The 71,766-nt window shown below is 44.2% G+C and overlaps 4 protein-coding genes and 1 non-coding gene across 6 annotated transcripts; 2 read left to right on the top strand and 3 right to left on the bottom strand.

Moving 5' to 3' along the window:
• Positions 1-24,029: 24,029 nt before the first annotated feature.
• Positions 24,030-28,571, top strand: LOC125526513 (probable hexosyltransferase MUCI70). Of its 2 annotated transcripts, XM_048691195.1 has the most exons (10): positions 24,031-24,630; positions 24,703-24,842; positions 25,428-25,655; positions 25,758-25,971; positions 26,092-26,201; positions 26,281-26,480; positions 26,995-27,098; positions 27,461-27,648; positions 27,746-27,945; positions 28,110-28,571. In XM_048691195.1, the coding sequence occupies exons 1-10, from the start codon at positions 24,578-24,580 to the stop codon at positions 28,317-28,319; spliced, it is 1,647 nt and encodes a 548-aa protein (XP_048547152.1). In that variant the 5' UTR covers positions 24,031-24,577; the 3' UTR covers positions 28,320-28,571. The 2 variants fall into 2 exon arrangements, with proteins under 2 accessions (XP_048547148.1, XP_048547152.1); XM_048691191.1 differs by having other exon boundaries at positions 24,030-24,842.
• Positions 28,572-28,644: 73 nt separating this feature from the next.
• On the bottom strand, positions 28,645-28,717 carry TRNAK-CUU. Its single transcript has one exon. It is a non-coding gene; the product is annotated as a tRNA-Lys (tRNA).
• Positions 28,718-29,423: 706 nt separating this feature from the next.
• On the bottom strand, positions 29,424-32,472 carry LOC125526503. Its single transcript, XM_048691185.1, has 3 exons — positions 32,170-32,472; positions 31,327-31,437; positions 29,424-31,221 (listed from the first exon to the last, which is right to left on the bottom strand). The coding sequence occupies exons 1-3, from the start codon at positions 32,395-32,397 to the stop codon at positions 29,896-29,898; spliced, it is 1,665 nt and encodes a 554-aa protein (XP_048547142.1). The 5' UTR covers positions 32,398-32,472; the 3' UTR covers positions 29,424-29,895.
• Positions 32,473-35,099: 2,627 nt separating this feature from the next.
• Positions 35,100-35,947, top strand: LOC125526494 (pathogenesis-related protein PR-4-like). The gene is made up of 2 exons (XM_048691180.1): positions 35,100-35,557; positions 35,655-35,947. The coding sequence occupies exons 1-2, from the start codon at positions 35,105-35,107 to the stop codon at positions 35,829-35,831; spliced, it is 630 nt and encodes a 209-aa protein (XP_048547137.1). The 5' UTR covers positions 35,100-35,104; the 3' UTR covers positions 35,832-35,947.
• Positions 35,948-36,676: 729 nt separating this feature from the next.
• LOC125526483 (hexokinase-2) lies at positions 36,677-40,986 on the bottom strand. The gene is made up of 9 exons (XM_048691175.1): positions 40,579-40,986; positions 39,321-39,471; positions 39,060-39,242; positions 38,791-38,865; positions 38,514-38,669; positions 38,116-38,214; positions 37,915-38,045; positions 37,393-37,474; positions 36,677-37,290 (listed from the first exon to the last, which is right to left on the bottom strand). The coding sequence occupies exons 1-9, from the start codon at positions 40,839-40,841 to the stop codon at positions 36,949-36,951; spliced, it is 1,482 nt and encodes a 493-aa protein (XP_048547132.1). The 5' UTR covers positions 40,842-40,986; the 3' UTR covers positions 36,677-36,948.
• Positions 40,987-71,766: the final 30,780 nt, after the last annotated feature.

The following is a 71,766-nucleotide window of genomic DNA, read 5'->3' as shown; positions in this document are numbered from 1 at the left end:
ACTCCAGGATCGGCACCCAATCGGATTCGATTGGCAGGGGCGCGGATGGTTCGGGGTCCGGAAGAGAGTCCGGCACCTTGGAGTCACGGGTCGTGCAGAGGATTATGCTGGTGTTTGGCTCGATCGCCGTTGAGACTGCAGCCCCTGAGGCGGTGTCTAGCCACCCGTCCTTGATTAGCGCAGTTGGCTCCGATCTAAGGGTCGGAGCTGATGTGGGCGCGCCCTCTGGAGTACCATCCGGTGGCAGAGCTAGGTCATACCCATCGCGATAGTGCGGCGCGCCCGGCTGTGGCTCAAATCCGTCGAAGATCAAGTCCCCACGGATATTGGCCATGTAATCCAAACTTCCAAATCTGACCTGATGGCCAGGGGCGTAGCTTTCAATCTGCTCCAGATGGCCAAGCGAATTAGCCCGCAGTGCAAAGCCGCCAAGTACGAAGATCTGTCCGGAGAGAAAAGTCTCACCCTGGACCGCATCGCTATAGATGATAGCAGGAGCCATCAAGCCTAATGGCGACAACACAGAGGAACTCTCAATGAAAGCACCAATGTCGGTGTCAAAACCGGCGGATCTCGGGTAGGGGGTCCCGAACTGTGCGTCTAGGCCGGATGGTAACAGGAGGCAAGGGACATGAAGTTTTACCCAGGTTCGGGCCCTCTTGATGGAGGTAAAACCCTATGTCCTGCTTGATTAATATTGAAGATATGGGTGTTACAAGAGTGGATCTACCACGAGATCAGAGAGGCTAAACCCTAGAAGCTAGCCTATGGTATGATTGTATGTTGTGATTGTTGTCCTACGGACTAAAACCCTTCGGTTTATATAGACACCGGAGAGGGTTAGGGTTACACAAGGTCGGTTACAAAGGAGGAGGTATCCATATACATATTGCCTAGCTTGCCTTCCACGCCAAGTAGAGTCCCACCCGGACACGAGACGAACTCTTCAATCTTGTATCTTCATAGTCTAACAGTCCGGCCAATGGAGATAGTCCGGCTGTCCGGAGACCCCCTACTCCAGGACTCCCTCAGGCCCCCTCTCCCCTTCTCTTCCAGTGGCGCCGGAACGCTGTTGTGGCCATCATCATCGTCATCGCGATCTACACCAACACCTCCGCCATCTTCACCAACATCTCCATCACCTTCCCCCTCTATCTACAGTGGTCCACTCTCCCGCAACCCGTTGTACCCTCTACTTGGACATGGTGCTTTATGCTTCATATTATTATCCAATGATGTGTTGCCATCCTATGATGTCTGAGTAGATTTTCGTTGTCCTATCGGTGGTTGATGAATTGCTATGATTGATTTAATTTGCTCGTGGTTATGTTGCTGTCCTTTGGTGCCCATCATATGATTGTGCGCGTGGATCACACCATAGGGTTAGTTGTATGTTGATAGGACTATGTATTGGACGGCAAGAGTGACAGAAGCTTCAACCTAGCATAGAAATTGATGCATACGGGATTGAAGAGGGACCAATATATCTTAATGCTATGGTTGGGTTTTACCTTAATGAACGTTAGTAGTTGCGGATGCTTGCTAATAGTTCCAATCATAAGTGCATAGAATTCCAAGTCAGGGATGACATGCTAGCAGTGGCCTCTCCCACATAATACTTGCTATCGGTCTAGTAAAGTAGTCAATTGCTTACGGACAATTTCGCAACTCCTACCACCACTTTTCCACACTCGCTATATTTACTTTATTGCTTCTTTACTTACAACAGCCCCTACTTTTTATTTACTTGCTCTTTATTATCTTGCAAACCTATCCAACAACACCTACAAAGTACTTCTAGTTTCATACTTGTTCTAGGTAAAGCGAACATCAGCGTGCGTAGAGTTGTATCGGTGGTCGATAGAACTTGATGGAATATCTGTTCTGCCTTTAGCCCCTCGTTGGGTTCGACACTCTTACTTATCGAAAACTGTTGCGATCCCCTATACTTGTGGGTTATCAAGAGACAACATACATCTCATCAAAATATTGAACGAATACCAAATTCACATGACTACTAATAGCAAGACTTCTCCCATGTCCTCAGGAACAAACGTAACTAATCACAAAGCATATTCATGTTCATAATCAGAGGGGTATTAATATGCATAAAGGATCTAAACATATGATCTTCCACCAAATAAACCAAATAGCATCAACTACAAGGAGTAATTAACACTACTAGCAACCCACAGGTACCAATCCCAGACTTGGAGACAAGAATTGGATACAAGAGATGAACTAGGGTTTTGAGAGGAGATGGTGCTGGTGAAGATGTTGATGGAGATTGCCCTCTCCCGATGAGAGGAGCGTTGGTGATGACGATGGCGATGATTTCCCCCTCTCGGAGGGAAGTGTCCCCGACAAAACAGCTCTGCCAGAGCCCTAGATTGGTTCCGCCTCGTGGCGGCGGAGTCTCGTCCCGAAAGGTTGCTTATGATTTTTTTCTCCTCATCGAAAGACTCCATATAGCAGAAAATGGGCATCGGAGGGCCACCAGGGGACCCATGAGGCAGGGGGTGCGCCCAGGGGGGTAGGGCGCGCCCCCACCCTCGTGGGAAGGGTGTGGCCCCCCTCTGGAACTTCTTGCGCTCATTATTTTTTTAAATATTCTGAAAATGACTTCCGTGAAGTTTCAGGACTTTTGGAGCTGTGCAGAATAGGTCTCTAATATTTGCTCCTTTTCCAGCCCAGAATCCCAGCTGCCGGCATTCTCCCTCTTTATGTAAACCTTGTAAAATAAGAGAGAATAGGCATAAGTATTGTGACATAATGTGTAATAACAACCCATAATGAAATAAATATCGATATAAAAGCATGATGCAAAATGGACGTGTCAACTCCCCCAAGCTTAGACCTCGCTTGTCCTCAAGCGAAAGTCGAAATCAAAAAATATGTCCACATGTTTAGAGATAGAGGTGTCGATAAAAATAATATACGGACATGAGGGCATCATGATCATTCTTAAAACAGCAACTTATATAATTCTTGTCATATGATCTCTTATGCTAGAATAACAATTCAATCACAATTTCAAGTATGAATCATAAACTTCATTGAAAACTAAAAAACTATAATCTCAGTCATTGGAGCAATTGCAATTTATCATAACATAGGAAAGAGTCAATATATAAGAGCTTTTTAGCAAGTCCACATACTCAACTATCATATAGTCTTTCACAATTGCTAACACTCACACAATACTTATGGGTATGGAGTTTTAGTCGGACACAAAGAAAGATAGGGGCTTATAGTTTTGCCTCCCAACGTTTTACCTCAAGGGTAATGTCAACAATAATAGTTCATGAAAACTCACATCCAATTAGCCATATATACTAGGATCTTTCCAACATGTTGTGCTTGCCAAAAGATAAAATTTTAAAAATGAAGGGTGAAGATCACCATGACTCTTATGCAAGGTAGGAGATAAAAGTAAAAGATAGGCCCTTCGCAGAGGGAAGCAGAGGTTGTCATGCGCTTTTATGGTTGGATGCACAAAATCTTAATGTGAAAGAACGTCACTTTATATTTCCACTTGTGATATGGACCTTTATTATGCAGTCTGTTGCTTTTATTTCTTCCATATCACACGATCGTATAAAGCTTATTTTCTCCCACACTAATAAGTCACACATATTTAGAGAGCAATTTTTATTGCTTGCACCGATGACAACTTACTTGGAGGATCTTACTCAATCCATAGGTAGGTATGGTGGACTCTCATGGCAAAATTGGTTTAAGGGTGTTTGGAAGCACAAGTAGTATCTCTACTTAGTGCAAAGAATTTGGCTAGCATGAGGGGGAAAGGCAAGCTCAATTATGTTGGATGATCCATGACAATATAATTTATCTCGGATGTAAGAGAACATAACCCATTACGTTGTCTTCCTTGTCCAACGTCAACTCTTTAGCATGTCATATTTTAATGAGTGCTCACAATCATAAAATATGTCCAAGATAGTATATTTATATGTGAAGACCTCTCTTTCTTTATTACTTCCTATTAATTGCAACGATGACCAAAACTATGTTTGTCAACTCTCAACGGCTTTTATTCATCATACTTTTTCTATGTGAGCTCATTACTCTCCATAAGATCCATATGATCTCTTTTATTTTATTCACTCAATATCATGGCAAAATAATCAAGCCCTTGACTCAACACTAATCTTTATTATATAGCTCACAGACTCAATTACATAGAAGGATCATAAAGCAAAACTCACAACTAGATCATATTAAAAACTTTATACTACTAGATCAAGATATTACCAAAAGGATCGAACTAAGAAAAACGGTAAAGATAAAAGTGATGGTGATACGATACCGGGGCACTCCCCCAAGCTTGGCAGTTGCCAAGGGGAGTGCCCATACCCATGTGATTATGTCTCCTTTGTTGGTTAAGAAGATGGTGGTGATGAAGGGTAGTCGCACATCGAGCGTAGGAGGTCTTCCAACTTGCGGATAATGCCCTTGAGTGCGATGATATGCTCCTTCACCAAAATATTTTCACGTGTGAGATACTTGTTTTGTATACAAGCTAGCTCAGTCATCTTGAAAGCTTCGATCTCAGTTGGGGTAAGAATATTGTGATCAAGTTGAAGGATGTCTTCTGTTGCCGGAACTTGGTCCTCCGTGGCCTTCTTGATCCCTTCATCCTTGTTGATCTCCATGGGTTCTTCTCTCTTCAGCTCTATCTTCATTAGCCAAGCATCGTTGCCCTCATTGTTGGAGGAGGAGGGAGACGACATGATGCTTGGCTTTGACAACCCTGGGAGAAAACAGCTTGAAACAAGAACAGGAGATTTTTGCGTGATACGGTGGTCAAAACCTTCGGGAGGTTATATAATGAATTTTTACCGACCAGAATACGTGACGTGTAAGAAAACGGAGTCCGGAGAGCACACGAGGTACCCACGAGGTAGGGGGCGCCCAGGGGGTAGGGCGTGATACATCTCCAACGTATCTATAATTTTTGATTGCTCCATGCTATATTATCTACTGTTTTGGACTATATTGGGCTTTATTTTCCACTTTTATATTATTTTTGGGACTAACCTACTAACCGGAGGCCCAGCCCAGAATTGCTGTTTTTTGCTTATTTCAGTGTTTCGGATAAACAGAATATCAAACAGAGTCCAAACGGAATAAAATCTTCGGAAACGTGATTTTCTCACCGAACGTGATCCAGGAGACTTGAACCTACTGCAAGGGATCAAAGAGGTGGTCATGAGGGTGGGGGCGCCCACCCCCCCTAGGGAGCGCCCCCCTGCCTCGTGGGCCCCTCGGTGCTCCACCGACGTACTCCTTCCTCCTATATATACACACGTACCCCCAAACGATCAGAACAGGACCCAAAACCCTAATTCCACCGCCGCAACTTTTTGTATCCACGAGATCCCATCTTGGGGCCTGTTCCAGAGCTCCGCTGGAAGAGGACCGTCATCACGGAGGGCTTCTACATCATCCTAGCCCCTCCGATGAAGTGTGAGTAGTTTACCTCAGACCTTCGGGTCCATAGTTAGTAGCTAGATGGCTTCTTCTCTCTCTTTGAATCTCAACACAAAGTTCTCCCCCTCTGTTGTGGAGATCTATTCGATGTAATCTTCTTTTTGCAGTGTGTTTGTTGAGACCGATGAATTGTGGGTTTATGATCAAGTCTATCTATGAATAATATTTGAATCTTCTCTGAATTCTTTTATGCATGATTGGTTATCTTTTCAAGTATCTTTGAATTATCCGTTTGGTTTGTCCAACTAGATTGGTAGTTCTTGCCATGGGAGAAGTGCTTAGCTTTGGGTTCGATCTTGCGGTGTCCTTACCCAGTGACAGAAGGGGCAACAAGGCACGTATTGTATCATTGCCATCGAGGATAACAAGATGGGGTTTATTTCATATTGCATGAATTTATCTCTCTACATCATGTCATCTTGCTTAAGGCGTTACTCTGTTTTTAACTTAATACTCTAGATGCATGCTGGATAGCGGTCGATGAGTGGAGTAATAGTAGTAGATGCAGAATCGTTTCGATCTACTTGTCACGGACGTGATGCCTATATACATGATCATGCCTAGATATTCTCATAATTATGCAAAATTCTATCAATTGCTCAACAGTAATTTGTTCACCCATCGTAGAATACTTATGCTCTTGAGAGAAGCCACTAGTGAAACCTATGGCCCCCGGGTCCATTCTCATCATATCAATCTCCATCACTTTTATATTGTTTTCTTATTTACTTTGCTTTTACTTTTTACTTTGCATCTTTATATCAAAAATACCAAAAATATTCTATCTATCAGATCTCACTCTCGTAAGTGACCGTGAAGGGCTTGACAACCCCTAATCGCGTTGGTTGCGAGTAGCTATCGCTTTGTGCAGGTACGAGGGACTTGAGCGTGGGCTCCTACTGGATTGATACCTTGGTTCTCAAAAACTGAGGGAAATACTTACGCTACTCTGCTGCATCATCCCTTCCTCTTCAGGGAAAACCAACGCAAGCTCAAGACGTAGCAGGGCGCGCCCTCCACCCTCGTGGAGCCCTCGTGTCCTTCCTAGACTGCTTCTTATTTTTCTATTTTTCTAAATTTTCCAAAATGGAAGAAAATTGCCATTAGAACTGTTTTGGAGTCGGTTTACTTACCGTACCACATACCTATTCCTTTTCGGAGTCTAAAACGTTCCGGAAAGTGTCCCTTATGTATTCCTTCGGGGTAACAGTTTCAATAACATTGGTTTCAACATTTATAGGATTACCTGAGATATAATGTTTAATTCTTTGACCGTTCACCACCTTCGGATTTGTGCCTTCGAAGTTGTTGATTTTTATGGCCCCGGAACGATAGACCTCCTCGATAACATAAGGACCTTCCCATTTAGAGAGAAGTTTTCCTACAAAAAATCATAAACGAGAGTTGTATAATAATACATAATCAACTACATTAAACTCACGCTTTTGTATTCTTTTGTCATGCCATCTTTTAACCTTTTCTTTAAATAATTTGGCATTCTCATAGGCTTGGGTTCTCCATTAATCAAGTGAGCTAATGTCAAATAACCTCTTATCACCGGCAAGTTTGAAATCATAATTGAGCTCTTTAATAGCCCAATAAGCCTTATGTTCTAGTTCGAGAGGTAAGTGACATGCTTTTCCATAAACCATTTGATACAGAGACATACCCATAAGATTTTTATATGCAATTATATAGGCCCATAATGCATCATCAAGTTTCTTGGACCAATTCTTTCTAGATCTATTAACAGTCTTTTGCAAAATTAATTTGAGTTCTCTATTGCTCAATTCTACTTGACCACTAGACTGTGGGCGATAAGGAGATGCAATTCTATGATTAACATCATATTTAGCAAGCATTTTACGGAAAGCACCATGAATAAAATGTGAACCACCATCAGTCATTAAATATCTAGGGACTCCAAACCTTGGAAAAATAACTTCTTTAAGCATCTTAATAGAGGTGTTATGATCAGCACTACTAGTTGGAATAGCTTCTACCCACTTAGTAACATAATCAACAGCAACTAAAATATGTGTGTATCCATTGGAGGCAGGAAAAGGTCCCATATAGTCAAAGCCCCAAACATCAAATGGTTCAATAACAAGTGAATAATTCATAGGCATTTCTTGACGTCTACTAATATTACCAATTCTTTGACATTCATCACAAGATACAACAAACTTACGGGCATCCTTGAAGAGAGTAGGCCAATAAAAACCGGATTGCAATACCTTGTGTGCAGTTCTATCTCCAGCATGGTATCCTCCATAAGCTTCGGAGTGACACTTGCGTAGGATTTGTTCCTGTTCATGCTCAGGTACACAACGTCTAATAACACCATCTACTTCTTCTTTATAAAGATGTAGGTCATCCCAGAAGTAATGCTGTAAATAATAGAAAAACTTTTTATTTTGCTGGTATGTAAAGCTAGGTGGTATAAATGTAGCAACAGTATAATTAGCATAATCAGCATACCATGGAGCAGTACGAGAAGCATTTATGGCATTTAATTGTTCATTAGGAAAGCTATCATCAATAGGTAGTGGGTCATCAAGAACATTCTCTAGCCTAGACAAGTTGTCTGCAACGGGGTTCTCAGCTCCCTTTCTATCAATAATATGCAAATCAAATTCTTGTAGCAAGAGAACCCATATAATAAGTCTAGGTTTAGCATCTTTTTTCTCCATAAGATATTTAATAGCAGCATGATCCGTGTGAATAGCTACTTTAGCATCAACAATATAAGGTCTGAACTTATCACAAGCGAATACAACTGCCAAAAAATCTTTTTCAGTAGTAGCATAATTTCTCTGAGCATTGTCTAGAGTTTTACTAGCATATTGAATAACATTTAATTTCTTATCAACTCTTTGCCCTAGAACAGCACCTACATCATAATCACTAGCATCACACATAATTTCAAAGGGTAAATTCCAATCAGGTGGCTGAACAATAGGTGCAGAGATTAATGCTTTCTTAAGTATTTCAAAGGCTTCTACACAATCATCATCAAAGACGAATGGTATATCTTTTTGTAATAGATTAGTCAGAGGCCGAGAAATTTTTGAGAAGTCCTTAATGAACCTCCTATAAAAACCGGTGTGACCAAGGAAACTTCTTATACCTTTGATGTCCTTGGGACATGGCATCTTTTCAATAGCATCAACCTTAGCTTTATCAACTTCAATACCTCTTTTAGAAACTTCATGCCCCAAGACAATACCTTCATTAACCATAAAGTGGCACTTCTCCCAATTCAAGACAAGGTTAGTTTCTTCACATCTCTGCAAAACTCGATCAAGGTTGCTTCACAAATCTTTTCACAAAAGTCAGAGAATATAGCCATCATGCATCTTTGGAAGGTAGCAGGTGCATTACATAAACCAAAAGGCATACGTCTATAAACAAAAGTACCGAATGGGCAAGTAAAAGTGGTCTTAGATTGATCATCAACTGACACAGGTATTTGAGAGAAACCAAAATAACCATCTAGAAAGAAAAAATGTGTATGTTTGGATAATCTTTCTAGCATTTGATCAATAAAAGGTAAGGGGTAATGATCTTTTTTAGTAGCCTTATTTAATTTGCGGAAATCAATTACCATCCTATAACCTGTAATAATTCTTTGCGGAATCAATTCATCTTTATCATTAGGAACGACAGTAATACCTCCCTTTTTAGGGACACAATGGACAGGACTTACCCACTGACTATCAGCAACGGGATAAATTATACCTGCCTCAAGGAGCTTTAATATTTCCTTTCTTACCACTTCTTTCATCTTAGGATTCAGTCGTTGCTACCTCTTGAGCACTTGTGTTGGTGCAGCAAATTAGCGTAAGTATTTCCCTCAGTTTTTGAGAACCAAGGTATCAATCCAGTAGGAGGCTACGCGCGAGTCCCTCACACCTACACAAAACAAATAAATCCTCGCAACCAACGCGATAAGGGGTTGTCAATCCCTACACGGTCACTTACGAGAGTGAGATCTGATAGATATGATAAGATAATTTTTTGGTATTTTTATGATAAAGATGCAAAGTAAAATAAAAGCAATGAAAATAACTAAGTATTGGAAGATTTAATATGATGAAGATAGACCCGGGGGCCATAGGTTTCACTAGTGGCTCCTCTCAAGAGCATAGATATTTTACGGTGGGTGAACAAATTACTGTTGAGCAATTGACAGAATTGAGCGTAGTTATGAGAATATCTAGGTATGATCATGTATATAGGCATCACGTCCAAGACAAGTAGACCGACTCCTGCCTGCATCTACTACTATTACTCCACACATCGACCGCTATCCAGCATGCATCTAGAGTATTAAGTTCATAAGGACAGAGTAACGCCTTAAGCAAGATGACATGATGTAGAGGGATAAACTCATGCAATATGATGAAAACCCCATCTTGTTATCCTCGATGGCAACAATATAATACGTGCCTTGCTGCCCCTACTATCACTGGGAAAGGACACCGCAAGATTGAACCCAAAGCTAAGCACTTCTCCCATTGCAACAAAGATCAATCTAGTAGGCCAAACCAAACTGATAATTCAAAGAGACTTGCAAAGATAACCAATCATACATAAAAGAATTCAGAGAAGATTCAAATATTGTTCATAGATAAACTTGATCATAAACCCACAATTCATCGGTCTCAACAAACGCACCGCAAAAGAAGATTACATCGAATAGATCTCCACAAGAGAGGGGGAGAACTTTGTATTGAGATCCAAAAAGAGAGAAGAAGCCATCTATCTAATAACTATGGACCCGTAGGTCTGAGGTAAACTACTCACACTTCATCGGAGAGGCTATGGTGTTGATGTAGAAGCCCTCCGTGATCGATGCCCCCTCTGGCGACACCAGAAAAGAGTCTTGATGAGACACAAGTATAGGGGATCTATCGTAGTCCTTTCAATAAGTAAGAGTGTCGAACCCAATGAGGAGCAGAAGGAAATGATAAGTTGTTTTCAGCAAGGTGTTCTTTGCAAGAACTGAAATTATAGGTAACAGATAGTTTTGTGATAAGATAATTGGTAACGACTAACAAGTAACAAAATTAAATAGAGTGCAGCAAGGTGGCCCAATCCTTTTTGTAGCAAAGGAAAAGACTGGACAAACTCTTATATGATGTAAATCGCTCCCGAGGACACATGGGAATATCATCAAGCTAGTTTTCATCACGTTCATATGATTCGCGTTCGGTACTTTGATAATTTGGTATGTGGGTGGACCGGTGCTTGGGTGTTGTCCTTACTTGGACAAGCATCCCACTTATGATTAACCTCTATAGCAAGCATCCGCAACTACAACAAAAGTATTAAGGTAAACCTAACCATAGCATGAAACATGTGGATCCAAATCATCCCCTTACGAAGCAACGCATAAACTGGGGTTTAAGCTTCTGTCACTCTAGCAACCCATCATCTACTTATTACTTCCCAATGCCTTCCTCTAGGCCCAAATAATGGTGAAGTGTCATGTAGTTGACGTTCACATAACACCACTAGAGGAGAGACAACATACATCTCATCAAAATATCGAACGAATACCAAATTCACATGACTACTAATAGCAAGACTTCTCCCATGTCCTCAGGAACAAACGTAACTACTCACAAAGCATATTCATGTTCATAATCAGAGGGGTATTAATATGCATAAAGGATCTGAACATATTATATTCCACCAAATAAACCAACTAGCATCAACTACAAGGAGTAATTAACACTACTAGCAACCCACATGTACCAATCCCGGACTTGGAGACAAAAATTGGATACAAGAGATGAACTAGGGTTTTGAGAGAAGATGTGATAACCCACAAGTATAGGGGATCGCAACAGTTTTCGATAAGTAAGAGTGTCGAACCCAACGAGGAGCTAAAGGTAGAACAAATATTCCATCAAGTTCTATCGACCACCGATACAACTCTACGCACGCTTGACGTTCGCTTTACCTAGAACAAGTATGAAACTAGAAGTACTTTGTAGGTGTTGTTGGATAGGTTTGCAAGAAAGTAAAGAGCACGAAAATAAAACTAGGGGCTGTTAAGGTAAAGAAGCAACTAGATGGGAGAAGGGTTTCCCCTCTGGTCCATGGCCTCCATGGCACGGGAGGGGCGAGAGCCCCTCCGAGATTGGATCTGTCTCTCTGTCTCCCTCTGTTTCTGCGTTCTCAGATTCTTCCCTTTCACCGTTTCTTATATTCCCAGAGATCCGTAACTCCGATTGGGCTGAAATTTTAACACGATCTCTATCCGGAAATTAGCTTTCTTGCGGCGAAAGAAGGGATCCAACCGCCTTACGGGGTGGCCACGAGGGTTAGGGGCGCGCCCCCCTACCTCGTGCCCCCCTCGGGCACCGTCTCGCGATGATTCCACTTCCCAAAATTCATAAATATTCCAAAATAAATCTCTGTCAGTTTTTATTCCGTTTGGTATGGGTTTTCTGTGAAACAAAAAACATGCAACAAACAGAAACTGGCACTGGGCACTGGATCAATATGTTAGTCCCAAAAATAGTATAAAAAGTTGCCAAAAAGTATATGAAAGTTGAATAATATTGGCATGGAACAATCAAAAATTATAGATACGACGGAGACATATCAAGATGGTGCTGGTGAAGATGTTGATGGAGATTGCCCTCTCTCGATGAGAGGAGCGTTGGTGATGACGATGGCGATGATTTCCCCCTCCTAGAGGGAAGTGTCCCCGGCAGAACAGCTCTGCCGGAGCCCTAGATTGGTTCCGCCAAGAATTCGCCTCATGGCGGCGGAGTCTCGTCCCGAAAGGTTGCTTATGATTTTTTTCCTCATCGAAAGACTCCATATAGCAGAAGATGGGCATCGAAGGGCCACCAGGGGACCCACGAGGCAGGGGGCGTGCCCAGGGGGGTAGGGCGCGCCCCCCACCCTCGTGGGCAGGGTGTGGCCCCCCTCTGGAACTTCTTGCGCTCATTATTTTTTATATATTCTGAAAATGACTTCCATGAAGTTTTAGGACTTTTGGAGCTGTGCAGAATAGGTCTCTAATATTTGCTCCTTTTCCAGCCCAGAATCCCAGCTGCCGGCATTCTCCCTCTTTATGTAAACCTTGTAAAATAAGAGAGAATTTTTGGAGATATGCCCTGGAGGCAATCATGTGATGATGATATTTCCATATGTATTCATGCGTCCTTTGTATTGTCCTTGAACATCATCAATGATATGTATCAATAGGTATGTGACTTGTTTGTGGAACTATGTATTGTATGATGATTGTTTTAATGGTCCCTAGTTGATAAGGTTATGCGGACACATATCCTTGACTAGTATACGATTCGGTTGATGACTATGTTTCACAAGTCATGTGCATGGAAATGCTAAACCGATAGTATGGGCTCGGGGATGGAGATCACCGAGCCGGACAGACCCACTTTGAGACGTAGCGAGATATAGTCATCTGTTAGTCTCAAGTGCAATGTCTATGCCATGTCCTAGACCTGAGGTCCTCACATGTTCTCGAGATGAGGATCGACTCACTTAGGGTCTATCAAACGCTACTCCATAACTGTGTAGTTATAAAGGTAGCTTTCGGGTGAGTCGTGAGACATGCCGCGAGACATGGTTGACCAAGATGGAATTTGCCCCTCCTATTTGGAGAGATATTCTCTGGGCCCTCTTGAGTGATCAGATTCGGAAAGCATGGCCATGCGACTTGGGTTAAGTGTTAACCTAGTTCGGGAATCTGTATCATGGTTTTGAGAAGAGAGGTCGAGCTAACACAAGGGTGACAAGTACTCGCCTTGAGCTCGACAACAAATATCGTGAGGCAAAAGGAATGTTGCATATGCCACATTGTTGAGGTTCGTCAAACGACTTTACGCCCACATGGGAGTTGGCCCGTTCTGCTAGGATCCGCTACCAACTATCGACTCTGGTCGTGTCCATGTGTATGTGAACCTATAGGGTCGCACACTTAAGGGGCTGCAGCCCATTCGGATTGGATCTGAGTGGAAAATGGATGTGGACTCCTAGTGGGCTCAAGTGTTGAGCCCACCTCGGAGGTCTATATAAAGGGGAGTGGGCACACCACTTAGGGTTGAGGGAATTGAACCCTGGTTAGCCACCGCCACTCCCCACGCCCATGCCGCGCGACCGGACCTAGCAGTCCGCCGCTCGACGCTGCTCCCCGTATGTGTGGATACCTTGGAGGCATCGCATCTGCGGTGCTTGGATGAACCGTTCGAGGGAACCGCGAGGTGCCGTTCGCGGGAGATCACCGTTCACGGGTCTTCGCTGTTCGCAGGAGATCGGCAACGCGAGGAGGAGACGGCCCGGGAGATCGGCTACACGCATCACCAACTCTACTTCTGCTGCGGTGACTGCGCGTCTAGTGGTAAACCCGATCCCGTGATCTATTTCCAGCAGCATGATCTTAGGTGCGCGGTAGAAAATTTTATTTGGCGCTAGCGTAGCGTACTGCGTACTCCAACAAGAATAGGCATATGTATTGTGACATAATGTGTAATAACAACCCATAATGCAATAAATATCGATATAAAAGCATGATGCAAAATGGACGTATCACTCATCCCACGCACGTACACCTGTTCCATTCCACAGCTGTAAGAGTTCTTCAACTAATGGCCTTAGGTACACATCAATGTCGTTGCCAGGTTGCTTAGGGCCTTGGATGAGCACTGGCATCATAATGAACTTCCGCTTCATGCACAACCAAGGAGGAAGGTTATACAAACATAGAGTCACAGGCCAGGTGCTATGGTTGCTGCTCTGCTCCCCAAAAGGATTAATGCCATCTGCGCTTAGACCAAACCATACATTCCTTGCGTCACCTGCAAACTCCTTTCTGTACTTTCTCTTGATTTTTCTCCACTGCGACCCGTCAGCGGGTACTCTCAACTTTCCGTCTTTCTTACGGTCTTCTCTGTGCCATCGCATCGCCTTGGCATGCTCTTTGTTTTGGAACAAATGTTTCAATCATGGTATTATAGGAGCATACCACATCACCTTGGCAGGAATCTTCTTCCTGGGGCGCTCGCCCTCGACATCACCAGGGTCATCGCGGCTGATCTTATAGCGCAATGCACCGCATACCGGGCAAGCGTTCAAATCCTCGTACTGATCACCGCGGTAGAGGATGCAGTTATTAGGGCATGCATGTATCTTCTGCACCTCTAACCCTAGAGGGCAGACATCCTTCTTTGCTTCGTACGTACTCTCGGGCAATTCGTTGTCCTTTGGAAGCATATTATTTATCATTACCAGCAACTTTTCAAATCCCTTGTCAGATACACCATTCTCTGCCTTCCATTGCAGCAATTCCAGTGTGGTGCCCAACTTTTTTCTTGTCAGCTTCGCAATTCGGGTACAACAATTTCTTGTGATCCTCTAACATGCGCTGCAACTTCTTCTTCTCCAAATCACTTGTGCAGTTTCTCTTTGCATCGGCAATGGCCCGACCTATATCATCAGCGGGCTCATCTGATGCCTCTTCTTCAGCTTCTTCTCGCATTGCCGGCTCAGCTTCTTCCCCCATTGTTGTATCATCATATTCAGGGAATCCATGTCCAGGATAGCTCTCATCGTCCTCTTCTTCTCCATTGTCTTCCATCATAACCCCTCTTTCTCCGTGCTTGGTCCAGACATTATAGTGGGGCATGAAACCAGACTCAAACAGGTGGACGTGAATGGTTCTTGACGTAGAGTAATCGTGATCATTCTTACAGCCAACACATGGACAAGGAATAAAACCATCCGCCCGCTTGTTTGCCTCAGCAGCAGCAGAAAAGTATGCACGCTATTAATGAACTCAAGAGAGCATCGGTCATCGTACATCCATTGTCGGCTCATCTTCATTACACAACACCAAAAAGACCAAATTAATACAAGTTCATACATAAAGTTCATACAACACTTAAATGCAACAAACAAATAACTCTCTAGCTAAAGAATTTAAATGCAACAACAAATGCGATCAAGATCGCAACTAAGGTGATAATTGATCCAACAGCATAATGATACCAAGCCTCACTATGAATGGCATATTTTCTAATCTTTCTAATCTTCAAACGCATTTTCTCCATCTTGATCTTGTGATCATCAACGACATCGGCAACATGCAACTCCAATTCCATCTTCTCCCCCTCAATTATTTTCAATTTTTTTCTTTCAAATCCTCACTTTCTCTTTCAACTAAATTTAACCTCTCGACAATATGGTCGGTTGGAATTTCCGGTTCACATACCTCCTACATACAAATATCTATGTCAACTTGATGGGCATAATTTGTCATAAACACGAAATGCAACAAATAGTTTTAAAAGATAATATACCACATCTGAATCATAACAAGGACGAGGGCTGACGGGGACAGATATCAAAACCATGGCACTATGTATAACAAACAACGTACGAGTAAGATAGTTATACGAGTAACTATATATCCAAATCACACAAACATCAATTTTTTATATAAAACATTCATGAACAAGAGGCTCACCGCAAGGTGGTGCCGGCGATGGGACGGTGCGGGCGATCGGCGGTGGTTACGACGGAGATTTAGAAGGCACTAAGTAAACCACACCTACATATGCAAACGAAGTGTTATTTTTTACCTCAAATTGCATATAAATCAAATACTAGCACATATAATTCCTCCCAAATTACTAAACTCACAAATTAATCACTATATAAAGCATTGCAAGAGCTAATCTAGCAATGAGAGATGAAAGGACAAAGTTGCTAACCTTTGTGATCATTTGAATGGATGGGGGCCTTCAAATCTTGATAAATTTTGGGCAAAATGTGTGATGAGCTCGAGAGGAAGAGGGGAAGAACAGAGAGGAGAGGGGAAAGGGGAAGAATAGAGCGAGCTCAGGTGGACGAAGGGTTTATGTAGGACGACCTTTAATACCGGTTCGTGACACAAACCAGTACTAAAGGTGCTGGAGGGGCCCCAGACTGACAACATCCTGCCACCACTCTCATTAGTACTGGTTCATAGCATGAACCGGTGCTAAAGGTTCGCCACGAACCGGTACTAATGAGAGCGGCCCGGCTATCCATTGGAACCGGCACTAACGGACACATTAGTGCCGGCTCAAATTCAAACCGACACTAATGTGCTTCACATTTGACCCTTTTTCTACTAGTGCGAGGCGGGGGGGCTGGGGGGTAGCAATGCCACCGGAGTGTCGCACCGGCCCTCATACATGTCTTACGGTGTGGTGGCATGTCTGAAGAGGCAGCGCGCGTCTCCGGGGTGTGGCCCCCTCACGGACGGTGCCGCCGTCGGCACCTGGAGGGGGGAAACGGCTGCGTCGGATCTACACGGAGGGGATCTTGCTGTGGGTTTAGCCCGGATGTTTCTCCCAAGTGATCCTATAGGTTGACCTAACACAACCGGGTAGAGAGGTCCACTGGTCAAAGCCCGTCCGGCGAAAGTCAAAGGGCTAGATCTCCTGGTCAAACGCTACAGGGTTTGGCGGGGCGGGGGCCTAGGGGGTAGCAATGCCACTGGAGCATCGCACCGGTCCCTCATACATGTCGTACGGTGTGGTGGCATGTCTAAAGAGGCAGCACGCGTCTCCGGTGTGGCCCCCCTCATGGACGGCGATGACACGGTAGTAAACGTTCTGCGGTAAAGGTGCGGCGTCAATATTATTGAACACTCGGAGCACGATAAAATCATGATTTTTTTACACGACATGGGCACATGTGGTATAAGACTGATGGTAATTTTTCATAATTATTGGTGATGCGGAAGTATCTGAACACTTCCCTCTACGCGGATTGCTCTTCGCATGTCTACGATTGTGGCCGGCGGCCTCCACGGGCTAGCATGCTGCCAAATCTTCCGTAGGAGGCCTCTCACAAGTCTGGAAGTGTTGTGGCGGATGCAAACGCCCGGCACATGTCTCCGGGGTGTGCCCCCCTCATGGACGGCGCCGCCTCCGGCACCTGGAGGCGGGAAACGGCCGTGTCGGGTCTACACGGAGGGGATCTTGCTATGGGTTTGGCCCGGGTGTTGCTCCCAAGTGTTCGTGTGGGCTGACCTAACACAACCAGGTGGAGAGGTCCACTGGTCAAAGCCCGTCCGTGGAAAGTCAAAGGGCTAGATCTCGTGGTCAAACGCTACAGGGTTAGGCGGGCGGGGGCCCTGTGGGTAGCAATGCCACCGGAGCATTGCACTGGGCCCTCATACATGTTGTACTGTGTGGTGGCATGTCTAAAGAGGCAGCACGCATCTCCGGGGTGTGGCCCCCCTCACGGACGGCGCCACCGCCGACACATGGAGGGGGAAACGGCTGCGTCGGGTCTACACCAGAGGGGATCTTGTTGTGGGTTTGGCCGGGAGGTTGCTCCCAAGTGTTCCTATGGGCTGACCTACCACAATCGGGTGGAGAGGTCCACTGGTCTAAGCCCGTCTGTGGGAAGTTAAAGGGCTAGATCTCGTGGTCAATCGCTCCAGGGTTAGGCGGGGCGGGGGCCCTGGGGGGGTAGCAATACCACTGAAGCGTCGCACTGGGCCCTCATACATGTCATACGATGTGGTGGCATGTCTGAAGAGGCAGCACGCGTCTCCGGGGTGTGGCCCCCCTCACGGATGGCGCCGCCACCGGCACCTAGAGGGGGGAAACGGTCGTGTCGGTTCTACACGAAAGGGATCTTGCTATGGGTTTGCCCGGGATGTTGCTTCCAAGTGTTCCTATGGGCTGACCTAACACAACCGGGTGGAGAGGTCCACTGGTCAAAGCCCGTCCGGCGAAAGTCAAAGGGCTAGATCTCGTGGTCAAAAGCTACAGGGTTAGGCAGGGCGAGGGCCCTGGGGGATAGCAATGCCACCGGAGCATCGCACCGGGCCCTCATACATGTCGTACGGTGCGGTGGCATGTCTAAAGAGGCAGCACGCGTCTCCGGGGTGTGGCCCCCCTCACGGACGGCGATGACATGGTAGTAAATGTTTTGTGGTAATAGTGCGGCGTGAATATTATTGAACACTCGGAGCACGATAAAATCATGAGTTTTTTACACGACGTGGGCACATGTTATATAGGACTGGTGGTAATTTTTCATAATTTTTGGTGATGCAGAAGTATCTGAACACTTTCCTCTACGCGGATTGCTCTTCGCGTGTCTACGATTGTGGCCGGCGGCCTCTGGGGGCTAGCATGCCACCAAATCTTGCGTAGGCGACCTCTCACAAGTCTGGAAGTTTTATGGCAGTTGCAAACATCCGACACGTGTCTCTGGGGTTTGGCCTCCCCTCACGGATGGCACCACTGCCGGTACGTGAAGGGGGGAAACGGCCGCGTCGGGTCTAGACGGAGGGGATCTTGCTGTGGGTTTGGCCGGGATGTTGCTCCCAAGTGTTCCTATGGGCTGACCTAACACAACCGGGTGGAGAGGTCCACTGGTCAGAGCCTGTACGGGGAAATTCAAAGGGCTGTCAACCACTACAGGGTTAGGCGGGGCGGGGGCTGGGGGTAGCAATGCCACCGGAGCATCGCACCGGGCCCTCATACATGACGTACGGTGTGGTGGCATGTCTGAAGAGGCAACGCGCATCTTCGGGGTGTGGCCCTCCTCACGGATGGCGCCGCTGCCGGCACCTGGAGGGGGGAAACGGCCACGTCGGGTCTACGGCTGTGGTTAGGTCGCTCGGTGGTCGTCGGAGGGTATAGGAAGGCTAGTCTATAATTAACATATTGGTAATAGGATTTTTTTTAGAAAAAAATGAGGTTGATGCATAAAAAGAAGAAAAAAAGAAATATCTATGCCTACGGCTTAGCCGTCGGCATAGATGCACACGTTGCATGATTGTATCTATGCCGAGCCGTCGACATAGTCTGCCTTATCCCCTCGCGGCGCCTTCCCCTCCACTCATTTCGCTTCCCTCCATCTATCCCCCGCGCCTCTAAACTCGCGTCGCCGCCGCTGCCGCCTCCACCCGTCGTCGCTGCCCGGATCTTCGCGCCCCGCCTCCACCTCGACTCTGCCCTGCCTCGACCCCGGCCCGGTCTCTCCAACCTCCCCTGCCTGAACCTCCCTGACCCCGCCCCTGAAATGTTGTGGTAGCCGATGAAATGTTGTGTCCGCAGAATATGATTGTTGAGGACGAGGATGAAGGTGTAGTCTGAACCCGTGATTTTGAGAAGGCTAGAGAACAAGTCCACATTCCAGAACAAGATGTAGATCAAATTATGATTTTTTTTTTATAGATGCATCAGAATCTACAAAATGAACATGTACACGTGCAACTACTCAATGATCTTGTGGAATATATGTGGACTCATGATAAGAATCAGGAAGAAAACCAAGGAGTTTATTGTTTGAATTGTGCACTTCAAATAAATTTTATGCTTGAACTATGCATTTTCACTATGAATAAATGTTATTTTACCTGTGATATTCATTTGCATGGATTTGAGCGTTTTCATATGAGTGTGACTGTTCGATAGGACATATGAAGGGTGACCGGTCACTTTCTATGAATGTTACCGGACGCGTTCGCGGATGTACTTGAGACTAGATTATCTAGATCCAACCACTGGCAGAGGACTCCAGTGGGCAGGTTATAGCGGCTGCCATACCTTAATTTTTAGCAAAAAATATTTTATAGATATGCATGCCATCCAGTTCTGGTCGATTCGCTGTCTCATTCGGTAATCTTACGCTATCGCTGGACGCTGGCCTGATGGGCCGACACAGCCAGTGTATTGGGCCAGGGCTCGTCCACTCACTCATGACTCGCCAGGTTCGAGCGCCCATGCAGGCACGCACGAAGCAGAGACGCCTAGGCGCGACCGGTGGCGGCTCCAACGGCAGCTCCACGCGACGACGGCAGGAGACAGCGGCGAGTGACGGTAGGAACGCAGGGTGCAGTCCGGCGCAGTTTCGTGCTTCCGGCCAGAAGATACTAGAAAGGAAGGGGAAGAGGCGGAAAATGCCATTGGAGGCCGAGCTCCAGTGAGCTCGTTTTTATTTTTTATTTTTCTGGAGCACGAAAAATTCTAAATTTATTTTTTTAACACACATGCACATATATACTATGTATATTGAAAATTTCACAGTATTATACGTTTACATGTGGCCTACAGGAAAAAGACAAATACACATTTTTAATGGGCCTTTTATTTTTGTTATTGGGCCAGAAATTTGTTATTTTTGTACAGCCTACAAATCACAATATTTTTCGACAAAATTTAACACGTTCTTGCGGAATACATATAAGTTTTCATGATATTTTTTTCAGATTTTTTTGGAACTTTTAAATACGCTTTTTGATTTTTTTTCAAAATACCGAGCTCACTGGAGCTCGGCCTCCAAAAATCCGCACTGTGGGGGAAGAGGTATATTTCTTCTCTGAAATTTAGTACTCCCTCCGGTCCTTTTTACTCCGCATATTAGAGTTGTGTCAAGTCAAACTTTATAAACTTTGACCAAATTTATATTAAAAAATATCAACATATACAATACCAAATATATATACTATGAAACTACATTTCATAATGAATCCAATAATATTAATTTGACATTGTGAATGTCAATACTTTTTTCTAAAAATTTGGTCAAAGTAGAGATGCTTTGACTTCGGACAAAACTTATATACAGACTAAAAAGGATAGGAGGGAGTAAGTAGCAATTTTTAACAGCAGCTCAAATCCAAGCAGATTTTAGTGACAAATTGATATTGTTTTTCTATTGAAACATGTCCACATTTTTATTATATTTGGTTATTTTCTATTGAAACATGTCTACATTTATATTATATCTGGCTATTCATTTGTAGTGTGCATTGTTAGTGTGTGTTAGCTCTTTTAATTTGCATAAAATAAAATCTTTGCTTAAGACTTCGCCTTATCATAAAATAAAAATTTGTCCTCCGCCTCTGCGTCCAACCGTAGATACTCTTAATGCACGTAGTATCTCATCTAAAGTATTAATGCATTGGAAAAGTCCTCAGGACAATAAAATGTCATTTCAGGAACAAGTAAAGGTGAGGTGACATTTGGCGAGGCGAAGTGGCCACATGGGACATGGCCTAGGAGAGGAACTGAGGAAGAGTACGTGGAACTCATGGAGCACATGAGCACGTGTGGACGCTTAATGCAAAAGCGAAACCATTTTGGGTGTGGGAGCCAACGACAAAAGCAAGTGAACCAACAAAACTTATTCGGTTGCTTTTTTATGCATCCTGGATTGGCTAGCTAGACGTCGCCAAATTTTTCTTCATGCTCAGCTCAACTGGTATAGTTGCCACAGCCATAAAAAAAGAGACAAATTGCAGCATAATTGCACTCTAGTTGACTTGAATGATTGAGTGCGTGTGCCGGCTCTATGTTTCGGAGGGCCCTTGGCCGAACTCGCGATATGGGCCCCATGTACGTGTTTGCATACTTTATAAACATGTGTATGTCTAACTTCATTTGCAAAATATTAAGAGTGTTTTTTCAGCTATACATCCCTAGTTTGAGAACTCTAACAATAATTGCTGGAAATTTTCATATTATAATAGAAAGACAAAAGACAGCAAAATGAAACTAATAAGATCACCTCAAATAATAATCAAATTCTAGTGACTCCGTTCACAATAATAGTAATGCGTCAGTGCTTCAAAAAATTTCTTCAGGCATTTCTTTTATTTTTTTTCCCCGTTTTGCAGCACCTGACAAATGTTTGGGAGGAAACATTGCTAGACTAATGACCTAAAATTATGAAAAGAAGAAGTACTCCTCAAGTACATAAGCAGTTCAGCACCTTAACAATCATGCACCCTGTATCCTGAAATTGGGGATGGATGATTATATAGGTACTTTTGAAAGACCGAGAGGACGATGATCGATGAACTCGCACAGTCACACCATCACAGCCTCGCGGATGGCAAGAGCAAGACGGGCCAACGACGGCACGGCGACAACCCAACACCAGCAGTCAGCTGGCTAAACTGGCGGCAACCGGCAAGGCCCTGAGCGGTGAGCGGCGGCAAGAATCCGGAGTGAGGGTGAGACGAGGAAGCGATTGATGAATCATTGATTTTGGAGATGGATAGATGCGTGTGACTCTGCGAGATGCGGCCGTGTGATGCTTAACCTTTTTTTCCTAGCGCTTGCATCCTAGCAATGAGCCAGTAATTGGGCCAAGCCCACCACGCTGCTCCCCACTTCTTCTTCTTCTCATTTTTTAGTAGGCTATAGCATACCAGATTGTGGGCTCCCTTAAGACCTGGGCCCTAGGCGATGGCCTCTCTGGCCATACACCAGGGCGGGCCCTGTGTTAACAAAAAAAAGAGATAAGAAAACTTGTGCTTATTTTCAATTCGACCGGTGCAACAACCTCCTAGCCTTGCATTAGTTAATGAAAGGTAGGTGTTATATATGAAGCTTCTACCTTTAGCTGAAGCGGTAAACCAAGAGAACAAGACCAATGCAATGCGAGCAGCTGAGTTTCTGGGGCCACCTAGAGCAGTGCGAAAGTGTAGATAGTAGAGATGGGGGTGGAAGGTATCAGCAAAATGTTGACTGTCCAATCTAAATTTTCCACACGTACGTTGGGGTTTTTGGTTTATATTAACAATGTGCTTGTTGGACATTTGCCCAACAGTTGTAGCATCATAATTGGCAAATTTTCTCCAATACATAGATGTCTACTGGCACAATTGTTCCTTCACTAATTGGACACATGCATACAATCTGTTTATTTGCTTCATTGACATCTTAGCATTAGGGACCCTCGTGTGTAACTTTCAGGGTTTTTTTTGTGTTTTTATGTTTCGCATGACACATGTCTTCTTTGGGCCCATCTAGTAGTTTCAGTGTGTGTTTGTACCTATATGTATCCCTGATGATGCTTAATGGTGCCGCATCATTATACTCTTCAAACATGCATGAAACTGTTTGGATGTGATATAAGGGAGAACATCAGGTGCTCCCACGACTTGGATGCTACGGTGATACAAACTTCTGGGAGCCGCTGTATCTGAGATCTAACAGCTCTCAGGAGGTCTAAAGTTTTGCAAAAAAGCCTTCAAAGAGTATAATAATTGCGCACAAGAACAGAAGCTGCTCAAATATCATTGGAGCTCATATAGTGAACAACATTTCATTTCATTTCATTGTGCATTCCTTTGTGCCGCACAATGTAGTGGACATCATTCTCTAGCAGGGATGTAACCATGGAGTGGGATGCGATGGCCTGGCCGATAAAACGTCATTTCATTTCGGGTGCACGGTTTTATCATCATCAAACACCCGGCCACAACCACAAAGCAGAAAAGAGCAAGCACCAAAAAGGGTTGGTTCGTTGGTTCGTTGGTTGGCTCGTTTGCTTTTGCCCGCCGTTCGCTCCCACGCCCAAAACGAACGCTTTCGCTTTTGCATTAAGCGTCCACGCGTGCTCCCATCCCCATCCCAGTGAGTGCCGTGTACTCCTCCTCCCAGGCCTTGTCCCATGTGGCCAGGCCACCTCCCCTCGCCAAATGGCAATCGCCACCGCCACGCTAAGCCCATCATCATCAAATAATTTTCTCAACCGGCGGCAGGTGAGGTGACACCGTGCCAGATCCGGTCCTCCTCGTCGGTGGAGTTTTACCCAAGCCGCCCGCTTCACCTTCAATTTAACCGTCCGCCTCACGTCGGCAAGGCCAAGGCCAAGGCAGTAGGGGACGGCGACGAGGGAGACCACACCTGCACACCACTGTGGGTGTGGGTGGGGCAGTGGGATTGGGAAGGAAGGAGGAACCGTCCTCGTCTGGTCTGCCCACGCGCTTCCATTCCAAGGGAGGATCACATGCTCGCTCCCGGACGACGGACACCTACCAATTCTGCAGATCATCGGCCCCTCGCCGCCACCGCCACCGCCATCTCTGCGGCGCCGCGCTCCTAATCCCCACCCACCCGGATCGCTCCGCCACTCGCGCCTTAAGTGGCCTCCCTCCGAGTCATCTGCGGGCGGGCGGCTTCGCCGAGGCATCGGTCCTCCGCGGATCTGATTTGGCCGCGCGCGATCCGGCCATCGAGGGGATGCGGGGGGAGGAGGGGCGGAGGTGGAGGCGATGAGCGGCGCCGCCTCGCTGGGGCTGCGCACCGGGAGCTGCGGCTCCCTGCCCGCGGCGGGCGCCGGCGCCGGCGCCGCCGTCCCCGTCGGGAGGAAAGCCCGGGGCTGGGGCCTGCGCGCCGGCGCCGGCGGCGGGGACAAGGAGCGCCTGCAGCTGCTGCACCGCGCGCTGCGCCTCGTCGGCCGCCGCGGGGCCGGACTGCTCCTGCTGCTCGCCGTCGCCTCCGCCGCGCTCTTCTGCTCCCTCTTCGCCGTCGTCAAAGGTGATCCCTTTGACTCTGGTTTGGATTTTTTCCGCTCTCTGCTCCTGGCCGCAGCGAAATGTTCTGCAGCTTGTTCGGGTCACGCGGCTGGCGTTTCTGAAATTCGGGTTGGTTTTGGGAATTTCATATGGTTTAAACAATAGTAGAATGTTGTCCGTGCAGATTGTGTGACCCTCCCCACGTCCTTAGTGCTCTTCTTCTCCATCGTTTCACGCTCTAGGTAGCTGCTGACCAATTCCCTTGCTACTGTTCTATCCATTTTGGTTCATGCTTGCCATAGTTCTCGAGGTCTGAAACATTTCAAATGGGCAGGGTTTAGCTCCGCTCAGCTTTTGTAGGCCCAGTCTTTAGATGACCTAACCACCTAGTAACCGAATGAAATAATCAAACTGGTGTCCAGATATCAAACTCGTTTGCTGATCAAAACCTTACAGGGTAGCTGCAGCTAATGTGCCACGCTTTTCTTAGGGAATATTCCAACATGTATTCTGCCCAAGAGTTAATAATTCAAAACAAATGTTGCTTTATAATACAATATAAAACTAATTGTTTTGTTTTGTTTTGTTTTGCATGATGTTGTTTCAGATGACAATACTTCTTCAATTATCATTGCTAGCAACTACGAAGTCACGAACGCCATCCAGAATTCTGTATACCCCAGCACGACAAGGCCTCTGATGATGTCCAATGACCACAACAAATTCGAGCATCCAAATCGGCTTCATCTTTCACCTGGAAACTTCACAAATCATCCTTGTGAAGGTTTTGCAGTTCCTCCTATCCTGTTTGATAAGAAACGCACTGGGCCTCGACGTAAGCTTAGTTCTTTGCATTTTCTTTTCTACTTGGCATTGCAAAATCTTTGGCCCCAATCATGTACCTTATCGTCTGATCTCTTCTCACCCCTCCCTGTAGCATGCCCTGTTTGCTATGTCTCAATAGATCAGGCATTTGCTCTGATGCCTCTACAAGCTTCGCCATCTCCTGTTCTTGAAAACTTAGATTATGCCTTGGAAGACAGCGTCACAGCAAATTTCTCAAATCCGGGCTCTGCATTTGGAGGGCATCTATCTCTGGAGCAGAGAAATAAATCTTTTGACATTACCAATTCGATGACTGTCCACTGTGGGTATGTTACATGCATCTGCTGTTCCAGAATTCCAGATTAAGTCCCTGGCTTGTCCAAAAGATTAGCCTTTGAACTATGAAATGTGAATATCAATCAACATTGTTTGCGCTGTTTTATCAGATTTGTTAGAGGAAAGAAACCTGGCCAAGGTACCGGATTTGACATCAGTGATGATGATCTGCTAGAAATGGAGCAATGCCGTGAGCTTGTTGTAGCTTCTGCCATTTTCGGTAACTAGCACTGTTGTCCAATAGTTGTAACCTTTTGTTGCACTCAATTATCTGCTCACAATTTGATACCATTGTCCAGGGAACTATGATATGATTCAACATCCAAGGAATGTCAGTGAACTGTCAAAGGCAAATGCGTGTTTTTATATGTTTGTAGACGAAGAAACAATGGCTTATGTCAAGAATTCCAGCTCACTGTACAAAGATAATAAAGTTGGCTTATGGAGGCTAGTGGTTGTCCGGAACCTCCCTTATGAAGATCCAAGGCGCACGGGGAAGGTACCTTTGCCAGCTACTTTCTACTTGAACATGCAGTCACAATATGAACACATCATGTGCAATTCATGATAAATTAAATACTTAAATCAAATATTAACTACATGAACAAAGCAAGTGAAGTCTGTAAGGTGATAGTATGCATGGCAAACTTGTTGAGGGGCTACTGTGCAAAACATGCCTTTGTCTTCAGTTGTCTCATATTTTAACCAGTTTACCAGAGATTCAGAATCTGATGACTTGCTGATTTGCCTTTGCCTGGTTCCTTAAACCTTACTCTCAGTTTTGGGACCATTTTATAGCCTATAAGCTTGGTCGTTGAGACCACATGTCATCATGCAAGAGATTTTAAGTTTATGTCCAGATGTCTAAATGAGTATTCTTCTAGGAGGTTTTAGTTCCAACATTTTAAGTAGTTCAATTGAAGAAATCTAGCAATTAATGCCCTACGACAAGTTTATCTGTATCTATATGTTGTTATGAGCATGTTGAATGACCAAATACTTTATTGGTGCAGATTCCCAAGCTTCTGCTCCATAGGCTATTTCCAAATGTAAGATTTTCAGTTTGGATAGACGCAAAGCTTCAGCTTGTTGTGGATCCTTATTTACTGCTTGAGAGGTATGCTTGACGTAAAGAGCTTGGTTTATTATGTGTTATTTCTTGGTGAGTCTGTTCTTAAGGAGAAAGCTTGTTGTAGATCCTTATTTTGCTGCTTCAGAGGTATGCTTGATGTGAAGAGCTTGATGTATTATGTGTTATTTCTTGGTGAGTCTGTTCTAAAGGAGAAAAATCTGCCAAATATTTAGTCTCGTGTCAAATGTGGGCCTGCCATATTTAAATCAGTGGGGTTAGAGAATGGTCCGATTTATCCTCATTGGAGTATCGAAATTGCATACATCCAACTGTTATCTTGCGCATCTTTTGTCCCTGATGCTCCTGTCACCTGTACTGTGAGCCTGACTGTTTATTCTACCAATCAGGTTTCTGTGGAGAAAGAATTCTAGTTTTGCGATATCTCGGCACTACAGACGTTTTGATGTGTATGAAGAAGCAGAAGCTAATAAAGCTGCTGGAAAGTATGACAATGCATCAATCGATGAACAAATAGATTTCTACAGAAATGAGGGCCTAACACATTATTCTCCCGCCAAGCTTCCTATCACAAGTGGTCAGTGGACTCACCGGAGTGTAAATCATGCATGATTCATGCACTGTTTGGTTTCATTCTCAGACATTAATCTTTTTCCCTTTCGCATTGTGTGCAGACGTCCCGGAAGGCTGTGTGATCATCAGAGAACACGTCCCCATCTCGAACCTCTTCACATGTCTTTGGTTCAATGAAGTTGAGCGCTTCACCGCCAGGGATCAAATCAGCTTCAGCACCGTCCGGGACAAAATAAGGGCTAAAGTCGGCTGGATGCCCCAGATGTTCCTGGACTGCGAAAGGCGCAACTTTGTTGTCCAGGTAGTACATCTTCCCCGATTCCATCTTTGGCCACGGAGCACTTGTTGCATGAACAACTACCTTACGGTTACCGCACGTCTCAACAACTACCGAGCAATTTGGCCTACAGGCAGGCACAGCACATGGCTCACCTGTTAATCTCATGATTTACCTCATTTGTCCAGGCATACCACAGGGAGCTGCTAGAGCAAATGATCGCGTCCGGCAGGAACACGCCTCCCATCGCGGTCGAACCATCGCGGAAAATCAGACCAGGTAGCAGCAGGAGAGCTCCCCCGTCGAAGAAGCCTGTCGTGAGGCGGAAAAAGGAGAAGAAATCGAGCTCGCGGAGGCGGGTCGCGAAGCCGGTTACCTGGGCGATGGATGCTGTGTGACGGAGGTTCACCGGGATGGACGGACGGACTCCTGTCACTCGATAGTTGGGGGTGACCGTATGTATGGCAGCTGGTGCCACTAGGTGGGGAGAGGGAGAGAGAGAGAGAGAGGGAATGGAGGATTGTAATTTTTTGCCGGCCACGAAATGGAATTTGTTCATAGCCAATTCTTCATTGTTGTTGTAAATAACAGCGGAAAGCAGTGTCATTCAATTGAGCCCGGCCTGTTTTGGGTCGAGTTATTACAGTGAACTCAAAGCAAAAAGTGGGGACTAGGCAAAACCTGTTCTGTGAGGTGTAAAAAGTAAAAAAAAATAACGGCAAGCGCCCACCGTGGGGCTCGAACCCACGACCACAAGGTTAAGAGCCTTGCGCTCTACCAACTGAGCTAGACGGGCTTGCTGCTGCTTCACTGAGCTAGGGCAATTTGAAATGGAACCACTTCATTCTCCATTTCCTGGCAAGCCAAAAGAAGTGAGGTTGATACTACAAGTACCTGAAAGCAGGCAAAACATCATCCCTGTGCCACTCCAATTAGCTTAGGACCCGTTTATCTGGCGAACATTTGTTGTGGACAACACCCCAGTTGCCATGCCAACATAACTAAAATTGCATTGCATTTTTGAGGGACTTGTCATGTATGGAAGGAAAAAATGCTAGCGACGCAGTGTTTTTTTTTCTTTCTTAAATGGCATGCGTTTGATCACGATCCCAGCGGCTTTTAGGTCGTTCGCCGGGAGCTCCCTCCCAGCGAACGTTCACCGGTTAGATATACTGTTAGTTTAACAAGTTAGGACTTGGCACTGGAGCGTCTACATCAGCCACAGATTCAAAGTTAATACTTTTTTCTGTTCCAGAATACACTTTATTATGAACGAATCTAATGAAACTAATTTGGTGTTGTAGATGTTTGCATATTTTTCTATGGACTTGGTCAAATCTAAAAAGTCTGACCTAGGACAAAGTCAAAAATTCAAACATTTCGGAATGGGGGGAGTAAATAATACTCGTACATTTGCATGGCTTTTCTAGAATTAAAGTTATCTCGTACAGTTATAAAAGACTTCTGATATATTGCACTTTACCAACGTGACCTTCGACTGATTTCACCATAAATCATGTTAACTGATGCTGAGCGGCACCGGCCACTTTGCAGCATCAGTTTTCTTCCCAGGTTTTGCCATAAATAAATCACCCAAAAAAGCACATCAAGCCTTTGTAGCAGTATGTTTTATTAGCCACCGATTTCCTTGTGGTATAAAACAAACACCCTGTGACTGGGATGAATCGACAGTTCAACACTGCCCATGTCTACACGACAACAGTTTTGCAAAATGCACAAGATATCAGTACAAAATGCATATTTTTGTGACGCGGCCAATCTTATTGAACACAAGGCGGCGCGAGCCCGCGAGACTTGGAACCCGTTGCTGATCCATTGATCACTGCAGTTTTGGCTCTGGGCACTCATACATGGTTGATGGAGACCGTTATAGACAATAGGGATGGGTTTCAGTCTCCAATCCCACAGCTACAGCGCCAGAAAGAAACAAGTGCCCTCTGCTGCTACTCTGAATCATTCAGCCTCCTCGAGCATGTCGATGAATCTCCTCCCATCGGGCTTCTGGAAGACTGACCTGTCTAGGTGCAGCTCGTTGGTCGAGACCGCCTCGAATCTTGCCCAGAGCTCCTTCTTGAGAGTAGTTTCGCCGGCGTGCCTTCCCTTCAGGTTGGTGCTTTCCAGGCCTTTCCAGGGAGTGCCAACCAAGGCCCTGCTATGCACTGCTGGGGTCTGGATGAGTTTGTCATCTGGAAGCTCCTGCTTCCCCTTCAGGTTATTGCTTTCCAAGCCTTTCCGGGGAGTACCAACCAAGGCCTTGCTATGCACCGATAGAGTTTGGATAGGATTGCAATCTGAAAGTTTCCGTCTTCCCTCCAGCTTATTATTGCCTTCCCAGCCTTCCCAAGGATTTTCTATCAAGGATTTGTTATCCTTTGCTGGAAGGGGAACGGGCTTATCATCTGTTGGACTTGGATCCATTAGCACGCAGGTCTTGAGGGGTGACAAGAACCAGTCAAGAGCCACATCGGCTTCTTTCTTTCGGCGTCTGTCTCCGGTAGGCTGATTAAACCCATACAGGTCTGGATACCTTGATGCCAAATCCTTCTCATCAGACAGCATTTCATCAGAGGCCCCAGATGGTGGTTTGTCACTCTCAGCCGGTCCAGCACTGAGAATGTCATCCTTACTTGAGCCCTCCGATATCGGTGAGAACACATGTTGCTTACCCCGCAATGCTGTCTTCGGGCATGGAGTAGGCAGTGGTGCTCTCCTGCTCTTCTGAATTGAGAAGCTAAAAGGCGAAAATAGATTGTCTTCTGATGAGCTTTTCTTTGCTTTGCTAGGATAAGGTGTCGCGACACCAGCCCTTGCTTCCTTTCCTTTCACACTTTGCTCCAGATCAGGACTATTGTCATCAGAAATGGTCAGTTTCCAAACAGGTAAATTGGGAAGATTCAGCTCATCCATGCTGGCAGTTGTCCTCAACTGTGCTTTTGATGATCTTGGGCACATGGATGAGCGTGCTTTTGATTTTGGCAATGGTGTCAAGAGAAATAACTGCTTCCCACTGTCGACCATACATGCCCCAGTACGCCATGAAACAAGAGGTGAAGGCGAGACAATCAGGTCAGTCTCTGGTAAGTTGTTGCTGCTGCTGCAGACCAAGTCTTGTGAAGGCGATACTGCCGGGCCTGCTGGAGGTAAGATCCTGTTGCTGGGAAACAACTTGTCACTCCCTTTCGCAACAGATTTTGAACAGGTTTCCAAGGTGTGCTTTGAGGCATTTTCACTTTTGGCTGGGGAAGCTTCAAGCGCTTGCTTAAGTCTGGAAGCCCATTGCTGCATAAGAACAAAACGAGTAATGATGACATCTGAAAGCATAAAGGGCTCATGCTCACGTAATTTTGCTTCAGAAAGAATGAAAGATTCGATGACAGTGCCCACCTTCAAAGAGGAATTAGTGTCTGACAAGAAGCAACTGAAGGATTCTATCTCTTGCTCCCCTCTTCTGGATATAGTCTGGCATTGGAGGGCGCTGGAGACCAATTCGTCAATCTGATTTAGGGGCAAAAACAGGAGAACATTATAAGAACCAGCAAATTGGCAAGCTCAGGTGTAACAGTAATGATCTATCTACAACTTAACCGACAAGAGGAAGCAGCATTACTAATCCATTCCAAGGACAGACAAGAGACAAACGTTTCAGTCCACATACAGTAAGGTACTAACCAATTCCAGGGGCAAAACAAGTGACTAAAGTTTCAGTTGGCAGACATAAATATATACAATCTCTCTGTTTATTTTCTTTGCAGAAACTGTTCTTCCATCCAATATCAGTCCAGACCAGTGATGACAACAATTCAGAGACATAGAAAGGACACTGGACGAGGCACGCCATAAAAGATTTCCGGTCAGGATGCAGATTTGCACATCCACCGTTCTTCAGTTATACTGAACAGACACCAGTACGCAACCACATGTCGTGACTGCAGACATCACAAGGCTAGGGAAAAATTCTGTGCCCCAAATCGGCACGGGGGTCGGCCAGTACAGTACAGTACAGTATTATCCAGGAATATGAGATCCTAGCAGGATACCCCCGAGCAGCGGAGCCCACCCAACCCCATCCAGACGAGCGTCGGATCGGATCGGATCGATCCATGGCACCACCGCCCAAGCTCGGACGAATCACACGGCGCTTCACATCGCTAACCTACCTACCCAACGAGACGGGGAAAAGGGGCTACGAGGGTTTCGAGCGAAGGGCGGAGGGAGGGAGGGGTCGACCTGGGAGACGAGGCCGGGTAGGGCGGAGCTGGCGAGGAGGAGGCGGTCGAGCGCCGGCTCGGCCGCGGCGGCGGCGGCGGCGGAGGAGGGGGGAGCGGCCGCGGCGGTGAGGGTGGGGGGCTTGCGGCGGAGGGATCCGGGCGGCGCCGGGTGGGGCGTCCTGTTGCCGGAGAGGACGCGCAGGGGGCGCCGCCGCGCCGTCGACTTGGGTCCCTGGCTCTTCTGCATCGGATTGGATTGATTGCCCGGAGAGGGAGGGGGACAGGAGGTGGGTGGTGGCCAACGGTCGGGAAGGGGGGTGGATTTGAAACCCTTGCGGCTGTGCGCGTCGGCGTCGCGGTTTCCAGAAAAAGAAAAGGAGTGGAGACCGCGACGCCGGGGTCGTCGCTTTGAGATTTGTGTGGGTATTTGTGAATACTATTTCAATATTAAGAAGGCTAAAAATTGCCTGCCGTTCATTTTGCGTGCACGGATCTTGATGCAGACTTTGTGTCCACGTCGACGTACCACTCCGAATCACGAACTACGCAAACGGCCAAATATGCCATTTTTTTTAATGCCCACTCCCCTCGGACTACTAGTAAAACAGGGGGATGGAACAGACCTCCTATGAGTTTTGTTAAGCTGAATGTTGATAGTTCTTTTGATCACGATCTACTTAGGTGCACAACATTGGCTATCCTCACAGATGACAAAGTAAAGTTCACTGTTGGTGAAAACTGGATGATTAATTGGTGTGCTGATGTATTAGCGGCAGAAACATTGGCTCTAAGGTTTGGCTTATTCCTTGCACAAAATGTGGGTTGTAATCGTCTTGTTGTTAACTCTGACAATATGGGAGTGATTGACGCAATGAAGAAGGAGGACAATAGGCGGGAGCGGCGTTCGATGATTGCTACTTTATGGCTTACGGATTTTCTTTTATTAGGTTCGAACGTTGTAATAAGGAAGCAAATTAGATGGCTCTGCCAGGCTGGCGAGATTTTCCGTCACAGTTGATTGGTTTGAGAAGCCTATGGATGATATTTTACCTTTTCTTATTGACGATGTGACAATTATTTCTATTTAATAAAGTTGATGTTTATTTTTTTAAAGAACAATGCCATGTTTTGTAGTAGCACCCTCCTCCCCCACTCATCTATCCGCGGGGAGCAGACCCGAGTAGATCTTCGACGTGGGGGTGGGACGCCCGATGCCGGGAGGAAATACTCACGCGCTTTTGATTTCGGGCTTGCTGTGAGGCGGAGGTGCAAGTAGGGCGAGAAAGCCGTTGCCAGCGATGCGTTGCTTTTTCTAACGAAAAAATGTGGCCACACTAGAAATTCGTTGGTGCTCCCGAGAGCGTGCTCCTGCACGCGGGATAAATATTTCAATTTTTGTTGGACTTGGACACCCTCGTACAGTCGTTCTTGCTGGGACCGCTCGTGTAGCAGTCCGTGCGAAAATTCATTACCACACATTTATGAACTTCTGTGACACCGAAATGATTTGGATATTTGCATATTCAGCCACATGTTACCAGATCAGTTTGGCCGGCCGGCCAAGTCAATATTTCCATGCTGTCAAAATTTCGGAACGGACTAGCGTTGGAATTCCGAGGCAGTCCTCCATATATTTATTTCTCAAATTTATTTATACCAACAATGTACAATTTATATATTTTTCAGATCAATAAACTGATCGTTCACAGACTTCTACTATTTAGTTCACTTAGCTACAAATTTTATTCATGAAAGTCACTTTACCACAAAAATATAAATACAAATAAATTTTAAAGAACTATTTTTCTTTCCTTCTAAGTATATACTCTTATCGATATCAGATTGAGAGATATACAAGCAAGCCAACTATACTTCCAATTATCCGCCTACTTAATTTGAATTAGCCCATAACTTACAGCTTAGAAGCGATTATGAAACGGTTTGTGGACTGTGGTGGTCGATATCTTGTTCTATCTTGTGCTAGCCCATGCGCGTAGCTCCTGCTTGCGTAGGGTCTGGAGAAAGGTCCGACTACATTAAATCTATAGTACGCAGACTTTTCCTACATTTATGTAGAAGGCTGTTTTCAAGACTCAAAAGCAACAACTTTACTGCTGCTCCAAGGAGTTTTTTTTCATGAAAATACCAACATATATAATAGAACCGAATTAGGTGAAAAATGAGAAAGGAACTGATTTTGTTTCTGGAAAACTTGTGGTCAAAATAAACCAGCAAAACAGTGTGGAGGATATCTACGTCCCTATTGGCAGATGGAAATTTTGTTGACGCATGCGCTTGTTTCCAAAAAAATATGGAAAAATCATAGAGAAAGAAAAGTCCACCTTGTGTGCTGATGGTGCCGCGTCGCAGTCCCAATTCTGGTGGTGCCGCATCAACAAAGCGGTTGTGCATCCGTTATCGTGTTCGGACGTCAAACGAACCGCACCGCCTCCAGTGAGGTAGCGATGACACGCCTCACGCCGTACCTATGCATCATTTGGGCAGACACGATGGATTTCTGGCAGAAGGTGTACGGCCGCTATTGTCGGATGGCCTCCTCCGGGAGCGGCAGAGCGAAAGGTGGAAGGACATCTCCTCAGAGCCGCATGGAACGAGCTCCGGGTCAAATGGATCTGGAGGTGTAGGACTCTGATCCACTGCGCGCCATCCCGGAGAAGGTGAGAGGTCGCCGGATGGGAGCTTGTGGGCGGAGGAGACTGGATTGGAGAAGAGTGGAGTGGAATGCGGCTAGGGTTTCGACCGGAGTGTGGATAGGGTCCCACTTATGTGCGAAACTCCACGAGCACCATGCGTCAAAGCCGGGTCTCGAACTCGGGTGGGCTGGCAGCTACCCCAGCTGCCCAGCCAACGGGTCGACGCCCCGTCCTCGAGAAAATATGGAAATTTTGTTGACGTATGGAAATTTTGTTGAGGCATGCGCTTGTTTCCAGAAAATGTGGAAAAAAGAAACTCATCATCATGGAGAAAGAAAAGTCGACCGCGCGCCGCACTCCCAAGTCTATATAATGCTCCCTGCAGCAAAAGCCCATTTCCATCAAAAGCAGTTCAGTTCAATCACAGGCAGCCTCTCGATCGCCGCCAAGTCGCCACACTTCCGCTACACCACATCATCTCCTTCTCCAAAGATGGCCGGACGCATGGCGCTTGCGGCGGTCCTGCTGAGCGCGGCGGTTGCGGCGGCGGCGGCGCAGTCGGCGTCGAACGTGCGCGCCACCTACAACTACTACAGCCCGGAGAAGATCAACTGGGACCTCAACGCCGCCAGCGCCTACTGCGCCACCTGGGACGCCGGCATGTCGTACGCCTGGCGCTCCAAGTACGGCTGGACGGCCTTCTGCGGCCCCGCCGGGCCGACCGGCCAGGCGTCCTGCGGCAAGTGCCTCCTGGTAATCAATCAAGGACAATCTTTTCTCAGGCGTCTGCCTTTCTTCCTCTTGTCTTGTGTGGGCTTGCTGCTGGAACGGCGTTTCCCCCGTGATGTAGGTGACGAACACGGCGACCGGCGCGCAGATCACGGCGAGGATCGTCGACCAGTGTAGCAACGGCGGGCTGGACCTGGACTTCGACACGGTGTTCAGCAAGATCGACACCGACGGCCAGGGCGTGGCCCAGGGCCACCTCACCGTCAACTACCAGTTCGTCGACTGCGGCGACGACTGATTAATTAATTAACCCGTGCTCAAGCGCTATGGAAAATAAGAAGCTGCAAATAAAAGTAATGTGCTATTTGTATTGATGCACTTCGTAATAAATAAAGTGGGATGAATTGGACGTGATTGTTGAAGTATTCTTACCGTAGAACTATTATGAACAGTCAATGAGATAGCAAAATGCCAACGGCGGTCGACCTCCATGGAGATGGCTATTTTAAAAAAAAATCGAAAAACATATTTTAAAGTTTCAAAAAAAATCATAGACCTCCATGAAGGTGGGTATTTTGAAAAAAAAATCAAAAAATATATTTTGAAGTTTTAAAAAATTCTGAAAAAAATCATACATGTCAACATGGATGTATTCTACATGTGTATAAATACATTATGATGAGAGCTACAAATCGCGGTTTCAAACTGATGAGCAGTGCAAACACTGTTCGCTATTAGAAATGCACGATTTTCTCTTTTTTGTGTAGCTCTCAGCACAATGTATTTTGTTGTGATAGTTTATACACATGTAGAATACATCCATACCAATGTGTAGAAATTTTTTCAGAATTTTTTGAAACTCCAAAATGTAATTATTGAATTTTTTAAAACATCCACCTCCATGAAGGTCGCCCGCCAAAAGCCCTCACTCTGAGCTGCTTCCGCTATTTATCTCAAAAGAAGTGTGTAAAAAGAAATAAATTCTGTGTATACTCGCTCCGTCCCAAATTAGTTGTCTTAGATTTGTCTAGATACGGATGTAGCCAGACATGTTTTGTGTTAAGTATATCCGTATACAAATCGAAAACAACTAATTTGAGACACGACAGAGGTTCCCACAAAAAAAATGAGGGAGCTAATAACTTAATATTTGTAATGCCACTTCTTCATATTGCCATAACTCCCATTCAGTTGAGATGTTGCAACAATCCACTTGAGGTCACAAAATGCGTCCCGAAATTTTTGGCTGGACGACAGAATCGTCTTCCTGCGTTTATACAGTTACAGAGCTACCAGTTACTAAGAGACACAGCTCTCCATGGATGCTCCAGCTACACACACAGACAGGACCCTGGCGCGACTCAGGCATCACTGCTCCTGAGGAACAACCTATATCTATATCCAGGCTAGGCTCCTCAGACCTCGGCCTCGAGGTACTGAGAATGAGCTGCAGCGAGGAGAGCGGCCCCGATACCTGACCCGTCGTTCGCGAGCTTGATGACAACGGAGGAGGATACTTCCTCCCCTAGCATCTCACGCAGGGTGTTCTCCAGGGTTTCGCTGAAGATTGTGTAGTGCTCGTAGAGCCCGCCGTCCATGGCAATAACCGTCCTGTGCTTGTCGCTGCCGGGGATGTCCCGTCCAAGCTTTTTGAGGACCCCGTGTATCCCTGCAGCAGCAAGGCGCGCCCCACGCTTTGCAACGATGTCGCATACGGCCACAACTAGCCGTCTCGTTTTAAGTGAAGTGCCCTGGATCTGCAAAATAAATCAAGGATTTGGATGTGTTCAATTAAGTGTTACCATGAAGGGAATATTTGAGACAAGCGCTAAAATGGGGAGAAATGGTAAGGAGATTACCCCTAGGACATCTTTCAGTTTGGCTCCAACTGTTCTGAGATCAGCTGACGTGTCATGGTGCATCATTGACATATGTGGCGTCCTGGATACATCACCTCAAGCTCTCACTCTCTGGGTATATAACTAAAGATATCCCACAGGAAAATGGTGTGGGTGGCAGACAAAGTTTATCCGACTTCTTTAAAGACTGGACTGCTGTAAATCTAATAATCAGGTATGAAGTTATGCTTGGCAACTTTTTTACTATGTCAAGTATGTTGCCAATGCATTTCTACTGGGAGCTCATTAGCAGATCAATGCAAGAATTCTAACCCTGGACCATTTACAGTCTTCACGGTTACAGTTTTTTTTCTTTTGCGGGTCTTCATGGTTACAGTTTTAGTTCATCTATCTTCCTACCTTAATTCAGCATGGCAAGGCAAACACTGTAGCATTTTTGCTTATCTGTGTTCCGTACTTTGTTATGAAACAGGCCAGATCTGTTGAAGTATGCTGGCAAAATCGAGTTGAGACTATGCTTACCTAAGAATAAATGGGATCTTTAGTTTTGGTGGTATATCATCACCAAAAAGAGAAGCTTCTTCAGTCATCTTTAACAAGACTCTTCTTACAATTTCCCCCAAATACATACCAGAGATCAGCTTTTCATAAATCTGCAAAAAGGAAATTAGTTATAGCCAGCAACGAAAGAAAACAACAAGATGTACCTCTTTAGTATGAGACCTGTTCACCAGGATTCAGGCTTTCTGCATCTAATGCTTGATCAAATTCAGTCAAAGGAAGATGGGACGATCTGAAGTTCCCCCATTCCATATTTATTACCTGTGACAAATCACAAAACTCATGACAGTCCTGACAACTATCTCAATCTTAGGAATAGACTAAGCATGTACAAGCAACATGAATTTTGATAATTACAGACAACATGCTGTTTCTTCTCCAGTTTTTCACTATCATCGATTACCTCCGTCCCGAAAAGCTTGTCTTAGGTTTGTCTAGATACGGATGTATCTAACACTAGACAACCTTTTCGGGACGGAGGCAGTATTTTCTTTTGGCATCACAATACATTTTTTGAACATCTCTATAGTCTTTGCCTTGTGAAGCACAATAATACTCACCATATCTCCTGACTTGGGAAGGAGGCCATGCCATTTAGGGATTGCATTGGCACGTTCCACGTATGCTGCATTGGTACCTGTGCCCAGAATAACAGCAGCAACGACATCATTGTCATCATATCTGCCCCCAGCCAATGTTCCTATAGTATCATTTACCTACATAAGATCATGTGGGTACATGTCACTGATGTCAGGTTATAGAAAAGATAATCGTTGGAGTTTGGACACAGATATATAACAAAAATTATCATGTCGCTTTCACAGCAAAGAAACTAACCAATGCTGTCACTTTCATATCAAGCCCCTGACGGTCTAGAGCACTGCTTAATTCAGCCACCACATCTGCGCCTACCTGACTTCACAGCAATGCAGTAACTATTATGTTCCAGATAAATTTGTAAGTTCCAACAACCATAGGTGATACAGGCATAATTTTGAGTAAACAGCATAGGTTTCCAGTGAAAGGTCAAGTCTTGTCAGCCATTGTTAAGAGTACAATATTAATCTGTGTGATGTGTATGAGTTGACCCCATAACAAGAACTAACCGTTTCATCAATAGAAAAACCCTTAGTCCACTTGATAAGAGTTCCGGATGCAATTGAAGACTGCTTTACTGGAAAAGAGAAAGTGAAACCAAGCTCTCTTTGCCTTCCCTCAAGAAGATGAAAGTCTTCACCCTCTGAGGCAACAAATTTTGCTAAAGCAGCGGCAATAAAATCAAATAGTTCCTGAAAAAAAAATATGACATGTGACATATTTATCCATTGATCAGAAAGGGTGCAAAACTGACTATGGAACAGTTTTACTTGTGAGGTCCCAGTCATTAAGTGTGCCGGGATTGAGATCTCATCACATTCTTGCTTCACAACTCGCCCTTCCTTGCCTCCTAATTGAACACGTAAAACGCGAAAATTTGTCCCTCCAAGGTCAAGTGCATAAAATAGCCCCTTCTCTTGCCTGCCAATATAGCCCTCGACATATTAGATATATAAATGCAAAGTGCAACTGCGTGAAATGGTTCAATGATTCGCTGGAGGCTGCAGCTCCACATATTAGTTTAAACAGTGTATGGCACTTGTTAGTATATAAGATACCCTTTGTGTAGTGTTTAACAGAAAAATACAGAAAGACCATCAAATGTGTGTGCTGCAATTCACCATAAGAACTACAGGATTACATGTAACCACCGCAGCAGACGACTAAAAATTGCTTGACCTTATACACCATAAGACCAATAGACTTTCAGAAACATTTCACTTAAAGTTGTAAGGCAGTTCAGAACGACTAACAACCTTAGTCCTGTTCGGTCTCAACTAAAGAACAGTGGTCTACATCTTGCAGTAACCATATGATCAGGGACTCAATAAGGTTGGCACATCCATCCAACCATAGCCTACACGAGCGAAGTTCCAAGAATTAATTGGCAAGTGACAGTCTTCCCCCCCTCCTAAAATCACACAATGTATAAGTGATAAAGCAAACAAATTTCCCTCATTTTACTAAGCCCCGCGACAAATTTGTCTCAATCTATTAATAACGCTGAAAAGAGTAGCATGTTTTCCTCAGTTACAGAAGCATGCCTAGTTGTTGTTGTTGTTGTTGTTGTTTTGAGATGCACATACATGCCCAGTTGGTACAGAAGCTGTAGACAAATCATCATCACAACAGTAGTACGGGCACTACCTTAAAACGGTCAAATCTACAGACAGAATCTTGCCCATTTCACGGAATCAGGAACCTGACCCTGCAGCCCATTTCTAGCATAACACGTTAGAGGGAAGGGGGCCGCGACAGCAATCCCGCAACCGCGGAGCAACCCAGGCACCAGACAGCGACAAAAATCCCTAGTGTGACCGCTTCTCTTGTTCTTTTTTTTCTCTCGCAGGAACAGACGGAGGAAAAAACAAGGGCAGATCCATTGGACCTGACGACGCTCGCTCGAGGCACACCGGCTCCAGACGAACGGATTAGGCGGGGCAAGGGCAAGGGAATCTCCCAAGCCTCCACCCCGGCGGACGTCCGAATCCAAGTAAAGCAGGGAGAGGAAGGAGGAGCGTGCGTTACCCCGAGGGGAGGGAGTCGACGTAGCTGATGATCATCCCGAGCTTGCTGCCGCCCTCGGAGGCGAGGCCGGCGTGCATCTCGACGGCCATGGCGTCGGCCACCTGGCGCAGCCGGGCGGGCGGCGCCGCGGAGCGCTCCTCGAGGCCCCGCAGCACGGCGTCGGCGCGGCCCCAGCGCTTGGCCTCCCGCATCTGGCGCCGCGCCAGCAGCGCCACCCCCACCGCCGCCGCCGCCGCGACCGCCGCCGCCGCCGCCTTCCTCATCGCCCGCCCGCCGCCGCCGCCTCTGCTCTGTACTGTGCTATCGCCTCCCTCGCCACCGCCCCTGCCCGACTGGCTGACTGACTGGAGCGGGCGGGCGATCCCCCTCCGCCGTAAATATGGGCGGGGGGCGGGGGCCGTTCGGGAATGCGTCGTCGGCTCCTTTCTTAGCCGTTTGCGCCTGCCTGTGGGAAGGGGGTGGGCCTATGGGGCGGTGTCGGGCCGGGGCGGTGGGCGGGTGGCTTTCGCGGGCCTGTGGGGTGGGGTGGGAGTGGGCCGTGACGCGGAGGGGACGGGGAGCACGTGGGTTCGGCGCCGGGTGCGCGGCACGTGGCGGGCGAGGTGGGGGCAGGCGGATTGACCTTTTCGCTGGTGCGTGCCCGCATGTGGCGCGAGTGCCCCGGACCGGACGGGACCGTTTCCTCTTTGTACGCTCCGAAACTTCCGAAATCCGAAAGGGCGCACCGAACAGATGGGTTTGAACGATGGGTTTTTGTTTCTTGCGATGATGAAAGCTCGTCGGCACGGTTTTGAGTAATGGAGCAGCTACCACTAACCGGAATCCATTCTTCTTACAGGCGAAAGGGCTAGAAAAATTCAATAGGGAACATATATATTCTTATAACATTTTCCTACAAATCAAAGGAGATCAAAAGTGACAATAAAGTTATTTGGTCTGATGAACAAAGGTCGGGCCACAAACTCCCTCGAAAGTTGGAAGCAAGTCGCCACCTTGATCATCTAAAAGGGCCGCCATCAAAATCCGCAGGCGACAAGGGACAATCTAACATTGTGCTTTGGATGAATCGTGCTTGGGGTGTGTGTCTAATTTTGGCTGGAAAAGATACCGTGTGAAATGACGACTGGTGTGGCCGTCGGATGAAGAGTGAGTGCGCGGGAATAAGTATGGGACATCATCGAGATAGCAGACAAGTTATGCCCCTTTGATATATATATATATATATATATATATATATATAGTTTGGGACACCTAGGTGCCTGAGCACCTTACCTCGTAGCCGTTAGATGGTGAGTTGATGTATGACGTTTGTGTTGATATGGTAATTCATTAATGTGATTATATATGATAGTAATTAATAAGTATGATAAGCGTGCATGCATGCATGACAATCATTTATGTTTAAATTAATGGATAGTCATAAATGGATTAGATCTTCCAAATTTTACGTTCAGGTATATACACATGTATTTCGCATCAGAGTATATACACATAAATATATACCGGTGCCTGTATACATAAATTTAACGTGGGGTATGTATATTTTTATAGTAATTAATAAGTATGATAAGCGTGCATGCATGCATGACAATCATTTATGTTTAAATTAATGGATAGTCATAAATGGATTAGATCTTCCAAATTTTACGTTCAGGTATATACACATGTATTTCGCATCAGAGTATATACACATAAATATATACCGGTGCCTGTATACATAAATTTAACGTGGGGTATGTATATTTTTATGGGTATGTAGTGAAAAAAAATCACGTCGGGGTATGTACGTATAAATTTTATATTGAGTTATGTACATTTATATGTATGTGTATATAAATTTCAAATCAGGGTAAGTATATTTATGAGTGTGTACATATCAATTTCACGTCGGGTATTTATATTTATGAATACATACACATAAGTTTAAAGTTAAGGTATGTACCATTATGGGTGTGTACTACATACACATAAATTTCAAATTAGGGTACGTACACATAAATTTCAAGTCTGGGTATCTACATATAAATTTCACGTCAGGGTATGTACATGTGTGGATATGTACACATAAATTTCATGTCAGGGTATGCATTTTTTTGTATATACATTTTTTTGCGAGGGCTTGAATAGGCACTTAAAAATATATTGCTTATTATCGTACATTAATTATCATCTTGAGGTATGTTGTGTTTGAGGCATATATTTCTTAGGTATATCATTTCGCTTATCGTACATGGATATATCATTTCTAAGTTTCTGTCATAGATGTATTATATATATATATATATATATATTGTGTTAGGTATATAATACATAGGACAAATTCTTACTACATGCATGATTTTTTTTATTTTTAATAGCAAAAAAAGGATGGGTGCAGTATATGTTTATGCGTATTGTATTCCGGCTAAGAATACAAGGCAAGGTATTATAGTGCATGTATTATAAATATAGCCATCCCTGACGTAAAATAAGTGTACACTTAAATTAATTTCCCATGATATCATAATTCATGGCATAAATATTTTTATTTTCACAAAGATAGTAGTATAATTATGTTATTATATTCTTTGAGTATTATACCTCAAATATATCTTCGCTAGAGATGTACACACAAAATTCACGCCGGGGTATATATGTTTACAGGGATATATACACTTATGGGTATGTACAGTTAATGTACATTTATGGGGGTATGTACACTTATGGGGATGTGCACTTATTTTACATCAGGGTATGTACATTCCTGAATATGGATACATAAACTTCACATGGGGGTATGTAAATTTATGGGTATGTACACATAAATTTCACGTCGAGGTATGCATTTTTTCGTAACTGCATTCTTTAGGGCGACTTGAATATGCACTTACAAATATATTGGTACTCTCGAATTTAGCATGTATCTAAATATATACATGTTTTCGTGGGGACTTGAATATGTCACATGCATGGCTATATTTTTTGCGGGGACGTGGGTATGCACATGGATGATATGACATGCATCTTCTTTTGGAAATGAATCAATCGATAATAAGCAAATGGCATGTGACGTTTTTGGCAAGAAATCAATTGTTGTGAAGGTCTAGTGCATGCATAGAAAATTTGGAAAGTGATCCGATTAATGTGCATGGGAAAGAAAAATCTTACCATTCTTGATCAAGGTGCCCAGGCACCTAGGTACCCCACACATTTTACCTATATATATATATAGACAATAGTGGCAACATAAATATGTCGCCAAAACATATATGATTACATATATGTATGATTTGTGAACATGTACTCCACATTGTCTTCAACTGATAGACACAGAGAGGAAGGGGGGGGGGAGATATAACGCATCGTCATAGTTTGTTTTTATGCATTAGCAAATACAAAGTCAACAACATAAATGCTGGAATTTAGTCTATTTTGGAACAGCCCAATAACTATTTCAGAAATTGCTAAATAAATCCTAAAGGCCCACTTAGCCCATTTGTACAAGGCAAGAGATACTACTAAAGTTTAGTCCCACATTGCTAATTTAGTGGAAGTTGGACCTCCTTATAAGGGAGGTTCTTTCCTCACTTGTATGAGCATGAATACAAGAGGGACATCCACGTGCGTTCCTCCTTCGCCGCCTGCCTCACCACGCCACGCCACGTCATGACGCGGGTTGCGGGAATGAGCCGAGCCGATGTCTAAATTTTTGCCACGCACTACGGGTGTACGAAAGGCCACTCGGGAGCTGGAAAGTTTTTACTGTAGTGGACATTGAATACGAACGCTGCACCCTCCGGTTGCTGCTTGTTCGTTTCGTCTCCCGCATTCCCTTTAGCTCCCGGCGCAGCCTCTCGCCTTCTTCTCTTGCGCCTATAAAAGGAAGGTCGCTCCTCTCAGAGAGACGCACCAGAACTTCTCCTTCCTCTCGCCACCGGTTCCAATCTCTGAGATGCTGCTGTCTTCCTCATCCTGGTTTGCGGCGTGCACCGCGAGTCGGGACAGTAGACCTCCGAAACCGCACCTCTTTGAGTCCTGTACGGGAGAAGGGTGATAAGGTTTTTTGGGGAGCGCTCGGCGCGACTACTGACTTCTTCGTCACGGACGCCCCGGACTCCGACGACTACTTCCCCGACGTCGACAACCTCCTCGACGGCATGGCTGGCGAGGACACCGACCGCAAGTCCAGTACTGCAGCTGCTGCTGTCACGTATGTGTTCTTCTTCTCTTTTAGATGACATGCCACAGTTTTCTCGTACTAGTGCTTGCCCTACATGTGTTAGCTTCTACTCCTTATATGCAACCACCTCTACTGCTTGCTCTAGATATGCTAGGCTACAGTTCATATATGCAGATGTTATTTACCTTCTCTCTGTCAGAACGCATGACTCATTTTATCACTGCTATACTAGTCGTGCTTTATCTAGTATTTCTGTCAATAAAATCATTCGGTAAATTGCTCATATTTCCAACAATCCAAAACCTTATTATAGGCAAATTACCCCAAGTGGTTTTGCTGCTTCCATGAGACGTCCTATGTTTGAGGGTATCCACTATAAGAGGTGGCGCGTGAGAGCAGTCTTATGGTTTCAAACCATGAGTTGCTATGACGCCACGCTTGGCAAGCCTGAAGGGGAGTTTGATGCCCAACAGGAACAAGCTTTTTAGAAAATGGATACTCTGTTTAAGGCTGCTCTCTTGAGTGTTCTTGGTGAGAACATAGTTAATGCTTATGCGTCAATTGACAATGGAAAAGATGGGACGCACTCGAGGCCAAGTTTGGGGTCTCGGATGTTGGCACTGAACCGTATATCATGGAGCAATTCTATGATTACAGGATGACTGAAGAGCGCTCCGTGGTTGAGAAAGCTCATGGGATATAGTCATTTGCTAAAGAACTTGAGCACTTCAACTGTATGCTACCGGACAAGTTTGTTGCTGGAGGTATCATCACCAAGCTTCCTCCTTCATGGAGGAACTTTGCTACCTTACTGAAGCATAAAAGACAGGAGTTTTCCGTTCTGGATCTCATTGGTACTCTTGATGTCGAAGAAAAGGCGAGAGCAAAGGACACACATGCTCGAGGTATTGAGGGAGGATCTAGTGCCAATCTGGTACAGAAGAAGAACTTCCAGCCCCACAAGTTTAAGAACAAGGGAAAATTTGATGGTAAAGCAAAGTTTGATGGGAAGAATAAGGCTGTGCAACACACAAACTTCAAGAAGAAGAATGACAAGAAGAAAGGTGGTTGTCATGTGTGTGGGGATCCTGATCATTGGGCTCCCAGTTGCCCTAATCATTATGACAAGCGTCATCCTGGGAAAGGCGGCAAGACTGCTAATGTTGTCATTGGAGACATTGACATGAAGGATGTTGGGTATGGTATATTTCTCACTATTCTTTCAGCATGTCATTCTCCTGATTGGTTGATTGACACGGGTGCTAATGTGCATGTATGCGGTGATATTTCCATGTTTTCGTCTTATCAGACTGCATGGACTTCAACTGTGCTGATGGGCAATGGTTCAAGTGCTTCTGTTCATGGTGTTGGCACGGTCGATCTGAAGTTTACTTCGTGGAAGATCGTGCGGCTGAAGAACGTGCATTATGTCCCCTCCGTCAATAAAAATCTTGTTAGCGGATCTCTTCTGTGTAGAGATGGCTATAAGCTTGTCTTTGAGTCAAATAAATTTGTAATATCCAAGTATGGAACCTTTGTTGGTAAAGGCTATGAGTCAGGAGGCCTGTTTCGTTTATCCTTATCAGACATTTGCAATAAAGTTATTAATCATGTTTGCAACAATAGTGAATCAAATGTGTGGCATTCACATCTTTGTCATGTTAACTTTGGTTGCATGTCACGACTAGTGAAGTTGAACTTAATCCCTAGTTTCACCACTGTCAAGGGATCTAAGTGTCAAGTTTGTGTGCAAGCTAAGCAACCTCGTAAGTCTCACACGACTGCGGAAACGAGAAATCTTGCACCACTAGAGCTCATACATTTAGATCTATGTGAAATGAACGGTGTTTTGACAAAAGGTGGAAAGAAATATTTCATGACGTTAATTCACGACTCCACTAGATACTGTCGTGTGTATCTTCTGAAATCTAAGGATGAGGCTTTGAACTTTTTCAAGATCTATAAAGCTGAAGTGGAAAACCAACTTGATCGAAAAATCAAGAGGCTTGATACGTCTCCAACGTATCTATATTTTTTGATTGTTCCATGCTATTATATTATCAACCTTGGATGTTTTATATGCTATTTTATATGATTTTTGGGACTAACCTATTAACCCAGAGCCCAATGCCACTTTCTGTTTTTCCCTTATTTCAGTGTTTCGCAGAAAAGGAATATCAAACGGAGTCCAAACGGAATGAAACCTTCGGAAAAGTTATTTTTGGAAAGAAAGAAATACAGGAGACTTGGAGTGCACGTCAGGGGATCAACGAGGAAGCCATAAGGCAGGGGGGCATGCCCACCCTCGTGGGCCCCTCGTGGCTCCCCTGATGTATTTCTTCCGCCTATATATATCCATATACCCTAAAACTGTCGAGGAGGAGAATAGATCGGGAGTTCCGCTGCCAGAAGCCTCCGTAGCCACCGAAAACCAATTTAGACCCGTTCCGGCACCCTGCCGGAGGGGGAATCCCTCTCTGGTGGCCATCTTCATCATCCCGGTGCTCTCCATGACTAGGAGGGAGTAGTTCTCCCTCGGGGCTGAGGGTATGTACCAGTAGCTATGTGTTTGATCTCTCTCTCTCTCTCTCTCTCTCTCTCTCGTGTTCTTGATTTGGCACGATCTTGATGTATCGCGAGCTTTGCTATTATAGTTGGGTCTTATGTTTCTCCTCCCCTCTACTCTCTTGTAATGGATTGAGTTTGCCCTTTGAAGTTATCTCATCGGATTGAATCTTTAAAGATTTGAGAACACTTGACGTATGTCTTGCCGTGCGTATCTGTGGTGACAATGGGATATCACGTGATTCACTTGATGTATGTTTTGGTGATCAACTTGCGGGTTCCGCCCATGAACCTATGCATAAGGGTTGGCACACATTTTCGTCGTGATTCTCCGGTAGAAACTTTGGGGCACTCTTTGAGGTTCTATGTGTTCGTTGAATAGATGAATCTGAGATTGTGTGATGCATATCGTATAATCACACCCATGGCTACTTGAGGTGACATTGGGGTATCTAGGTGACATTACGGTTTTGGTTGATTTGTGTCTTAAGGTGTTATTCTAGTACGAACTCTAGGGCTGTTTGTGACACTTATAGGAATAGCCCAACGGATTGATTGGAAAGAATAACTTTGAGGTGGTTTCGTACCCTACCATAATCTCTTTGTTTGTTCTCCACTATTAGTGACTTTGGAGTGACTCTTTGTTGCATGTTGAGGGATAGTTATGTGATCCAATTATGCTATTATTGTTGAGAGAATTTGCACTAGTGAAAGTATGAACCCTAGGCCTTGTTTCCTAGCATTGCAATACCGTTTACGCTCACTTTTACCACTTGTTACCTTGCTGTTTTTATATTTTCAGATTACAGAAACCTATATCTGCTATCCATATACCACTTGTATCACCATCTCTTCGCCGAACTAGTGCACCTATACAATTTACCATTGTATTGGGTGTGTTGGGGACACAAGAGAATCTTTGTTATTTGGTTGCAGGTTTGCTTGAGAGAGACCATCTTCAGCCTATGCCTCCTACGGATTGATAAACCTTAGGTCATCCACTTGAGGGAAATTTGCTACTGTCCTACAAACCTCTACACCTGGAGGCCGAACAACGTCTACAAAAAGAAGGTTGTGTAGTAGACATCAAGCTCTTTTCTGGAGCCGTTGCCGGGGAGGTGAGTGCTTGAAGGTATATCTTTAGATCTTGCAATCAAATCTTTTTGTTTCTTGTTTTAGCACTAGTTTAGTTTATAAAAGAAAACTACAAAAAAATGGAATTGAGTTTGTCTCGTACGCTTCACCTCTTTAATATCTTTCGTGAGTATGGTGGAAAAGAAAATCGTGCCAAAGTGTTGGAAGAAGAATGCATTAAAATGTTTGGCACTAAATCTTTGAATGATGAGCATGATTGCAATGTTGTTAGTATGAACTCCTTGAATATCCATGGTAGTAATGATGATTGCACTAGTTATGATGAAAATGTCTCCTATAAACATGTCAATTTTTGTGGAGTGCATTGGGTTTGCAAGTACACACCAAATAGGGAAGATAGATATTGCAAGAGGCATAAGTACTTAGAAACTAAATTGTTGCAAGAAAGGCTAGATGTTTGTGCTGGAGATTTAAATTTTCTTGGCCGTACTTGTGGACTTTGCAATGAAAGTGGTCATTTAGCTATCCGATGCAAATTGTTTCATGATCTAATCGTGTCCAAAAATTGTGATGAGTTGATTTCCCTTGCACATTATAATGAACTTAGCTTGCTTATGGGTTGCGAAGAAATGAAACATATAACTAGGCATCTTCTAGAATTTGCCCGTTATAAACTTCTTGGTTTTGATCTAGAATAAATTTATATGTATTGTGCGGTGAATTGCATTGAAAATCCTTATATTGCCAATTACATAAAGAAAAGAAAACAAATAGAAGATGAAGAGAATATTAACGAAAGGGAAGAGACTTCCCAATATCCTCCTATTATTTCTTATGATGAATCAGGTAATGAGGAGGAGCCTCCTATTCGACCAATCTCATTAATAAGGAGCTCCAAAAAGAGGATTGAACCCACACATGATGTGGTGAAGAAGAAGAAAAGAAAAAGAAAGAGAGGTAAAAAGATATCTCCCCCAAATAATGCTGCTCCTATTACTACTGTGCCTCATGAAAATATAATTATGGAAGATAATGATACTTCTTATGATCTTGAAAATCTTTTTGGCACTTGCTTGGAAGAATATGATAATTGCTATACTATTGGTGCTATCCATACTATTAATGATGAGAGTGATTATGCTTATCTACTACCACTATAAAGGGAAGAGAGGGGCAGATCCAAACAATCACATCCATCCATCATCAAAATCTAATGGCTCTTAATCCTTTTGTGTTTAACACTACCAACAACGCATTAACCCACAACCAATCGATCGCTAATCTGCCCCGCCGTTCAGAAAGAAAGAAAAAACGTTGCCGGCACACGATCGCACATCGCACGACCTCACCCCTCCTCCCTGCACGACCTCTCTCGCCCCCTGAGGGAGTCCTGGATTAGGAGGTGTTCGGATAGCCGAACTATACCTTCAAGCTGGACTCCTGGATTATGAAGATACATGATTGAAGACTCTGTCCTGTGTCCGGAAGGGACTTTCCTTGGCGTGAAAGGCAAGCTTGGCGATACGGATGTTCAGATCTCCTACCATTGTAACCGACTCTATGTAACCCTAACCCTATCCGGTGTCTATATAAACCGGAGGGTTTTAGTCCTAGGACAACATACACATCAACAATCATACCATAGGCTAGCTTCTAGGGTTTAGCCTCTCTGATCTCGTGGTAGATCAACTCTTGTAATACCCATACCATCAATATTAATCAAGCAGGACGTAGGGTTTTACCTCCATCGAGAGGGCCCGAACCTGGGTAAAACTTCGTGTCCCCTGCCTCCTGTTACCATCCGGCCTAGACGCACAGTTCGGGACCCCCTACCCGAGATCCGCCGGTTTTGAAACCGACATTGGTGCTTTCATTGAGAGTTCCTCTGTGTCGTCGCCATCAGGAAGGATGCCTCACCCCGTCTTTAAAGACGGCACCGTTGCTAAGGGAGCTTTGGCTGTCGGCCAAACCCTCCGGCTAGGTGGTTTTCTTATGACCACCTGTTCGGCTTCTACACCGACGATGACCTCTCGAGCCATCGAAAACAATCTTCATGTCAACTCAGAACTTGCCGAGCAGTTAGATCCAATAGAGCTTTCCTCCACAAACGAGCTCTTGGATCGCTTCGCCGCCCTGGAAGTCACTACGGATTACGACCAGATTGGGCCTAAAACCGATCTAAGAAAGATTAACTCTCCCCAAGCCACCCACCACGTTGCCGTGGTAGAGGGACAGTGCGGCGACCCTTCATCTATCCTAAGGACTCGCTACGTTCGGATTCCCGATCCCTCCAAGCCGGATGTCCGCGGAGGGGAGGATATCACTCAAGACCTGAACCTAGAATCAGGCGACGGACTGGATTCATTGGACGACATCCAGGAATCCAAATTTTCGAGTTCGGAAATTCCTCGGCCTCTGAGCCTCAAAAGGGGTAAGGCTTCGGATTTAATTCCACCCACCCACCCAAACATTAGCGATCTATCCAAAATCAGGCAAGAGCCCAACGAAATAGTACATCATTACTGGGCCAGATTCCTCCTGGTTATGCACATGATAAAGGGCTGCCGCGAGGAAGACGCAATTCTATCCTTCTGCAATAATTGCACGGACAAGGGAATACTCAACGCCATAAGTCGCCGTGATATTACACGCTTCGCTGACTTAGCATCCATAGTACGAAAGTACTGTGCGATGGAAAGCGCCCGGAAAACCGAAACAAAATTTTGGGACAATCCGGCCCTTAATGCAAGCCCAGTCCGAAACAAGAGGGTGCATCATCGCCAGACACCCGGGTCAAACACCAAAAAGCAAAAACCCTCTACAGGGCATGGAACCGTACTGGAAGGATGGCTTAATGGACCCTGTAAAATTCATAGCACAGAGGACGCCACACCAACTCACAGCCTTAGAGCATGTTGGATACTCCGGCAGGTGGCCAAGATCGGCGAGAACCTCCTAATCACGGAGACCACAGAAAGCCACCCCAGAGACTCCAATACGGTACTAACAGTCTTCGAGATCTTCGCATCAAATAATATGCCAAAAAGGCCCAGAAGGCCGGCTTTCGTTATAGTAGGCCGGCTTAAGAGGAAACGCGTGAGGAATATCTCCCTTACAAGGAATCAAGAACCGGACTTGTATCCGGCTTGTAGTAGAAGATAGGCTAGTCCTAATCCTATTTGGACTCCACATGTAACCCACCCCTCTAACTTATATAAGGAGGGGTAGGGCTCCCCAAAGAGGGACAGGCAACAAGAAATAATATCTAGGGCTAGACAGAAAGGAGGAGCCGGCTTATGCGGTGACTCCCTCATGAGCATAATGAGACCTAGCCACAAACAACATGTAGGGTTATTACCGGATGATGTTTCCCGGGGCCCGAAGCTGTCTAAACCCTCGTCTTGTGTGATGATCCGCCTTGCTTCTCTCAATTCCGCTCAACCCCTCTCAAGCTACCACATAGATGCGTTGGCCTCGCGACTAAGTCCTCACACTAAGGACATCTGACGTGTTAATTCCACGACAAGACTACTACAACTATATCTGACGGTCAATAAAAGAAAGCCTTTGTTAAATTATATCCATTAGTCTGATGGAGAATACGACATTTTTTTACTGTTACATATAAAAAATTGAAATCTTATATCCTAATAAAGAAAGACATGCGTTGCACATGCACATTTACTAGTGATATGAAAAGGCCAAGCTTGGGGATGCTATGTTTGATGAAGATGATGTTTTTGAGAATATATTTGCTGCAATTAATGTTTGTCCCAAGCTTGGGGATGCTACGTTTAATGAAGATGATATTTTTAGTCTCCCAAGTTTTGATATGCAAATTTATAATGATGATGGCATGCCTCCTACTTATGATGATTATTGTGATGATACTTATGCTATAAAAAGTAGTGATTATATTTATAAAACTTGTCATGATTATGGTTACCCCTTTTCTGAACGTTACTATTTTAATGTGGAAACAATTTATAGTATTCGAGTTTCTTATGATACTCCCACTATTCCGAATAAGAAGAATTTTGCTTATGTGGAGAGTAATAAAATTTGTATGCTTGTAGATCATGAAAAGAATGCTTTAGGTGCTGGTTATATTGTTGAATTCATTCATGATGCTACTGAAAATTATTATGAGGGAGGAACATATGCTTGTAGGAATTGCAATAATATCAAGTTTCCCCTCTATGTGCTTAAAATTTTGAAGTTATGCTTGTTTTGCCTTCCTATGCTAATTGATTCTTGTTCCCATAAGTTGTTTTCTCACAAAACGCATAGGAAGTGGGTTAGGCTTAAATGTGATAGTCATATTCTTCATGATGCCCTCTTTATGTTACAATTCTTATCTTTTATGTGAGCATCATTGAAATCATCATGCCTAGCTAGGGGCGTTAAACGATAGCGCTTGTTCGGAGGCAACCCAACTTTATTTTGGTCCCTTGCTTTTTGCTCCTGTTTAGTAATAAATAATTCATCTAGCCTCTGTTTATATGTGGTTTTATGCTTTTAATTAGTGTTTGTGCCAAGTAGAACCTTTGGGAAGACTTGGGGAAAGTCTTTGCGATCATGCTGTAAAAAACAGAAAATTTAGCGCTCACGAGAATTGCTGCCATTTTTATTTGGAGATTGATATTTAGTTAATTATTTTTGAAGATAATTAATAGATAAATTCCTCACGTCCAGAAATTTATTTGAGAACTTCCTGAGTTCCGTAAGTATACGTTTGATCCAGATTACTACAGACTGTTCTGTTTTTGACAGATTCTATTTTCTCTGTGTTGTTTGCTTATTTTGATGAATCTATGAGTAGTATCGGAGGGTATGAACCATAGAGAAGTTGGAATACAGTAGATATTACACCAATATGAATAAATAATGAGTTCATTACAGTACCTTGAAGTGGTGTTTTGTTTTCTTTCGCTAACGGAGCTCACGAGTTTTCTGTTAAGTTTTGTGTTGTGAAGTTTTCAAGTTTTGGGTAAAGATTCGATGGACTATGGAATAAGGAGTGGCAAGAGCCTAAGCTTGGGGATTCCCAAGGCACCCAAGGTAAAATTCAAGGACAACCAAGAGCCTAATCTTGGGGATGCCCCGGAAGGCATCCCCTCTTTCGTCTTCGTTCATCGGTAACTTTACTTGGAGCTATATCTTTATTCACTACATGATATGTGTTTTGCTTGGAGCGTCATTTCATTTTATTTAGTTTTGATTGCTGTTTGAATAAAATACCAAGATCTGAAATCTTTAAATGTTAGAGAGTCTTCACACAGTTGCATAATTATTCGACTACTCATTGATCTTCACTTATATCTTTCGGAGTAGTTTGTCATTTGCTCTAGTGCTTCACTTATATCTTTTTAGAGCATGGTGGTGGTTTTATTTTGAAGAAATAGATGAACTCTAATGCTTCACTTATATTATTTTGAGAGTCCTAAACAGCATGGTAATTTTCTTTGGTTATGAAACTAGTCCTAATATGATGGGCATCCAAGAGGGATATAATAAAAACTTTCATATAAAGTGCATTGAATACTAAGAGAAGTTTGATACTTGATGATTGTTTTGAGATATGGAGATAGTGATATCGAAGTTGTGCTAGTTAAGTAGTTGTGAATTTGAGGAATACTTGTGTTGAAGTTTGCAAGTCCCGTAGCATGCACGTATGGTAAACGTTGTGTAACAAATTTAAAACATGAGGTGTTATTTGATTGTCCTCCTTATGAGTGGCGGTCGGGGACGAGCGATGGTCTTTTCCTACCAATCTATCCCCCTAGGAGCATGCGCGTAGTGCCGAGGTTTTTGATGACTTGTAGATTTTTGTAATAAGTATGTGAGTTCTTTATGACTAATGTTGAGTCCATGGATTATACGCACTCTTACCCTTCCATCATTGCTAGCCTCTTTGGTACCGTGCATTGCCGTTTCTCACATTGAGAGTTGGTGCAAACTTCACCGGTGCATCCAAACCCCGTGATATGATACGCTCTTTCACACATAAACCTCCTTATATCTTCCTCAAAATAGCCACCATACCTACCTATTATGGCATTTCCATAGCCATTCCGAGATATATTGCCATGCAACTTTCCACCGTTCCGTTTATTATGACACGCATCATCATTGTCATATTGCTTTGCATGATCATGTAGTTGACATCGTATTTGTGGCAAAGCCACCATTCATAATTTTTCATACATGTCACTCCTGATTCATCGCAATCCCGGTACACCGCCGGAGGCATTCATATAGAGTCATATCTTGTTCTAAGTATCGAGTTGTAATTCTTGAGTTGTGAGTAAATAAAAGTGTGATGATCATCATTATTAGAGCATTGTCCCAATGAGGGAAGGATGATGGAGACTATGATTCCCCCACAAGTCGGGATGAGACTCCGGATGAAAAAAATGGCCAAAAAAGGAGAGAAAAAAGAGAAGGCCCAAAAAAACAAAAACAAAAACAAAAAAATATGAGAGAAAAAGAGAGAAGGCACAATGTTACTATCCTTTTACCACACTTGTGATTCAAAGTAGTACCAAGATCTTCATGATAGAGAGTCTTTTATGTTGTCACTTTCATATACTATTGGGAAATTTTCATTATAGAACTTGGCTTGTATATTCCAACAATGGTCCTCCTCAGGTGCCCTAGGTCTTCATGAGCAAGCAAGTTGGATGCACACCCACTTAGTTCTTTTGTTGAGCTTTCATACATTTATAGCTCTAGTGCATCCGTTGCATGGCAATCCCTACTCCTTGCATTGACATCAATTGATGGGCATCTCCTTAGCCCATTGATTATCCACGTCGATGTGAGACTTTCTCCTTTTTGTCTTCTCCACATAACCCCTTCATTATATTCTATTCCACCCATAGTGCTATATCCATGGCTCATGCTCATGTATTGCGTGAAAGTTGAAAAAGGTTTGAGATTACTAAAGTATGAAACAATTGCTTGGCTTGTCATCAGGGTTGTGCATGATGAGAGCATTCTTGTGTGACGAAAATGGAGCATGACCAAACTATATGATTTTGTAGGGATGAACTTTCTTTGGCCATGTTATTTTGAGAAGACATGATTGCTTAGTTAGTATGCTTGAAGTATTATTATTTTTATGTCAATATTAAACTTTTGTCTTGAATCTTATGGATCTCAATATTCTTGATACAATAAAGAGAAATACATGATGAATATGTTAGGTAGCATTCCACATCAAAAATTTTGTTTTTATCATTTACCTACTCGAGGACGAGCAGGAATTAAGCTTCGGGATGCTGATACGTCTCCAACGTATCTATAATTTTTGATTGTTCCATGCTATTATATTATCAACCTTAGATGTTTTATATGCATTTATATGCTATTTTATATGATTTTTGGGACTAACCTATTAACCCAGAGCCCAGTGCCAGTTTCTGTTTTCCCCTTGTTTCAGTGTTTCGCAGAAAAGGAATATCAAACGGAGTCCAAACGGAATGAAACCTTCGGAAAAGTTATTTTTGGAAAGGAAGCAATACATGAGACTTGGAGTGCACGTCAGGGATCAACGAGGAAGCCACGAGGCTGGGGGCGCGCCCTCCACCCTTGTGGGCCCCTCATGGCTCCCCTAATGTATTTCTTCCGCCTATATATATCCATATACCCTAAAACTATCGAGGAGCAGAATAGATCAGGAGTTCTGCCACCAGAAGCCTCCGTAGCCACCGAAAACCAATCTAGACTCGTTCTGGCTGTTGGGTTTCGTAGTAATTTCAAAAAATTTCCTACGCACACGCAAGATCATGTGATGCATAGCAATGAGAGGGGAGAGTGTTGTCTACATACCCACGCAGACCGACTTCGGAAGCGTTGACGCAACGTAGAGGAAGTAGTCGTACGTCTTCCCGATCCGACCGATCAAGCACCGAAACTATGGCACCTCCGAGTTCGAGCACACGTTCAGCTCGATGACGATCCCCAGACTCTGATCCAGCAAAGTGTCGGGGAAGAGTTCCGTCAGCACGATGGCGTGGTGACGATCTTGATGCACTACAGCAGCAGGGCTTCGCCTAAACTCCGCTACAGTATTATCGAGGAATATGGTGGCTCGGGGCACCACACACGGCTAAGGAATAGATCACGTGGATCAACTTGTGTGTTCTAGGGTGCCTCTACCTCAGTATATAAAGGACTAGAGGGGGGAGGCTGGCCGGCCACAGGAGGCGCGCCAGGAGAGTCCTACTCCCTCTGGGAGTAGAATTCCCCCCCAATCCTAGTTGGAATAGGACTCCTTGAGGGGGGAAAGAGAGAGAGGGGGCCGGCCACCTCTCCTAGTCCTAATACGACTAGGGGAAGGGGGAGGCGCACAGACACCTTGGGCTGCCCCTTTCTCCTTTCCACTAAAGCCCACTAGGGCCCATATAGCTCACGGGGGGGGGGGGGTTCCGGTAACCTCCCGGTACTCCGGTAAAATCCCGATTTCACCCGGAACACTTCCGATATCCAAACATAGGCTTCCAATATATCAATCTTTATGTCTCGACCATTTTGAGACTCCTCGTCATGTCCGTGATCACATTCGGGACTCCGAACAACCTTCGGTACATCAAAATGCATAAACTCATAATATAACTGTCATCGTAACCTTAAGCGTGCGGACCCTACGGGTTCGAGAACAATGTAGACATGACCGAGACATGTCTCCGGTCAATAACCAATAGCGGGACCTGGATGCCCATATTGGCTCCTACATATTCTACGAAGATCTTTATTGGTCAGACCGCATAACAACATACGTTGTTCCCTTTGTCATCGGTATGTTACTTGTCCGAGATTCGATCGTCGGTATCCAATACCTAGTTCAATCTCGTTACCGGCAAGTCTCTTTACTCATTCTGTAATACATCATCCCGCAACTAACTCATTAGTTGCAATGCTTGCAAGGCTATGTGATGTGCATTACCGAGAGGGCCCAGAGATACCTCTCCGACAATCGGAGTGACAAAACCTAATCTCGAAATACGCCAACCCAACATGTACCTTTGGAGACACCTGTAGTACTCCTTTATAATCACCCAGTTACGTTGTGACGTTTGGTAGTACCCAAAGTGTTCCTCCGGGTAAACGGGACTTGCATAATCTCATAGTTATAGGAACATGTATAAGTCATGAAGAAAGCAATAGCAACATACTAAACGATCGGGTGCTAAGCTAATGGAATGGGTCATGCCAATCAGATCATTCTCTTAATGATGTGACCCCGTTAATCAAATAACAACTCATTGTTCATGGTTAGGAAACATAACCATCTTTGATTAACGAGCTAGTCAAGTAGAGGCATACTAGTGACACTTTGTTTGTCTATGTATTCACACATGTATTATGTTTCCGGTTAATACAATTCTAGCATGAATAATAAACCTTTATCATGATTATAAGGAAATAAATAATAACTTTATTATTGCCTCTAGGGCATATTTCCTTCAGTCTCCCACTTGCACTAGAGTCAATAATCTAGATTACACCGTAATGATTCTAACACCCATGGAGCCTTGGTGCTGATCATGTTTTGCTCGTGGAAGAGGCTTAGTCAACGGGTCTGCAACATTCAGATCCGTATGTATCTTGCAAATCTCTATGTCTCCCACCTGGACTAGATCCCGGATGGAATTGAAGCGTCTCTTGATGTGCTTGTTTCTCTTGTGAAATCTGGATTCCTTTGCCAAGGCAATTGCACCAGTATTGTCACAAAAGATTTTCATTGGACCCAATGCACTAGGTATGACACCTAGATCGGATATGAACTCCTTCATCCAGACTCCTTCGTTCGCTGCTTCCGAAGCAGCTATGTACTCCGCTTCACATGTAGATCCTGCTACGACGCTTTGTTTTAGAACTGCACCAACTGACAGCTCCACCGTTTAATGTAAACACGTATCCGGTTTGCGATTTAGAATCGTCCGGATCAGTGTCAAAGCTTGCATCAACGTAACCATTTACGACGAGCTCTTTGTCACCTCCATATACGAGAAACATATCCTTAGTCCTTTTCAGGTATTTCAGGATGTTCTTGACCGCTGTCCAGTGATCCACTCCTGGATTACTTTGGTACCTCCCTGCTAGACTTATAGCAAGGCACACATCGGGTCTGGTACACCGCATTGCATACATGATAGATCCTATGGCTGATGCATAGGGAACATCTTTCATATTCTCTCTATCTTCTGCAGTGGTCGGGCATTGAGTCTTACTCAATTTCACACCTTGTAACACAGGCAAGAATCCTTTCTTTGCTTGATCCATTTGGAACTTCTTCAAAATTTTGTCAAGGTATGTTGTTTGTGAAAGTCCAATTAAGCGTTTTGATCTATCTCTATAGATCTTTATGCCTAATATGTAAGCAGCTTCACCGAGGTCTTTCATTGAAAAACTCTTATTCAAGTATCCCTTTATGCTATCCAGAAATTCTATATCATTTCCAATTAGTAATATGTCATCCACATATAATATCAGAAATGCTACAGAGCTCCCACTCACTTTCTTGTAAATACAGGCTTCTCTGAAAGTCTGTATAAAACCAAATGCTTTGATCACACTATCAAAGCGTTTATTCCAACTCCGAGAGGCTTGCACCAGTCCATAAATGGATCACTGGAGCTTGCACACTTTGTTAGCTCCTTTTGGATCGACAAAACCTTCTGGTTGCATCATATACAACTCTTCTTCCAGAAATCCATTCAGGAATGCAGTTTTGACATCCATTTGCCAAATTTCATAATCATAAAATGTGGCAATTGCTAACATGATTCGGACGGACTTAAGCATCGCTACGGGTGAGAAAGTCTCATCGTAGTCAATCCCTTGAACTTGTCGAAAACCTTTCGCGACAAGTCGAGCTTTGTAGATAGTAATATTACCGTCAGCGTCAGTCTTCTTCTTGAAGATCCATTTATTCTCAATTGCTTGCCGATCATTGGGCAAGTCAACCAAAGTCCATACTTTGTTCTCATACATGGATCCCATCTCAGATTTCATGGCTTCAAGCCACTTTGCGGAATCTGGGCTCACCATCGCTTCTTCATAGTTCGTAGGTTCATCATGATCTAGTAGCATGACTTCCAGAACAGGATTACCGTACCACTCTGGCGCGGATCTCACTGTGGTTGATCTACGAGGTTCAGTAGTATCTTGATCTGAAGTTTCATGATCATTATCATTAGCTTCCTCACTAACTGGTGTAGGTGTCACTGGAACAGTTTTCTGTGATGTACTACTTTCCAGTAAGGGAGCAGGTACAGTTACCTCGTCAAGTTCTACTTTCCTCCCACTCACTTCTTTCGAGAGAAACTCCTTCTCTAGAAAGTTTCCGAATTTAGCAACAGAAGTCTTGCCTTCGGATCTGTGATAGAAGGTGTATCCAATAGTTTCCTTTGGATATCCTATGAAGACACATTTCTCCGATTTGGGTTCGAGCTTATCAGGTTGAAGCTTTTTCACATAAGCATTGCAGCCCCAAACTTTCAGAAACGACAACTTTGGTTTCTTGCCAAACCACAGTTCATAAGGCGTCGTCTCAACGGATTTTGATGGTGCCCTATTTAACGTGAATGCGGCCGTCTCTAGAGCGTATCCCCAAAACGATAGCGGTAAATCAGTAAGAGACATCATAGATCGCACCATATCCAGTAAAGTACGATTACGATGTTCGGACACACCATTACGCTGAGGTGTTCCGGGTGGTGTGAGTTGCGAAACTATTCCACAATTTTTCAAATGTACACCAAACTCGTAACTCAAATATTCTCCTCCACGATCAGATCGTAGAAACTTTATTTTCTTGTTACGATGATTTTCAACTTCACTCTGAAATTCCTTGAACTTTTCAAATGTTTCAGACTTATGTTTCATTAAGAAGATATACCCATATCTGCTTAAATCATCTGTGAAGGTGAGAAAATAACGATATCCGCCACGAGCCTCAATATTCATCGGACCACATACATCTGTATGTATGATTTCCAACAAGTCTGTTGCTCTCTCCATAGTATCGGAGAACGGTGTTTTGGTCATCTTGCCCATGAGGCACGGTTCGCAAGTACCAAGTGATTCATAATCAAGTGGTTCCAAAAGTCCATCAGAATGGAGTTTCTTCATGCGCTTTACACCGATATGACCTAAACGGCAGTGCCACAAATAAGTTGCACTCTCATTATCAACTCTGCATCTTTTGGCTTCAACATTATGAATATGTGTGTTACTACTATCGAGATTCAACAAAAATAGACCACTCTTCAAGGGTGCATGACCATAAAAGATATTACTCATATAAATAGAACAACCATTATTCTCTGATTTAAATGAATAACCGTCTCGCATCAAACAGGATCCAGATATAATGTTCAGGCTTAACACTGGCACCAAATAACAATTATTTAGGTCTAATACTAATCCCGAAGGTAGATGTAGAGGTAGCGTGCCGACTGCGATCACATCGACTTTGGAACCGTTTCCCACGCGCATCGTCACCTCGTCCTTAACCAATCTTCGCTTGATCCGTAGTCCCTATTTCGAGTTGCAAATGTTAGCAACAGAACCAGTATCAAATACCCAGGTGCTACTGCGAGCATTAGTAAGGTACACATCAATAACATGTATATCACATATACCTTTGTTCACCTTGCCATCCTTCTTATCCGCCAAATACTTGGGGCAGTTCCGCTTCCAGTGACCAGTCTGCTTGCAATAGAAGCACTCAGTTTCAGGCTTAGGTCCAGGTTTGGGTTTCTTCTCTTGAGTAGCAACTTGCTTGCCGTTCTTTTTGAAGTTCCCCTTCTTCTTCCCTTTGCCCTTTTTCTTGAAACTAGTGGTCTTGTTGACCATCAACACTTGATGCTCCTTCTTGATTTCTACCTCCGCAGCTTTCAGCATCGCGAAGAGCTCGGGAATAGTCTTGTTCATCCCTTGCATATTATAGTTCATCACGAAGCTCTTGTAGCTTGGTGGCAGTGATTGAAGAATTCTTTCAATGACGCAATCATCTGGAAGATTAACTCCCAATTGAATCAAGTGATTATTATACCCAGACATTTTGAGTATATGCTCACTGACAGAACTGTTCTCCTCCATCTTGCAGCTATTGAACTTATTGGAGACTTCATATCTCTCAATCCGGGCATTTGCTTGAAATATTAACTTCAACTCCTGGAACATCTCATATGCTCCATGACATTCAAAACGTCGTTGAAGTCCCGATTCTAAGCCGTAAAGCATGGCACACTGAACTATCGAGTAGTCATCAGCTTTGCTCTGCCAGACGTTCATAACATCCGGCGTTGCTCCTGCAGCAGGCCTGGCACCCAGTGGTGCTTCTAGGACGTAATTCTTCTGTGCAGCAATGAGGATAATCCTCAAGTTACGGACCCAGTCCGTGTAATTGCTACCATCATCTTTCAACTTTGCTTTCTCAAGGAACGCATTAAAATTCAACGGAACAACAGCACGAGCCATCTATCTACAATCAAACATAAACAAGCAAGATACTAATCAGGTACTAAGTTTCATGATAAATTTAAGTTCAGTTAATCAAATTAATTAAAGAACTCCCACTTAGATAGACATCCCTCTAATCCTCTAAGTGATTACGTGGTCCAAATCAACTAAACCATAACCGATCATCACGTGAGATGGAGTAGTTTTCAATGGTGAACATCGTTATGTTGATCATATCTACTATATGATTCACGCTCGACCTTTCGGTCTCCGTGTTCCGAGGCCATATCTGTATATGCTTGGCTCGTCAAGTATAACCTGAGTATTCCGCGTGTGCAACTGTTTTGCACCCGTTGTATTTGAACGTAGAACCTATCACACCCGATCATCACGTGGTGTCTCAGCACGAAGAACTTTCGCAACGGTGCATACTCAGGGAGAACACTTCTTGATAATTTAGTGAGAGATCATCTTATAATGCTACCGTCAATCAAAGCAAGATAAGATGCATAAAAGGATAAACATCACATGCAATCAATATAAGTGATATGATATGGCCATCATCATCTTGTGCTTGTGATCTCCATCTCCGAAGCACCGTCGTGATCACCATCGTCACCGGTGTGACACCTTGATCTCCATCATAGCATCGTTGTCGTCTCGCCAAGCTTATGCTTCTACGACTATCACTACCGCTTAGTAATAAAGTAAAGCATTACATCGCGATTGCATTGCATACAATAAAACGACAACCATAAGGCTCCTGCCAGTTGCCGATAACTCGGTTACAAAACATGATCATCTCATACAATAAAATTCAGCATCATGTCTTGACCATATCACATCACAACATGCCCTGCAAAAACAAGTTAGACGTCCTCTACTTTGTTGTTTGCAAGTTTTACGTGGCTGCTACGGGCTTAAGCAAGAACCAATCTGACCTACGCATCAAAACCACAACGATAGTTTGTCAAATAGACTCTGTTCTAACCTTTGCAAGGACCGGGCGTAGCCATACTTGGTTCAACTAAAGTTGGAGAGACAGTCGCCCGCAAGCCACCTATGTGCAAAGCACGTTGGGGGAACCGGTCTCGCGTAAGCGTACGCGTAATGTTGGTCCGGGTCGTCTCGTCCAACAATGCCGCCGAACCAAAGTATGACATGCTGGTAGGCAGTATGACTTATATCGCCCACAACTCACTTGTGTTCTACTCGTGCAAATAACATCAACATAAATAACCTAGGCTCGGATGCCAGTGTTGGGTTTCGTAGTAATTTCAAAAAAATTCCTACGCACACGCAAGATCATGTGATGCATAGCAACGAGAGGGGAGAGTGTTGTCTACGTACCCACGCAGACCGACTGCGGAAGCGTTGACGCAACGTAGAGGAAGTAGTCGTACGTCTTCCCGATCCGACCGATCAAGCACCGAAACTACGGCACCTCCGAGTTCGAGCACACGTTCAACTCGATGACGATCCCCAGACTCCGATCCAGCAAAGTGTCGGGGAAGAGTTCCGTCAGCACGACGGCGTGGTGACGATCTTGATGCACTACAGCAGCAGGGCTTCGCCTAAACTCCGCTACAGTATTATCGAGGAATATGATGGCTGGGGGCACCGCACACGGCTAAGGAATAGATCACGTGGATCGACTTGTGTGTTCTAGGGTGCCTCTACCTCAGTATATAAAGGACTAGAGGGGGGAGGCTGGCCGGCCACAGGAGGCGCGCCAGGAGAGTCCTACTCCCTCTGGGAGTAGGATCCCCCCCAATCCTAGTTGGAATAGGACTCCTTGAGGGGGGGGGGAAGAGAGAGAGGGGGCCGGCCACCTCTCCTAGTCCTAATAGGACTAGGGGAAGGGGGGAGGCGCACAGCCACCTTGGGCTGCCCCTTTATCCTTTCCACTAAAGCCCACTAGGGCCCATATAGCTCACGGGGGGGGGGGGGTTCCGGTAACCTCCCGGTACTCCGGTAAAATCCCGATTTCACCCGGAACACTTCCGATATCCAAACATAGGCTTCCAATATATCAATCTTTATGTCTCGACCATTTCGAGACTCCTCGTCATGTCCGTGATCACATCCGGGACTCCGAACAACCTTCGGTACATCAAAATGCATAAACTCATAATATAACTGTCATCGTAACCTTAAGCGTGCGGACCCTACGGGTTCGAGAACAATGTAGACATGACCGAGACATGTCTCCGGTCAATAACCAATAGCGGGACCTGGATGCCCATATTGGCTCCTACATATTCTACGAAGATCTTTATCGGTCAGACCGCATAACAACATACGTTGTTCCTTTTGTCATCGGTATGTTACTTGTCCGAGATTCGATCGTCGGTATCCAATACCTAGTTCAATCTCGTTACCGGCAAGTCTCTTTACTTGTTCTGTAATACATCATCCCACAACTAACTCATTAGTTGCAATGCTTGCAAGGCTTATGTGATGTGCATTACCGAGAGGGCCCAGAGATACCTCTCCGACAATCGGAGTGACAAAACCTAATCTCGAAATACGTCAACCCAACATGTACCTGTGGAGACACCTGTAGTACCCCTTTATAATCACCCAGTTACGTTGTGACGTTTGGTAGTACCCAAAGTGTTCCTCCGGTAAACGGTAGTTGCATAATCTCATAGTTATAGGAACATGTATAAGTCATGAAGAAAGCAATAGCAACATACTAAACGATCGGGTGCTAAGCTAATGGAATGGGTCATGCCAATAAGATCATTCTCTTAATGATGTGACCCCGTTAATCAAATAAGAACTCATTGTTCATGGTTAGGAAACATAACCATCTTTGATTAACGAGCTAGTCAAGTAGAGGCATACTAGTGACACTTTGTTTGTCTATGTATTCACACATGTATTATGTTTCCGGTTAATACAATTCTAGCATGAATAATAAACCTTTATCATGATTATAAGGAAATAAATAATAACTTTATTATTGCCTCTAGGGCATATTTCCTTCACTGGCACCCTGCCGGAGGGGGAATCCCTCTCCGGTGGCCATCTTCATCATCCCGGTGCTCTCCATGACGAGGATGGAGTAGTTCTCCCTCGGGGCTGAGGGTATGCACCAGTAGCTATGTGTTTGATCTCTCTCTCTCTCTCTCTCGTGTTCTTGATTTGGCACGATCTTGATGTATCGCGAGCTTTGTTATTATAGTTGGATCTTATGTTTATCCTCCCCTCTACTCTCTTGTAATGGATTGAGTTTCCCCTTTGAAGTTATCTTATCGGATTGAGTCTTTAAAGATTTGAGAACACTTGATGTATGTCTTGCCGTGCGTATCTGTGGTGACAATGGGATATCACGTGATTCACTTGATGTATGTTTTGGTGATCAACTTACGGGTTCCACCCATGAACCTATGCATAGGCGTTGGCACACGTTTTCGTCGTGATTCTCCGGTAGAAACTTTGGGGCACTCTTTGAGGTTCTATGTGTTGGTTGAATAGATGAATCTGCGATTGTGTGGTGCATATCGTATAATCACACCCACAGATACTTGAGGTGACATTGGAGTATCTAGGTGACATTAGGGTTTTGGTTGATTTGTGTCTTAAGGTGTTATTCTAGTATGAACTCTAGGGCTGTTTGTGACACTTATAGGAATAGCCCAACGGATTGATTGGAAAGAATAACTTTGAGGTGGTTTCATACCCTACCATAATCTCTTTGTTTGTTCTCCGCTATTACTGACTTTGGAGTGACTCTTTGTTGCATGTTGAGAGATAGTTATGTCATCCAATTATGCTATTATTGTTGAGAGAACTTGCACTAGTGAAAGTATGAACCCTAGGTCTTGTTTCCTAGCATTGCAATACTGTTTACGCTCACTTTTACCACTTGTTACCTTGCTGTTTTTATATTTTCAGATTACAAAAACCTATATCTACTATCCATATACCACTTGTGTCACCATCTCTTCGCCGAACTAGTGCACCTATACAATTTACCATTGTATTGGGTGTGTTGGGGACACAAATGACTCTTTGTTATTTGGTTGCAGGGTTGCTTGAGAGAGACCATCTTCATCCTATACGCCTCCTACGGATTGATAAACCTTAGGTCATCCACTTGAGGGAAATTTGCTACTGTCCTATAAACCTCTGCACTTGGAGGCCCAACAACGTCTACAAGAAGAAGGTTGTGTTGTAGACATCAAGGCTTAGGTCCAATCGTGGTGGAGAGTATTTTTCCAATGAATTTGATGCTTTTTGTGCCGAACATGGTATAATCCATGTGAGAACGCCTCCCTACTCACCTCAGTCAAATGGGGTGGACGAAAGAAAGAACCGTACTCTAACTGATTTGGTTAACACCATGTTAGAGACATCGTGTCTCTCCAAGGCATGGTGGGGGAGGCGATATTGACAGCATGTCATGTCCTAAACCGAGTCCCCACAAAGAACAAAGAGATAACTCCATTCGAGGAATGGGAGAAGAAAAGGTTAAATCTCTCTTATCTATGAACCTGGGGTTGTTTGGCGAAAGTCAATGTGCCAATTCCAAAGAAGCGCAAGCTTGGACCAAAGACCGTGGATTGTGTTTTCCTGGGATATGCTTTTCATAGCATTGGTTATAGATTCTTGGTTGTAAAATCTGAGGTACCTAACATGCATGTCGGTACGATCATGGAGTCGAATGATGCGACTTTCTTTGAAGATATCTTTCCCATGAAGGATATGGCTACCTCATCTAATCAGGAGATGCCTAGTTCATCGAATCAGGAACCAGTTACAATTACTGAACCTGCCATTTTGATGGAACACTTTGAAAATCATGTGGAGGAGAACAATGAAGTTTCTACTAGGAGCAAGTGACAGAGGACTGCAAAGTCCTTTGGTGATGATTTTCTTGTGTATCTCATAGATGACACTCCCAGTTCTATTTCAGAGGCCTATGCATCTGAAGATGCTGACTACTGGAAGGAAGCGGTTCGTAGCGAGATGGATTCCATCTTGGCGAATGAAACTTGGGAGATAACTGATCGTCCTTATGGGTGCAAACCTATAGGATGCAAATGGGTATTCAAGAAGAAGCTTAGGCCTGATGGTACTATTGAAAAGTACAAGGCTCAGCTCGTGGCTAAGGGTTATACCCAAAAGGAAGGTGAAGAATTCTTTGATACTTACTCACTTGTGGCTCGACTAACCACTATTCAAGTTCTACTTTCACTAGCTGCCTCACATGGTCTTCTTGTTCATCAAATGGATGTTAAGACTGCTTTCCTAAGTGGAGAGTTGGACGAGGAAATTTATATGGAACAACTAGATGGGTTTATACTAGATGGTCAGGAAGGAAAAGTGTGCAAGTTGCTGAAGTCTTTGTATGGACTCAAGCAAGCACCCAAACAGTGGCATGAGAAGTTTGAAAGAACTTTAACAGCTGCAGGCTTTGTTGTAAACGAAGCTGACAAATGTGTGTACTATCGCCATGGTGGGGGCGAGGGAGTTATCCTTTGCTTGTATGTTGATGACATACTGATTTTTGGAACAAATCTGAATGTTATTAAGGAGGTCAAGAATTTCCTATCTCGCTGTTTTGAGATGAAGGATTTAGGAGTGGCTGATGTCATTCTGAACATCAAGTTGTTGAGAGACGATGATGGTGGGATTACATTACTTCAATCTCACTATGTGGAAAAGATCTTGAGTCGCTTTGGCTATAGTGACTGCAAGCCCTCTCCAACACCATATGATGCTAGCGTGCTGCTTCGAAAGAATCGAATAATTTCTAGAGATCAATTGAAGTATTCTCAGATTATTGGCCCGCTTATGTACTTAGCCAGTGCTACAAGACCTGACATCTCTTTTGCTGTTAGCGAACTGAGTCGGTTTGTCTCAAAACCAGGAGATGTGCATTGGAAAGCTCTAGAGAGAGTTTTGCGTTACTTGAAAGGCACTGTGAATTATGGAATTCACTACACTTGGCACCCAAAGGTGCTTTAAAGGTATAGTGACTCAAACTGGATCTCAGATGCTGATGAGATAAAGGCCACGAGCGGAATGTATTCACTCATGGAGGTGGCGCTGTTTCTTGGAAGTCTTGCAAGCAGACCATCTTAACGAGGTCAACAATGGAAGCAGAACTCACAGCACTAGGTATAGCTACGGTCGAAGCAGATTGGCTTCGCCGGCTCTTGAATGGCTTGCCGGTTGTTGAGAAACCTGTACCGGGTATCCTTATGAACTGCGACAATCAAACTGTGATCACGAAAGTGAGCAGCTCAAAGGATAACATGAAGTCATCAAGACACGTTCAGAGAAGGTTAAAGTCTGTCAGGAAAATGAGAAACTCCGGAGTTATTGCATTGGATTATATCCAAACGTCTAAAAATCTGGCAGATCCTTTTACTAAGGGTCTATCACGTAATGTGATAGATAATGCATCGAGGGAGATGGGTATGAGACCCACAATATGAGTTGTTCACAGTGGTAACCTATTCTTTGTGATCGGAGATCCCGTGAATTAGATGTGGAAGACAAGCTGTTGATCAACTGAGAGGAGAGTATCCTTACTAAATAATAATACCACTCCATGAAGATGCAATACTCTCCTAATCTGCATGGCAGGTTGATGTATATCTTAATGTGTTCTAAGTGGCTCATTTAAGTCGAGATGTTGTCTTGCAGAACATCTTTTGAAGAACACACTGATACGTCTCCAATGTATCTATAATTTTTGATTGTTCCACGCTATATTATATTCTATTTTGGACATTATTGGGGTTTATTATAAGCTTTTATATTATTTTTGGGACTAACCTATTAACCGGAGGCCCAACCCAGAATTGTTGTTTTTTTGCCTATTTTAGGGTTTCGCAGAATTAAACCTTCGAGAACGTGATTTTCGGAACGAACATGATCCAGAGGACTTGGACCCTACGTCAAGACATCAACCAAGAGGCCATGAGGTAGAGGGCGCCTACCCCCCTGGGCGCTCCCTCCACCCTCGTGGGCCCCCTGTTGCTCCGCCGACGTACTCCTTCCTCCTATATATACCTACGTACCCCGAAACTACCAGATACGGAGCCAAAACCCTAATTCCACCGCCGTAACTTTCTGTATCCACGAGATCCCATCTTGGGGCCTGTTCCGGAGCTCCGTCGGAGGGGGCATCGACCACGGAGGGCTTCTACATCAACACCATAGCCCTTCCGATGAAGTGTGAGTAGTTTACCTCAGACCTACGGGTCCATAGTTATTAGCTAGATGGCTTCTTCTCTCTTTTTGTATCTCAATACAAAGTTCTCCCCCTCTCTTGTGGAGATCTATTCGATGTAATCTTCTTTTGCGGTGTGTTTGTTGAGACCGATGAATTGTGGGTTTATGATCCAGTTTATCTATGAACAATATTTGAATCTTCTCTGAATTCTTTTATGTATGATTGGTTATCTTTGCAAGTCTCTTCGAATTATTAGTTTGGTTTGGCCTACTAGATTGATCTTTCTTGCAATGGGAGAAGTGCTTAGCTTTGGGTTCAATCTTGCGGTGTCCTTTCCCAGTGATAGTAGGGGCAGCAAGGCACGTATTGTATTGTTGCCATCGAGGATAACAAGATGGGGTTTATTTCATATTGTATGAGTTTATCCCTCTACATCATGTCATCTTGCTTAAAGCGTTACTCTGCTCTCTTGAACTTAATACTCTAGATGCATGCTGGATAGCGGTCGATGAGTGGAGTAATAGTAGTAGATGCAGAATCGTTTCGATCTACTTGTCACGGACGTGATGCCTATATACATGATCATACCTATATATTCTCATAACTATGCTCAATTCTGTCAATTGCTCAACAGTAATTTCTTTACCCGCCATGAATACTTATGCTCTCGAGAGAAGCCACTAGTGAAACCTATGGCCCCCGGGTCTATCTTCCATCATATTAATCATCCAATACCTAGATATTTTTATTGCCTTTTATTTTACTTTGCATCTTTATCATAAAAATACCAAAAATATTATCTTATCATATCTATCAGATCGCACTCTCGTAAGTGACCGTGTAGGGATTGACAACCCCTTATCGTGTTGGTTGCGAGGATTTATTTGTTTGTGTAGGTACGAGGGAATCGTGCGTGGCCTCCTACTGCGTTGATACCTTGGTTCTCAAAAACTGAGGGAAATACTTACGCTACTCTGCTGCATCACCCTTTCCTCTTCAAGGGAAAACCAACGCAAGTGCTCAAGAGGTAGCAAGACGGATTTCTGGCGCCATTGCCGGGGAGGTCTACGCAAAAGTCAACATACCAAGTACCCATTACAATGGGATACCACGTGATTCACTTGATGTATGTTTTGGTGATAAACTTGCGAGTTCCTCCCATGAACCTATGCATAGGGGTTGGCACAGTTTTCGTCGTGATTCTCCGGTAGAAACTTTGGGGCACTCTTTGAGGTTCTATGTGTTGGTTGAATAGATGAACCTGAGATTGTGTGATGCATATTGTACAAACATACCCACAGATACTTGAGGTCACATTGGAGTATCTAGGTGACATTAGGGTTTTGGTTGATTTGTGTCTTAAGGTGTTATTCTAGTACGAACTCTGAAGGAAATATGCCCTAGAGGCAATAATAATGTTATTATTTTATTTCCTTATATGATGATAAATGTTTATTATTCATGCTAGAATTGTATTATCCGGAAACATAATACTTGTGTGAATACATAGACAAACCAAACGTCACTACTATGCCTCTACTTGACTAGCTCATTAATCAAAGATGGTTATGTTTCCTAACCATAGACATGTGTTGTCATTTGATTAACGGGATCACATTATTAGGAGAATGATGTGATTGACATGACCCATTCCATTAGCTTAGCACCCGATCGTTTAGTATGTTGCTATTGCTTTCTTCATGACTTATACATGTTCCTATAACTATGATATTATGCAACTCCCGTTTGCCGGAGGAACACTTTGTGTGCTACCGAATGTCACAATGTAACTGGGTGATTATAAAGGAGTACTACAGGTGTCTCCAAAGGTACATGTTGGATTGTCGGAGAGGTATCTCTGGGCCCTCTCGGTAATGCACATCACATAAGCCTTGCAAGCATTTCAACTAATGAGTTAGTTGCGAGATGATGTATTACGAAACGAGTAAAGAGACTTGCTGGTAACGAGATTGAACTAGGTATTGAGATACCGACGATCGAATCTCGGGCAAGTAAAATACCGATGACAAAGGGAACAACTGAAGGAAATATGCCCTAGAGGCAATAATAAAGTTATTATTTATTTCCTTATAATCATGATAAAGGTTTATTATTCATGCTAGAATTGTATTAACCGGAAACATAATACATGTGTGAATACATAGACAAACAAAGTGTCACTAGTATGCCTCTACTTGACTAGCTCGTTAATCAAAGATGGTTATGTTTCCTAACCATGAACAATGAGTTGTTATTTGATTAACGGGGTCACATCATTAAGAGAATGATCTGATTGGCATGACCCATTCCATTAGCTTAGCTCCCGATCGTTTAGTATGTTGCTATTGCTTTCTTCATGACTTATACATGTTCCTATAACTATGAGATTATGCAACTCCCGTTTACCGGAGGAACACTTGGGGTACTACCAAACGTCACAACGTAACTGGGTGATTATAAAGGGGTACTACAGGTGTCTCCACAGGTACATGTTGGGTTGACGTATTTCGAGATTAGGTTTTGTCACTCCGATTGTCGGAGAGGTATCTCTGGGCCCTCTCGGTAATGCACATCACATAAGCCTTGCAAGCATTGCAACTAATGAGTTAGTTGCGGGATGATGTATTACAGAACGAGTAAAGAGACTTGCCGGTAACGAGATTGAACTAGGTATTGGATACCGACGATCGAATCTCGG

The sequence above is a fragment of the Triticum urartu genome, chromosome 1 (assembly GCF_003073215.2).
Source record: "Triticum urartu cultivar G1812 chromosome 1, Tu2.1, whole genome shotgun sequence".
NCBI lineage: Eukaryota > Viridiplantae > Streptophyta > Magnoliopsida > Poales > Poaceae > Triticum > Triticum urartu.
Note: the sequence above shows the minus strand (reverse complement) of the source record. Positions and strands in the feature narration are given on the sequence as shown.

Bases quoted from the DNA above. Each gene is read 5' to 3' on its own strand.
- LOC125526503 (XM_048691185.1), bottom strand. From the start codon at position 32,397: ATGCAGAAGAGCCAGGGACCCAAGTCGACGGCGCGGCGGCGCCCCCTG. The intron at 31,438-32,169 runs GTCGACCCCTCC...CCCCTAAATCAG, and splicing joins TACCCGGCCTCGTCTCCCAG to ATTGACGAATTGGTCTCCAG. The intron at 31,222-31,326 runs GTGGGCACTGTC...GTTCTTATGCAG, and splicing joins ACACTAATTCCTCTTTGAAG to CAATGGGCTTCCAGACTTAA.
- LOC125526513 (XM_048691191.1), top strand. From the start codon at position 24,578: ATGAGCGGCGCCGCCTCGCTGGGGCTGCGCACCGGGAGCTGCGGCTCC. The intron at 26,481-26,994 runs GTACCTTTGCCA...TTATTGGTGCAG, and splicing joins ATCCAAGGCGCACGGGGAAG to ATTCCCAAGCTTCTGCTCCA. The intron at 27,649-27,745 runs GTCAGTGGACTC...CATTGTGTGCAG, and splicing joins CAAGCTTCCTATCACAAGTG to ACGTCCCGGAAGGCTGTGTG.
- LOC125526494 (XM_048691180.1), top strand. From the start codon at position 35,105: ATGTGGAAAAAAGAAACTCATCATCATGGAGAAAGAAAAGTCGACCGC. The intron at 35,558-35,654 runs GTAATCAATCAA...CCCGTGATGTAG, and splicing joins CCTGCGGCAAGTGCCTCCTG to GTGACGAACACGGCGACCGG.
- LOC125526483 (XM_048691175.1), bottom strand. From the start codon at position 40,841: ATGAGGAAGGCGGCGGCGGCGGCGGTCGCGGCGGCGGCGGCGGTGGGG. The intron at 39,243-39,320 runs GTAAAACTGTTC...TTTTTTTTTCAG, and splicing joins TAATGACTGGGACCTCACAA to GAACTATTTGATTTTATTGC. The intron at 38,046-38,115 runs GTCTCATACTAA...TCCTTTTTGCAG, and splicing joins GCCTGAATCCTGGTGAACAG to ATTTATGAAAAGCTGATCTC.